The sequence below is a fragment of the Cannabis sativa genome, chromosome 3, assembly GCF_029168945.1.
Source record: "Cannabis sativa cultivar Pink pepper isolate KNU-18-1 chromosome 3, ASM2916894v1, whole genome shotgun sequence".
Lineage (NCBI taxonomy): Eukaryota > Viridiplantae > Streptophyta > Magnoliopsida > Rosales > Cannabaceae > Cannabis > Cannabis sativa.
Window position 1 is genome coordinate 69,041,145 of NC_083603.1, and position 72,089 is coordinate 69,113,233.

General features: G+C 34.8%; 3 protein-coding genes, 1 non-coding gene and 1 pseudogene across 11 annotated transcripts; 3 read left to right on the plus strand and 2 right to left on the minus strand.

The window, feature by feature from the left end:
- Positions 1-10,828: 10,828 nt before the first annotated feature.
- Positions 10,829-11,593, minus strand: LOC133036258 (uncharacterized). The gene has a single exon (XM_061112787.1). It carries the CDS (start codon positions 11,591-11,593, stop codon positions 10,829-10,831), a length of 765 nt encoding a protein of 254 aa, XP_060968770.1.
- A 3,141-nt stretch (positions 11,594-14,734) lies between these two features.
- On the minus strand, positions 14,735-18,749 carry LOC115711493 (squamosa promoter-binding-like protein 6). Of its 8 annotated transcripts, none has more exons than XM_030639836.2 (5): positions 17,919-18,749; positions 17,462-17,529; positions 16,598-17,096; positions 16,256-16,392; positions 14,735-15,826 (listed from the first exon to the last, which is right to left on the minus strand). In XM_030639836.2, the coding sequence occupies exons 2-5, from the start codon at positions 17,502-17,504 to the stop codon at positions 14,988-14,990; spliced, it is 1,518 nt and encodes a 505-aa protein (XP_030495696.2). In that variant the 5' UTR covers positions 17,505-17,529; positions 17,919-18,749; the 3' UTR covers positions 14,735-14,987. The 8 variants fall into 8 exon arrangements, with proteins under 8 accessions (XP_030495696.2, XP_060968227.1, XP_030495695.2 ...); XM_061112244.1 differs by having other exon boundaries at positions 14,735-15,814; positions 17,919-18,744; XM_030639835.2 differs by lacking the exon at positions 17,919-18,749 and adding an exon at positions 17,716-17,898.
- Positions 18,750-25,978: 7,229 nt separating this feature from the next.
- LOC133036259 (uncharacterized) lies at positions 25,979-26,962 on the plus strand. The gene is made up of 2 exons (XM_061112788.1): positions 25,979-26,536; positions 26,693-26,962. Exons 1-2 carry the CDS (start codon positions 25,979-25,981, stop codon positions 26,960-26,962), a joined length of 828 nt encoding a protein of 275 aa, XP_060968771.1.
- A 26,428-nt stretch (positions 26,963-53,390) lies between these two features.
- LOC133036400 (small nucleolar RNA R71) lies at positions 53,391-53,485 on the plus strand (annotated as a pseudogene).
- Positions 53,486-57,410: 3,925 nt separating this feature from the next.
- Positions 57,411-57,517, plus strand: LOC115711887 (small nucleolar RNA R71). Its single transcript, XR_004010754.2, has one exon. It is a non-coding gene; the product is annotated as a small nucleolar RNA R71 (small nucleolar RNA).
- The last annotated feature ends 14,572 nt before the right edge of the window (positions 57,518-72,089 follow it).

The window sequence follows — 72,089 nt, forward strand, 5'->3', positions numbered from 1 at the left end:
TGGCGTCCACTTAGTTTGTTCAGGCTCCTCCGAGGGTAAGTTCGAGGGTGTAGCTAATGCCTCGGTAGGATAAGGTTCATACCAGGTATGTGCCTTTCTTTTCCTAGTGTTTCCCAAAAGGAACAAAATCATTTCAGATAAGTTTGGAGGGTTGGAAATCAAAGATTGTTGGGCCTTGTAAAGGTTTATAACATCATCTCCATACAACTTAAGAAACATTTCTTGGGCCTCTTTATCCAAATTGGGCCATCCCAAAGGAGTAGAGTCAGGGAATTTATGGGGCTTTTGGGATAGACAAATCCACTCGTGTGGAATCTCCAATGATTGGGCAATTGTAGGCCCAATGTTAGGAATAATATCCCTATTTTCAGTGTGAGCAAAGTCAGGATTTGGTAGTTGCAAGAAGCTTGGCCTTTAACCCTCATCTTCCACGTGATTAATATGGATAAGCTCAACCGCCACATCACCAGTACGATCAACATTGATTCTTGCCGCGCCTCCACTACTCGTACTACCAAGGTACGACATGTCCTTTGTCCCTGAGGTATTCTCTCCCTGACGAAAATGCCCTGCCAGAGCAGAGGCCTTCTTTTGCATCACCCCATCCTCCACGCCGTTGATCACCACCGTGTTCTCCACCCTCGACGGTTAACGTCTTTTCCAAGTTCCCCTTCGATGCTTCCTAGGGACATCTCCAATGTCAACTATCAACTTGGATACTGTTGGAATTTATTTTACCAGGATCTTAGATCTACTCACAAGTATGTTGTTTAAACACCCTAAATATGAACTTTCTAAAATGATAAATAAACACATATAAAGTTAAGAAAACCTTACATTGATGCAGCGGAATTAATGTCTCCTTCCACTCAGATCTCTAACCCTTGTATCCTTTCTGTAGCAGAGTATAATCAAGATCTGAGCCCGAATGTCCTTCTTCTTCAAGTTTGATCCTTCACAGTCTTCCAATCTATGATTGAGTTACTGCTTGCTGTGTGTGGGCACTTACTCTTTCACTAGGGTCGAAAAAGATGAAGGAGAAAAGAGGAGAGAGGGTTTCGGCCAGGTATAGAAAGTGGGGAAGGCTCAGTTTTTTTGAAGAGAGAAATTTCTATCAGAAAAGGTTATTGAAAAACTTGTGATTTGACTGAGCCATCACTTTCTATTTATAGGCAACTACTAGGTTTAGGTTAGGATTTATTTGGCATTAAAATAATGAAAATATTAATTTGAAAAAGCACATTAAGTGGCCGGCCATGGTGTAGTAATGGGCCTCACTTAATTTTGCAATTTTATCAAATTTTATCTCTATTTTCTCAAAAACGCCAATTTTCCAATTCTAACCTTTTAAATGCCAAAACTAATTATTTAATAACTAAAATAGATTATTAAATAATATTGTCATTTAATTTAATTATTAATTAGACATATAAAGTCCATTAATAAATAAATAAACCTAGAAAGTCTTTTCTTTACAATTTCACCCCTGCTTAGTGAAAATTCACAAAATTAGACATAGTCTAACTTTAGAATTATAATTGATCAATCACGAATCAATTAATGAGTCTTACAAGCAGAATGTTCTCAACTAGAATGGGGACCATGGATCTATATGCTGAGCTTCCAATAAGTGAACCAAATTTACCAAGTAAATTCCTACTTATTAATTCTTCGTTGAATCCACTCTTAGAACTTAGAATTGCACTCTCAGACTTATATAGAGCATATTGTATGTTCCACGATATCAATATACTATCTCATTTAACCATTGTTATAATCTTATTGTGATTTAAAGATCCTCTATATAGATGATCTACATCGAGATGGGATTTCTTTACCGTTCTCACCCCTCAATGTATTTTGCCCCTTAAAACACTTAGCTACCTGGAAATGGTGTTTAGTGATCTAATAATTAGTCAGTTAAACAAGAGCTCATCCATTTACTTCTATTTGCTAAGCTCGAAGGGAATCATCACTTGACTTCTATACACCAGTAGAAGCTATAGATTCCATATTTATGTTCAGCACTCCCACTCAATCATACTATCATGTTCCCAAAATATACGTATCACCCTAACCCAAAAGTAGGCTTAACTAATAAATCTAAGAACATGAATAGCACTCCTGAGTTGAGCCTAAGCATATGAAGATTTAGATTATTTTAATCTTAAGATCAACTACTGATATTGACTTGGAAAGATATGTATAACGGTAAGTTTGTAATATCTTAACTTAGTTGCAATATCGGTCCAGTCCAATGTATACTCCATACATTCCAAACTAGTATACTTTACTAATGTCCTGGAAAGAACATAACACTTACTCCAAGTGTAAGTACACATCATCGCTGATTATCACATTAGTGTAAATCCAATAATACTGATGAAACAGGGACCAAAACTTTTGATACATATGATCACAATCACATTCCACTATGTTGACGATACTGTAATTGTGAATAAACATATGATCTGGATTTAACTGATTCTGTGTGTATGAATGTAATAAATATATTAAACCATTAGCATGTAAAATTCATGCAAACATCAATCACTTCAAATTTCTTATATTGATAACTAATCAGATTGTAAAGAGTTTTATTTAGGGCATAAAACCCAACAAACTCCCACTTGCACTAATATAAAACAAACTGTGCAAATAGGTCAATCTGATGTCTTGATCTTCAGATCAAGTGTAGTATATTTGAATCCACCCAAACTTCTGGAAACTAGTTCATAAATACTCTTATGAAACATCCTTTACTATATGCTTTACTCATTAAGGGATACTGAAATCTTTACTGTTTTAAAAGTACATCTGAATTAACAGAAGACATATCTCTCATATTTTAAAATATGTAATTGAGATAATACAGTGTAGACTTTTCTTCAGTGATATAACTTTCTGGTATTTTCGAATAGACCATGTTACAGTTCTTCTCTGGTAGAGCTTGAATTATTATACAATAATTCCTCCACTCCCAAAGTAAGCACCATCTCAAGAATTTCGAAATTAGATGGTGAGATACAAGGATAACTGATACACAGTTCCTTAATATCTGACATATAGATCACTTTCATAAATCTTTCTTGAATATCTTCTAATGTTCCCTATTTGATTACATCTCAGATAGCTCCCACTCAATAGCAGATGTTTGGTTAAATAATACTTTTAACCTCTGATTGTTTAGAGAGTTACCTAGTTGTGACTTTTGTATTAGTCTGAAACTTTAAGTTAAGACTAAGTCATCAACATAGCAGACTAGTATTTTGAAGTGAAAAATACATGCCACAGATAAAGTAATCAAAATTAAGATACCATCAAATTTTATGAGGATTAAGAATTCTTGGTTCAAGTCATTCGAATGGACTGAACTAGAGTTCTTTATCTTATTCTCATAATTCTGATAAGCTATACCTATCCATGTGAATGGTTAGATTTGCTTTTCAGTAGTGTTCTTAAGTACCTATCACAATTATCAACCTAATGAAGATGGGTATAGAACTTTAAAATTCTCCCACTCAATTAAGGTAGTGTGAAACTTTAACAAAGAACTTTCAAAGGTATCAAACTTTTACTTACAACAGTAAAAACGAAATGGAACATACAATCAAGATCAAGAATTTATATTGACAATAGCTGACTCATTATATTACTTCCATGTTTAAACAAGATATGTGTTTCATAGGGAATTGTGGAATGGACTCCTCCACCCCTAAGAATATACATATAGGGTACTACGGATAACCTCCACCCCTAAGTATATAGAGATTATGATCCACCCCTAAAGGTTGTAAAGATCATGATTCTCTTAGTGTGATAGAGTTTATGTGGAGTTGAATACTATCCAGAGTTCATTAGATATAAAAGATCGTTGAACTGCATAGTTTTCTTAACTTTTCTCCACCCCTATCAGATCAAAAGATCCTTTTATTAAACAAATTCTTAATAATTGTATTAGAATGAACAATTATTAATAAACATAGAAATAATTTCTAGTGTTTATTTAATATAACTCTATGAAGAGTTGTAAATATTGTAGAATTTGCATCAATAATAAAAACACTTTCACATACAAACATATAAATATAATGTGGTAATAGTTGATGAAGATAAATTAAATGAAGCTCTATCTCATAATTTGCAATAGTAAATTTCGAAAATTATAAACTTTATTAATAAAAATAAAAAATATTGCAATAATATGAGAAAAACAGGGATAAATATCCCTAACTAAAATTTGAAATCCAAATTGTCTTTAAACTAAAACAATTAATTCAAAAATAAATTGAAGAGCTTCATCTTCATCTGGACGATTTCACCCTTTGGTCCAGCTTTCTGATCCAACTTAATTGAGTTCAAGTAGCTTGGCCTATAAGGAGAAGAAAACAAATAAACAAAGTTTAGTCCAGAATCATAAATCCAATTGGATAATAATTCACTAAAACTCTTAAAGTTTATAAATGGAAATACCTTGTTTCTTTGCAAGAAGTTTAGGACACTGGGGTTTCCAATGACCTTTCTCATTGCAGTAGAAACACTTTCCTTTAAGTGTAGCATCACCGGAAGGAGCAACCTTTTATTGGCTTTTGTTCGCTTCTTGGTGTTGTGCCACTTCCTCTTCGATTTGGGCTTTGAAGCAGAGGCAACATTTGCTTCAGGTTTTATCGTTTCATTACCATTCCCAGGATTGTGAGGTTTACTCCCTTTCTTCTTGGGTCCTCCAATCAAATTTTCATAAGTTTGAAGGTCATTGACTAATTCATGAAAGTCAATTTCCTTCTTATTCATGACATAATTTGATGTATATGGTAGAAATGCTGGAGTCAGGCTATTCAAGATAAGACTAACTTGAGTAGCACTGTCCATTTCAGCACCATGATCCTGGGCTTCTTGGAAATAACTAGACATGAGGAGAACATGGTCACGCACGTTTTGATGAGGTTCCATCCGTGCATTAATGTACTTCTTAGTCGCGTCAAAGCGTGACTGAAGTGATGCCTTACCGAATAGCTCATTTAACTTCGTCATTACTTCAAGAAATTTCTCGGTTTTAGAAAACCGAGTTTTGAGGGTGTCAACCATGCTAGAAAGCATAAAGTATAAAGCTTTGTCATTTGCTTTACGCAACGCTCATACTTTTCTTTCACAGCTTTGGAAGCATTGTCCCCAGGCACTTCAGGTGACGGCTCAGTTAAAACAAACAAGGCACTTTCTCCTATGAGAGCAATATTAATGTTCTCATTCCATTTATTGAAGTTAGATCCATTCAGCTTATTTTCAGTCAACAGTGATAACATGGGATTCATTTTGACAAAACAGGATACTACAAAATAATAGAAATCAACAAATAGAAATTAATAATGGTTTAACACACAAAATCAATTCAGAAATTATAAGCACATAGCAAGTAGGAATGATATGAGAAAATACTTAAAAATTCAATCCTAAATAATTTCCAAGGTTTTTCAATAAATTGATATCAGTGTCCCGTTTAGGCGAGAGTCAAAGTTACCATTCATTGAATAGAGTTGTCAGCTCATCTAAAATGTTAAACATTCTAGCAACCTTTTATTCGATCAAGATTGGAATCCAGCGTTGTCCCGTTTAGGTGAAAGTCAAGGCTATTCTATCTCATGAGCTTCTACCATTGTTTCGCAATTTGCAAGTCAAATATGGTCGCCACCATTAGGGTGATCCATACCATATAAAACACTTACAAACTACTTATCTTTCGAGATTAAACGGTGTGAAATTGCTAATGAACGTTCCTCCATTAGGGAGGATTACTCACTAAAACAAACGGGATGTAAAACCAACAATGGAGATCGAATATCTTAATAATAATAAAGCTCATTCTTTAAAATGTATTTTCTTTATTATTCTAATAAATAAATTCTCATTTAATTCAAAATTAAGAATTGAAATTCAAAAATAAGAATTTAATATAATATTTATAAAATTATACTTAGATGGTGATTGAAATAAAATTAATTATTTCCATCTTAGTAGTAATCTTAAATATAAATATTAAGGAAATTAATTTAAGTTGAATTAAATTAAATAATTAGCAACTTAAAAATTTCCTTTGAGAATATATTTATTGGGTTCGAAAATTTAAAGTATATAAAAATACAATTTTCGAAAATAATAAAAAATAGAAAAGAAATACTTCAAGCAAAAAATATCACCTATCTAGATTTTCTTTTGACTAGTTAATTCAATTTCTAATAATATATATATATATTTTAAATTAATTTATTTTATATTAATCAATTAAATGAAAAAATCATTGATTGTAGTTCGTCCAAGAATTAATTAAAATAAATAATTAATTTACAACTCAATCTATTTTTCAAAATAAAAAATTCGAAAATATTGCATAAATAAAATGCAAATTTCGAAATGGATTAATAAAATAAAGAAAAATATATATATTGAAAATTATTTAAATTTAAGTTGAAAAATTAAATTTCAACATAAAAATAATTTTCTATTTAATTAAGTGTCATGAAAAATCAATAAATATTTAAGTATCATGATGAAAATTAACTTAGATATTTAGATTCTTCAAGTTAATTAAATGTATTAAATTCAAGAAATAATAATTAAGTGTAGAGAAGGCTTAATTATTTATTTCTAGTTTAATACTAGGAAAAATATACTTAATAAAATTGTACCAAAATTAATTATTTAAATAATTAATTTCACAAAGTATAATTTTCCTATTTAAATATTAGAAATAATAAGTAGTCTAGAAATTACTATCTAGAAAATATCTTATTTGACTAAGTATCTTTTCAAAAATTTGAAAAATATCTAATTTAAGTTATATAGAAAAAATCTAAAACTTAAATAATTTCAAATTTAGATTTAATTAAATATCAAAATTAAGTTGTAACCACTTAATTTGAAGATATCTTTTTAAAGTTAATATTTGAAAAGATATTAACCAAAAAATATCTAAAATATTCCATTTTAAGTTAATATTTGAAAAGATATTAACTTAAAAAAATATCTTAAGAATCTTTAATAACTAATGCCTAAGATTCCTCAACTTGATTTAAAATTTAAATCAAATATTCAAATTTAAGTTAGATAAGAAAAATCAGTTGTTACAACTAATTTATAACTTAAATAGGAATATTTAATTAAATAAGCTCCAGAAAGAATCTTAGTTAGTTAAAATTCTATATTTAATTAAATACAAGAAAAATACAAATAGTTTGTCTAGAAATAATATCTAAACTAAAAGTGTTTTTCTTAAAATTAACTTTAAAATATTAAAATGAAAATAAATTTCATACATTTTAAAAGTTAATTATGTTGCTAATTCAATTTTATTAGGTCAAACTAATATAATTAACCTAGTACAGTTATTCAAATCAGGCAAATGGGCCTTCACAATTGGGGTAGTTCATGTGAGGGGGTGCTGGGTTCAGTATGTCGTACCCACTTCTATGGCTCCCAACTCTCACACAAGGCCCAAAAGAGAGGAATTTAACCTTAAAATAAATATCTGTTATTAATTGAATAGGTCCAATAACTAAATGGACCTAAATAAAATCTATCATGGTGTGACATTTTATTTAGCAACAACCTATATGCATCTATATTAAAACAAAATAAACATATAGGCTCACACAGGCACACTTTGGATGGATCCTATCATGTTGCTAGGTCATACACAGATGAAAGAAGATTGTAAAATTTACCTGTTACAAATTATTAACTTGACCAAGGGAGCCATCAGATCATTAGATCTGGCAAAAGGTAACCATGGCTATTTGCAATCAAGTAATAATAGGTTTTGAAAACTTACACACAAGTTAAAACCACATACTCCTGCAACAAGGTTAGCTGGATAGTTGGAAGTAGGATTTATATAATTTTAAATAAATATTTCGAAAAATAAATAATTAAATAAAAATATTTTAATTTCGGAAATAAAAAAAAAATTAAATTTCGAAATTTTAAAAAAATAAATATTTAAAATTAAACCTACTATTTTTGAAAAATTAGGTTTCAACCAACCTAAATATCATTTCAAAAAATTTGCTAACTACTTTTTAAAAAATTAATTGTTATTTTAAAAATAAAAATTAGAAAAGATAAATGAAATATCTTATCAGATTTTAAATTTAATTTAAATAAATAAAATAACAAAATTTAAAAGTTAGCCAAATATCTTACATCTATTTAAAATTACATGATTATAAATATCTTATTTTAAATTTAAATAAGGTCAAAATATCTAAAAAGAGATTTAAAAATAAAAAAAAATATATAAAATCTAACCTTAAATTTAAAAATAAGATAAGATATAATAAAATTTAAAGATAAGATAGATTTTTAAGCAAGAAGATAGATACTAATTTTATTCAAATTCAAATTACACTAATATCTTGAATTAATTTTAAAAAATATTAAATTAATTCAAAATGATAATTAGAATTGAATTAGGAATAGTATTAGTATATATACAAAACTATACAAAAAATCGGAAGTTAATTCCATGAAAAAACATGAAAAATCGAAGAAAAACGAAAAAATTGTGAACTGTACGGACAGTTTCGCGATCGCAGGAAAATTTCAGCACAACTCCGATTTTTCCAAATCTTCAAAATTTCATAACTAATTCAAATAAAATCGAAATTGAGTTCTGTAAAAGGCTAACTTGCTTAATTTTTTCCATACTATCCAATAAAAATAATTCCAGAAACAAAATCGCAATTATTTTTCACGAAAATTTACAAACATCAATCAATCATCAAATAACACTCAATACAACATGATACCATCCAAAAACAAACAAACAATCGTTTTAAAGTCCAAATTTCATGTAAGTAAATCAATTACCATGGCTCTGAGGCCAATTATTGGAATTTATTTTACCAGGATCTTAGATCTACTCACAAGTATATTGTTTAAACACCCTAAATATGAACTTTCTAAAACGATAAATAAACACATATAAAGTTAAGAAAACCTTACATTGATGCAGCGGAATTAATGTCTCCTTCCACTCTTAACCCTTGTATCCTTTCTGTAGCAGAGTATAATCAAGATCTGAGCCCGAATGTCCTTCTTCTTCAAGTTTGATCCTTCACAGTCTTCCAATCTATGATTGAGTTACTGCTTGCTGTGTGTGGGCACTTACTCTTTCACCAGGGTCGAAAAAGATGAAGGAGAAAAGAGGAGAGAGGGTTTCGGCCAGGTATAGAAAGTGGGGAAGGCTCAGTTTTTCTGAAGAGAGAAATTTCTGTCAGAAAAGGTTATTGAAAAACTTATGATTTGACTGAGCCATCACTTTCTATTTATAGGCAACTACTAGGTTTAGGTTAGAATTTATTTGGCATTAAAATAATGAAAATATTAATTTGAAAAAGCACATTAAGTGGCCGGCCATGGTGTAGTAATGGGCCTCACTTAATTTTGCAATTTTATCAAATTTTATCTCTATTTTCTCAAAAACGCCAATTTTCCAATTCTAACCTTTTAAATGCCAAAACTAATTATTTAATAACTAAAATAGATTATTAAATAATATTGTCATTTAATTTAATTATTAATTAGACATATAAAGTCCATTAATAAATAAATAAACCTAGAAAGTCTTTTCTTTACAATTTCACCCCTGCTTAGTGAAAATTCACAAAATTAGACATAGTCTAACTTTAGAATTATAATTGATCAATCACGAATCAATTAATGAGTCTTACAAGCAGAATGTTCTCAACTAGAATGGGGACCATGGATCTATATGCTGAGCTTCCAATAAGTGAACCAAATTTACCAAGTAAATTCCTACTTATTAATTCTTCGTTGAATCCACTCTTAGAACTTAGAATTGCACTCTCAGACTTATATAGAGCATATTGTATGTTCCACGATATCAATATACTATCTCATTTAACCATTGTTATAATCTTATTGTGATTTAAAGATCCTCTATATAGATGATCTACATCGAGATGGGATTTCTTTACCGTTCTCACCCCTCAATGTATTTTGCCCCTTAAAACACTTAGCTACCTGTAAATGGTGTTTAGTGATCTAATAATTAGTCAGTTAAACAAGAGCTCATCCATTTACTTCTATTTGCTAAGCTCGAAGGGAATCATCACTTGACTTCTATACACCAGTAGAAGCTATAGATTCCATATTTATGTTCAGCACTCCCACTCAATCATACTATCATGTTCCCAAAATATACGTATCACCCTGACCCAAAAGTAGGCTTAACTAATAAATCTAAGAACATGAATAACACTCCAAAGTTGAGCCTAAGCATATCAGGATTTAGATTCTTTTAATCTTAAGATCAACTACTGATATTGACTTGGAAAGATATGTATAACGGTAAGTTTGTAATATCTTAACTTAGTTGCAATATCGGTCCAGTCCAATGTATACTCCATACATTCCAAACTAGTATACTTTACTAATGTCCTGGAAAGAACATAACACTTACTCCAAGTGTAAGTACACATCATCGCTGATTATCACATTAGTGTAAATCCAATAACACTGATGAAACAGGGACCAAAACTTTTGATACATATGATCACAATCACATTCCACTGTGTTGGCGATACTGTAATTGTGAATAAACATATGATCTGGATTTAACTGATTCTGTGTGTATGAATGTAATAAACATATTAAACCATTAGCATGTAAAGTTCATGCAAACATCAATTACTTCAAATTTCTTATATTGATAACTAATCAGATTGTAAAGAGTTTTATTTAGGGCATAAAACCCAACAGATACACCCTTACCCTTCATAGTAAAACACTTTGGTCGCCCAATCTCAGATTTAATCTAAGTACCATACATTTGGACAGCCTCTCCAACCTTAGGAATCACCATAGCCAACAGAGCAAAACATTCCTTGTTCCAGTGTGCAAGCTTCCCACAGTTGAAGCACAAATGGGGAAGTTTCTCATATTTAAATTGAATCCAAGACTTCGGTTTTCCATCAGCAGTGAGGAAGAAACCCGCAAGTATAGGGTGCTTGAGCCATACATCAACATAAGCACGAAGATACCCTCTATGCACCAGCTCCTCCTTAGGTTTCCCATCCGTTTTCACAAACGATCCCACCTTCTTCTCCATAATGGCAGCGTTCTCATCCTTCAGAAATCTCGTAGGGAGTCCATGGAACTGGACCCAAAAGCTTGCCACTTCGAATTCTGCCACTCGGACCTCTCCGTCCACCGGCCATGGTTTAAGATTCAGCAGCACTCCATTCACAATCCATGGTCTCTTCTCAAGCACAAAAGCATAGTCATCTTCTTCATCAAAAAAGAACTCCATGACTCCATCTTCACATTTTTTCATTCTCCATGGACCTAACCTACGCCAAACACCAAGAAGAATCTTCTTGACAACTGAAGCAGTCATGTCCTTGCACCCAACAACTTTCCCAACACAGGCTTTGTTAACAACTACATCTTTGAGAGTTATATCTTCAAATAGCTCTAACATTTCTATTTCAAGAGCACTATCCCTCTGCAGAACTTGATTCATGCCTTCATCTATCACCTCTACTTCAATATCCTTGCTTTCCCCACTAGCCTTAGCCATGCCCCCGACAACTCAGAGTACACTTAGCACAGCAGAGAACACTAAGCACAGAGCCGAAGAAAATAGAGAAAAAAAACTCACAGTCACTAGAATAGACTAGACTCTACACGGGGAGCCATTTCTAGATAGCCATTTAATCTTTTTAATAATATGTTTTGATGTACTAGCAGAGAACACTAAGCACAGAGCCGAAGAAAATAGAGAAAAAAACTCACAGTCACTAGAATTTGCAGGGGTAGTTTTGTTTGGTCTATGGATTTTAGGCATGCAAAGTTCATAATTGTTAAATTTGCAGGGGTAGTTTTTTTCCATTGTATTTGGTTCCTTTTTATAGTGCAAATTTGCTCTTCCAATATAGTATTTTTGTGTACCATTTAGTGGGATAAATGGTAGAAAAAGCTGAGAAAAATGGGGGACAAAATGTCTCGTCCTGGAGTGGCTACTGGCTGCGCGAATTAGGGGGCACATCGTGGGTCTCTTTTGTTTTGGTGGTCTCCACGCATAAAATGAAAAGCTGGAGAGATATTGTTTAAGTAAATTGGATTTGACTTGGGCTTGGTCTTCATTTGGCCCACTTCACTTCAAATACAATGTTATAAAAATAACTTCATATTAAATTCAATTGAAACATACCTGCTTTTAAGTGTAATGTGCCTAACATACCCTCAAGATTTAATCTCTTATTAAATCCTCAATTTCTCACCCACCGAGAGAGTTCAACATCTCTATCATTTCCCTGACTCCTCTGCCATTCTAGCATTCGTCCGCATCTACCTCCGTCTCCGCCACCTCCACCACTGTCAGAGTCCGTCTGCCTCCACCTCCTCCATCACTACCATCTAGACCTCACAATTGCAATCTCAACAGTGAGAACTTTCAATATTTCTTATTTTTTTATTAGTTCCATTTTTTGGTCTGGTTTCTCCCTTTAATTTTATTTTCTTATTCTTTGTACTGATTACGTCCATATATATAACTTTGTATGTGTTTGTGGACATTTTTTTTTGTATTTTGTAAGAGTTTTTTTTGAATCAATCATTACTTTTTCATGTAATTGGGGTCTCTTTTATATCACTGTTTGAATTTTATATATAAAAGTATATCTAAAATGAAGGAAGAGGTTTCAATGGTTACATTTTTATTGTAACCATCATGGTTACATTTTTTTAAGCCATTTGATTACTATTAAATGGTTGTGATTAATTTGGAAATTAAATAAAAATAAATAATAAATAACTTGTAACCTGAAAGTGACGTAATCATTTATTTCCTTATAAAACTTTAATTAAGATTAATTATATTTTAAAATTAAATTAATTATAATTATTAATTAATTTTTTGCAATTTATTACTATATAAGGATCTTTTAGCAATTTATTTTTTTATACTTAAATTATTTAAAATTTTATAGCAAAACTTTTTATAATTTAAAATTATATACATATAATTTCATAATTTAAATTTTATTATACTTGTAATCTTAATTTTAAATTATTACACTTAATTATTTACTTTTTTATTTAAATATTTAAAAAGTAAAAAATGAAATAAGTTGAAGGATTTTTTAGAAAAAAAATGGTTGCGCTTGTTATCGATTGATTAGATTGAGGCCTCATACTTAGTTCATATAATTGTTACAAAATAATTAAATATCATTTAAAAATAATTAATCATTTGAAAATTTATTATAAGAAGAGAATTTTAATTTGTGTCAAAATAAGTTTAATCTTTGTAAAAAAATAAATTTTATTGTAAATATTATAATTAAATGACTTAATTATTAAAATAATTCAAGTAAGGATTTAAATATAAATATTAATTGCTAAAAGAGGTCTTGTTAAATATTTAATTCATTATTTTAAGAAAATAGTTAATTATAATTAAATAATTCTAAAAAATGAAATGTCTACTATTTAATTAATTATTTTAAGAAAATAGTTAATTATAATTAATTAAATCTAAAAAAAGGAAAGTCTACTTATTAGTAACCTGCTATTACAGGTTAAAAAAAAATGTAACCATATGGTTACAATAGAAATGTAACCATTGAATAGTCACCCCTAAAATGAAATACCTTCTAAGTATTTGTTCAAATGCATTCTATCTCTCTTAATATATCTAAATCAAATAAACAGCTAAGGGTAAAATTTGGGTTTTACTTATAATAGTGGGTATAAATTAAATAATATATAAGGAAAGGTAAAAATAAAAGGAGGTAATGAAAAGTGGGTATGGGGTGCAATTTGGAGGGGTATAAATGCATGGGGTAAGTTGAAAAATACCCCTTTTATTAATCAATTAATCAAATTTACCTCTAATTTTATATTTATTTGAAACATACCTCTTTTTATATGTATTGTACCCAAAATACCCTGACATAAGAGAGTTACATGGAGAGTATCTTGAAGTGACAGGGGCAAAATTGGTACAATATTTAAAAAAAGAGGTAAAAATGATAGACTTTAAAAAAGAGGGTAAAAATAAAAGAGGACAGTATAAAAAAGGTATAGAGTGTAATTTCCTCTAAAGGCATTCTATCCCCAATGTTATCTCATGCTTGGAAAATAGTTGGGGACTTAGACAAAAGTTGGAGTGGAATTGATAACATGAAGTGATCATGTTAGGATTTTGGGCATTGCATCTTTTTACAAAAATACCAACTATTGAGTTAGGTTTCTAAGCCCCAAACATACTAATATTTTACCAACTTAAATCTGAAAAATAACACAAAATTAAAATAAATTAAATATTTCCAACTAAACTAAATTTTATGTAATATTTAATTTATAATAATTTAATATACATAAATAAAGATAAATAAAGATTTAAAATGTACAAATTTGAGCCTTAATCATACATCTTTGATAATTTGATAAGTATTGAGTTCATAACTCTAGTTGTAGTGTGTGAAGGAGGATTGTAAAAGAATTCCTGGTGTATATGATCCAGACTCCCCAGTGTGAGGAGTGTGAGGAATTATTATAACTGGTGTTGTACGTCATTGATGAGCGTAATTGAGTTTAAAACTCCTTGTAATGTGCTGAAAGTCAATAAAGATTCAATCATTTTGCTGCCATTGATTTCGAGCTAAGCTTCTCTGTTCTTGTTTTATTTTCTTGTCTGAGTATAATTCTTTTTGAATGTTCGAAATCGTGAATCTTATGAGTTGTATTAATTATAACAGCAAGTTCAAGGTGAATCTAATTCACATCAATGCTTCTTTTTACTAATAAGATGACTGGAATTAATTATTACAGCTACGGAATTCCATCTTCTTGCAGATGATTCGCATTGAAGAACCCAAGTTAAAGTGTTTAAAGTAGCAAAATTAAGAGCCATTTGATTGGGAAGATGAATATCCTTGTATAAGAGCACATCATGTAATTTCAAAGCCCTAAAATGCATCATCTTTCCGCTTCACCTGCATGGATTGCCTTTGATCTTCTACTCGCTGAAGCTGTGACGATAACTGAAGCAAGTTGATTGTGAGGCTGTGTGCACAGGAAATACGATACTTGGAGTTCGGAAAATCAGATCCTTGGAACATCCCATTTTCAAAGTTAACATTGTCCCCACCATCAGATATCATAATGGAAGTCATGTGGCTCCTACTCATAGAATTTGTTCCCGGAGATAGGAGCCTATTTGAGACACAACTTGATGATTCTCCCACAAGTTTTTCTGAGACTTGATCCATGTTATAGCATGCATGGCTCTCAGGCTTCACTAGAGGACGAACCACGGAACTTCCAGAGAAGTGGTTTGAAGAGCTCTGAAATTGAGATGACAGAAGAGAGAGAGCACAACCAGAGTCTGAAGTCCCTGAGAACCCCTGAATGGTTGTACCTGTATTAAAAGTATTGAAGTCTCCACATCCTAAGATATTCTTGTGGAAGAAAGGACGAGAACCGGAGTTTGGACCTCCCAGGTCATGTGGATATTGAATGTTGTTCTTGCTGAAAACATTTGTTGTTACAACATTGGCTCCGCTTGCATGAAAAGAAGGGAATTGCTTTCCAGAATCTTGAGGAAAGAGCGATTTTGAGCTGAGATGGACATTTGTACCTGGTACCGGAGTAGTTGAAAGAAGCCTTAAATCAGACCCATCTTCAGCTTTTATACGCCGAGTCCAGTCGATTGTTCCATATTTCTGAGGACTGTAAAAACCACTTGGTAGTATGTCCTGGCATATGAAAGAAGCAGTCCCCTGAAGACTGCTATCTGCAAAGAATGCTGATTATTAACATATTTAGTAGTAGAGATTGCAGTATTTACAATATCTTCAATGCAGATAATACAGCATTTGTTATTAAGAAAAAGAGACATTGACATATTATGGTATAAGAAAGATCAAACAAGATCACAAGGCTTCTTATAAGAAAGACCAAACAAGAAGTCAAGGCTTCTAAGTTCTAAGTTATACAATAAATTTAAGCATTCTCCAACAGAACTATAAGCGAAAATAATTGAATTTGAGCGAACAATAGCAAAACAGAAGATTAAACCTTTAACCAGCTTTAAGAAAATGTGCACTGCACAAACTTTTACATTTGTAGTTATTTGACAGGAAGCTATGAACTACAAATCAAGCCACGTGACCATTCCCAAAAGAAGCAAAAAAGGGAGAGGTTAGAAAGAGTAGAAAATGAAAATAAATAATACCATTGTATGACTGAAGCATTCTCCCAGCTCTACTAGAGTGAATACCCACTTGAGGCTTCCTCCGACGTTCATTATGTCCTGCAAGACGTTTACGACAGCTGCGCTTGCCATCATCAAATTCAGCCAGCAAATGGAATCTGGATTGTCAATAAGTGAGCACATCTTAAAACTGTGTCCTAGCTCAAACTTTACATGACTGAAATGAATTTATAAATGTCCATTCTTTAAATCATTGGCTTATCGCTTCAAGAAATATAGTTGACCACCTTTACAGAACATATTAGTAGTGGCCAATTATAAGCAAAATAATCAAACACTTTTAGGCTAGAGCAAAGAATATACCTGCTACATTGCTGACAAAACCTCTGTTCTATACCATTCACAATTACTTTAGCAGTTTTGGAATGAAGCTCACAAACTTTATGCCTCTTATGGTAGTCTTTGGAAGAGCTAAGGTTTTTGTTGCAGCCATAAACTTGGCAGAGGCCATTCTGGGGGTTCGCTGCTGAGAGCCGTAATCGTTTCGGAGGTGTAGATGACTCTGATGAAGACAATCCGGCCACTACTCCCATAGAAAGTTTTGATTTACTGGTGTCTCTGGGATCGCCAACATGTCCCAGTTTCAAATCAATGAGTGAAGGGTCCCAACTACCAGAATCCAAAATAGAGCTTGAAATCCTTGAGCTGGACTCATCTTCTCCAGAAAATGCAACTGCCATCGCTGGATCATTAAGCTTTCCACCACAAACCTTAGGATCACTTAAAACATCACCAATAGAATTATTGGATACCTGTTTCCCCATCATTTGTATGTATTCTCCGAAACCTTGATTCTCAATTCCTTGTTGACATGACAATAACAAATTATTACCATAAGTGCATGGGGTCTTAAACTCCCAACCCATAAGTACATTTTTACTTCTAGCAAAGGAATTAAAAGGCGAAATGGTTTCCTCAGATGCCAACCCCTTCTCAGTTGACACAAAGTTCCAAGGCTCCATTACAAGCAACAGAACAACAAACTTCCAACAAATTTTAGAAACACCAAATTCAAACTATAAACCAAATTAGCTTCAGTTCTTGTAATCTATTTGAAAGATTTATACCTCTTAGAAACTTCAGCATAAAATAAAAGCTAAATATTAGGCCTATTAAAGAATAATCACTAGTTCTAGACACAACCTACAGCCCATTACACAAACCCACCTCCATTAAAGTCAATCCCAAAACTTGTAGTTCTCCATCCCATCCCATCCCATGGGGGAATACCGTTTCTGACAAAAAAAAAAAAAAAAAAAGAAAAATACACGAAAAATCAGGAAAAAGAAAAAAATGGTAAAAGAAACTACAAAAATATATTTGTTTGACCGCCATGCTAATTTAGTAAAAATTTATGAAGGAACAAGTACAAAAATGATCAATGTATATGAGTGAGCAGAAGGTCATAAGAAGCAAATTACAGAGTTCATAGATACAGGAATTCCAAGCTACTCTTTAGTATGTTGCTTAATGGGGAAAACCAAAGTTCCCTATTTAATGGAGTGTATCATAGATACCATATTCATCTACATGCGAGTCTACCACATTCATCTACATGGAGAGAGAGAGAGAGAGAGAGAGAGAGAGAGAGAGAGAGAGAGAGAGAGAGAGAGAGAGGTTTTACTTGGGCAAGGTATATAGTAGAAGTAGAACAGTGGTATTCCGGTAATGATGTTGAGATGGGACCAATAATAGAGGAGAGCGTTAAACAGAGTAGCAGTAGCAGTGTGCCCCAAACTCCATGGAAGAGCTTTTGTAAGGATGTGTGTGTGTGAGAGGGAGAGAGAGAGAGAGAGAGAAAGGATGAAACTTTTGCAGTTTAGAGCATTTATTTAATTGTAGCAGAGAAAAAGAAAAGCTAAAAAGTTACTGATTGTACAGAAACCTCTTCACCATTATTTAATTCTTCAAAATGATTAGGCTTACACAAATTGTTGCTGTTTCACCTTCATCGTGTGTACAAAGAAAATAATAATAATAATGAAAAAAAAAAGTCTGAAAATAGGGTAAAGATTCTTCCTTTTCCCATAGCAAATGAGGGTAGAAGACTGTACCTACCTTATATAAGTCAGAAGCCCAACTTCTAATTTATGTATACCCCATAAACTGATTTTAATTATGAAATATAAATATACATGTATTAATTATATATTCACCGTTTATAATTGTACCACGAGGTTTTCAAGAAAACTTACTAAAGTCCAATAATTAGGTATGTGCATTCAATTCTTTATACTAAATCATAGGTTAGAGGGGTTGTGCTGTGTCTCCACCAAAATTTCGATAATTCATTTCCCTTACCTCCCTTACCTATATTTTGTGAATAGTCATATTTTGTATTTACAATTTCTTGTAATACTGGAAAATATTACAACTCATCTACCAAGGTACGTTCTCCAGAAACAATGGATAATCATCCTAACAATGTAACACATACATAAGATACATACAAATTTAATATCTTAATGTGGATCTGATTCATCTGAACCAAGAAAAAAGTAGTTAGGAAAGAATTTCATTTTGAAATACTCATAAGATAATACATTTCTTATGTTATTATTTATAGTAAGAGAGAGATGATTATGAAAGTTTTTTTTTTTTTTTTTTTTTTGCTACGAAGAGATGATTATGAAAGTTGAAATCACTTTCTGAATTAGAGGAAAAAACATACTGGCATTGGTCATAGCTATTACATTATTACATGATTGTTTCATTTTTGTAATTTTATAAAATAAGCTCATATGCAAAATCGTCTTAAATTTGAAACTAAGTTAATCAATGTTGATGAGGTGTTTACTTCTGCACAAGTAGCTCTTGATTACTGGAATAAAACTCAAGATAAAATTTCAAAATTGTCATCAATCTGTCTAGAAAGCATCGGTGATAGTGCTGAGTCATAGACTAGACCTGCAGAAAACACAATCAAGATTAATGTAGATACAACACTCTTTGATAGCAACGATAAGTATGGTTTCGGAATTGTTGCCCAAAACCATCTTGGTCACCTTATTGCAGCACGGGCCGGTTGCCATGGCAGAAGATATGCAGCTGAAGTCATTGAAGCCATGGGGATTAAAAAAGCTCTCAGTTAAGTAAAGACCAATAATTGGCAACATGTTCAAATTGAGACGGACAGTCTTGTTTCAGTACAAGCTATTCAAAACAACTAAGCAATGAGGTCCACTTTCGGCCTTATTATCAAAGACTGCCAACTTTTGTTATCTACCCCTCAAATGTTAATTTATTTTTCATTAGACGATCAGCAAACTGAGTAGCACATTATGTTGCTAGACAGTCTCGGTATCAATCTGATCGTAGCATTTCTGATATTTCTATTTCTCGTGAACTCTTACATCTTTTGTATTCAGAATGCTAAATTATTCAATAAAGTTGATATTGCATCTCAAAAAAAAAAGTTAATCAATTTTTATTTTTTTTAAAAAAAAAATTAAAAAATAATTAAATATGATAAATTAACTAGTTAAAATTATAAAAATACATTTATTATATATTATTTTTTAAAAAAATATATATAATAATTAAATTAAGTTATATAAGTTTTTTAGTAAAACATATTATTACATTGTAACAAAAATGAATAAATATATTAAATTATTAAATGTAATAACAGTATTTAATATATTGTATCACTAAAAATTAATATACTGTCGTAATAAAATTATATCCTACAAAAAAGTTTTAACAATACTATATAAATTAATACTCAAAAAATAAATATATCATACAAATAAAATTATATATACCACTATTAAATTATGTATACATACCAAAATATTTATATATAATAAAATAAAAACTAAATATTATCTTAAATAAATGATATACTATAGACAACAAAAATCATATACCATAGAACGAAACATATATACCTACAATCAAAATAAAATAATAATATATTATTAAAAACAATTGTATATACCATATTAACAAAATTATATACAATTATAAAATAAGTATATTATACTTACAAAATTATATGTCACATTTATATATAATAAAATAAAAATTAAACTTGCATGATCTAAAATAAAATGATATATTATACAATAAAACTTATATACCATATAACAAAAAAACATATATCTTACAATCGAAATATATATATATATATGTAATAACAACAAATAAAAATAAAAATATATAGAATGCTAATAAAATTATATATCATGTCAACAAAAGTAAAATAGAAAATAGAACTTAAATACTATTTAAAAAAATAATATGCCGTATAACAAAAAATACATATACCATTTACCAAAATATATATAATAATAATAAGGGGAATTACCCCATATACTATTTTTTTTTAACTTATTTTTTTTCAAATTTACGGTTTGGGTTTCTAAAGTGGTTGCAGCGCTAGTTGCAATAGGGATTTATGTACGATATTCTATTACAATTTAGGTTACAGCGCTAGTTGCAATAGGGGTTTCTATATAGAATTTCGTAAAAATACAAAAAAAAAACTAGTTTAAAGTGTAAAAATGAAAAGGCCCCTAATAATAATAATAATAATAAAAGTATATATATTACTAATATATATATATACTGACCAAATTATATACCACAATTAAAATACACCATAAAAATAAAATTATATACCACTATTATATAATATTTTAGAAACTAACTAAAAATTATTTAAAATAAATAGATATCATAAAATATATAGAAATAATAATTAAATATATGTAACATGCCAATAAAATTATATACATACATTAAAATAATTGTATTATGCTAAAAAAATTATGTACCACTTATATACATAGAAAAATAAAAAATAAATATCAAATAAAAATTTTAATATACTATACAATAAAATAGAATTATACTGTCAACAAAATCTATATACCAACAACCCACAACTCATAAGAAATTAAAAATATCGACATAACTTTTAAATAAAAAAGATTTTAACAAAAATAATATAGATGTACCATAATCTTTAAGTATTTACTTCTAATACTAAAAATAAATATGAAAAAAAAAATATTAATTTTATTATGGGGCAAAAAATAATATAAATTATAATAAATAATCTAAAAAGAACATTTTACTACAAATTTTTAATGAAAAAATTTACTACCTGTTGCCTCAGATTTTTCCTAAAATACGTCGCAGCGGCTGCGTACGACACGTGGATCCCAAAGAATATCCACTCGCAAAAAATTGGTTATGTCATAAGCAGAGAAGTGCATCTCATGGAGTGAGCCTCCCGAAGGAGAGCATAAGACACGCCTTTACTCTCCGGGAGGCTAGAATTGTAACAAGGCATCTCTGGGAGGGAAAGAGATTGTTCGAACAGTCACTTCGTATTTAATGCTGCATGGGGAGAAACGTATCAGAACCTCCATAAGAGGATTTGACAGATGGCATAAGTCCTTTTTACGGCGATTACACGACAATTAACGAGTCTAGTGACGGCTACATTATGAAGACTCACATCAATCAAAGGAGGATAAAAGATAATATTCACCTAATCTCCAGGAGACCTACGACATAGGTCATGTATTTCCTATTTTGTATCTGCTAGGAAATTGTGCCCTTAAGGGACAAACATAGAAAGAAAAGTGATCCCTTTTTAGGGATTCTCCCGAAAAACACTATAAATACCCCATAGATAGAATGAAAAAGGGGTCGATCGATTAATTAAGGAATCGAAGGGAGTAAAGAAGAGAGAGAGAGAGATTCACCAAGAGCATTATCATAAAAATACTCTCATAAATAACAAAGACTTGTGGAATAAGGCTCATTAATGGGCGAACCATGTAAAAATCACTTTCATTAAAGCTTCTACAACTCTTCTCCTTCTATTATTTAATTGGTTGCTAAAAATCTCGTCCAACAATTTTTGTGCTTTCATTGAGAGCTGAGGGAAGCGTCATCAAAAAGACGACAGTCAAAGGAAAAGTCAGATTAACAATGGTAGAAACTCGTAACAATACACGTCAGCCCTGTCCTCCTCAGGATGCTCAAAACCCATAAGGCGAAGAAGTGGCCTCAAGAGTAAATGTGGGATCTGAGGAGCGAGATGAGGCAAACGATGAGGAATACAAGGAAAACTTCGAATGGTACGACACCTATGACGAAGGCAGCTATACAGAACTACTGGTCTTGAGACAAAAGGTGGCTGATCATGAAGCCGAAATTACAGCTCAAAAGGAACAGAATAAAAGAATGCACGAGGTGGTGGTTTCCATGCAAAAAGCCAAGGAAGCTGCAGAAATACACATACATCCCAAGGCCATCCCAGCAGGACCCGAGGAAATACCGAAGGAATCCTCTGTTGGGTTTTATGCCCTAAATAAAACTCATTTCAATATAATCAGATTTACTTATTAATATAGATCAGAAATAACATTTAATGTTGCATGGCTCACATGATTTATTTCATGATTATATGTACATAATGTATGAATTCATTTGAAACTCTTTTCACATACTTGATCCTGTTTATTGTGTTGTCAACACTTTGGAAAGTAAACATGACTATGTGAATAAAGTTTCCTAGATTTATCAGACACAGGGTTTTACTGATATGATAATCTACAACAGAGTTTACTTGCATTTGGAGAAATGCTATGTTCTTTCCAAAACATTGGTTAAAGTAAAGCTCAGGTTGGATGCATGGAGTATGCATCGGAAGGGACCGATATTGAACTTTGACTTAGATTTATTAAACTTACCGTAATATCTATTCAAGTCAATATTGCCTAGTTGATCCTAGATCAAATGATCTTAATCCTGTTATGATTAGGCTCAATCTCGAGAGGCTATTCGTGTTCTTTGATTTGTTAGTTAAGCCTACTTTTGGGTCAGGGTGATACGTACATTTTGGGAACACGGTATTGCAATTGAGTGGGAGCGCTAACATAAACATGGAATCTATAGCTTCTATTTGGCGAATAGTAAGTAAAGGATGATCTCCTTCGAGCTTGACCAAACGAAAATAAATGGTGGAGTACTCATTTCACATAAGCTGAAATATCATTTATACGGGGTTAAGTGTTTTAAGGATTAAATACATTGTAGGGTTTTACTTATGATATTTTCATTATTTTAATGCCAAATAATTCAAACCTAACCCTAGTGGAATGCTATAAATAGAGAGTGAAGGCTTCAGGAAATTTACAATTAACTTTCACACTTTTCATTCAGAAAAACCTGAGCCTCTCTCTCTCTACCTTGGCCGACCACTCCTTCTCTCCCTTCTTCCTTAAGATTTCGAAACACGTAGTGATTAGAGTAGTGCCCACACACAGAAAGTGATACCTCAATCATAGTGAGGAAGATCGTGAAGAAAGACTTTCAGCAAGAAGGAGTTTCAGCACTAAAGAATCAGAGAAAGAGATCCAGGTTCAGATCTTGGTAATACTCTGCGACAGAAAGGATACAAGGGTTAGAGATCTGAACGGAAGGAGTCATATTATTCTGCTGCACCCAATGTAAGGTTTACTAAACTTTATATGTGTTTATTTCATCGTTTTAGAAAGTTCATATTTAGGGTGTTAATCAACATACTTGTGAGTAGATCTAAGATCCTGGTAAAATAATATCCAACATCCTGACCAAGTACTTTGAAACCCGAGGCCAGGAAAACAAGCCCTATACGGTACCCTTCCGAAGAAAACCCTAGAAAAAATCCAACTTCAATCCCTGGGAAAAAGAAAAAGGTGTAAGATCCGTGAAAAGTTTGCTTAGATTTCCCGAAAGGGAAAGGTCCGTAGAGGGGAAAGCTCCCACGAGCGAGTCTTGGCCCTCAGGACCAGGAGGACCGAAAGAGCGTATCCGTGCACCAAGAACCCAGGGAGAGAGGAGGGAAAAACTGAAGGTACCCTTCAGCTAACCTGAGACAAAAAATCAACGAAAAGCATGGTGACTTACGAGACCATATAGACAAAAAGAAACACGCGCTGCCGGCTTCCATAGGCACGCTAATTGAAGGATTCCTGGCTGAGTTAGCAATACTGCGGAAAGACATTGCTAGGGTCGCTCGGAGACAAAAAAAAGGGACGACTCGGATTCTAATTGCAAGGATCGGGAACCATGCGCCCGACACATACTGGATGCAAAGCTCCCCAAGAACTTTAAGATGCCCGAGATGGCAGCATACACCAGAGATTCGGACCCCAGTGACCATTTGTCCCATTTCAATCGAGTGATGACTGTCATGAGGGTCAGCAATGATGCAAAGTGTTTATGCTTTCTACTAACGCTAAGCAGTTCCGCTGAATAATGGTTCAAGAAGTTGGAACCCGGATCAGTAGACTGCTGGAACAAACTACAAGTCAGCTTACAGAGACAGTTTGTTGCAACGAGAAAGATTAACCTTGAAGTCAGCGCCCTGAATAATATAAAGCAATTACCTGCGGAAACTTTAAAACTTTATAAAAAAGATTCAAAGAAGAGGCTTCAAAGATCAAGAAGGTTGACGACAGACAACAACTTGCCCTCCTCTAAGCTGGGATCCGTACGAGGACTCCTTTCTAGAATGAATTACAATAGGAGGGAGCATCCAATGTCCAATATTTCCAAAAAAGGGTCCAAAAGTACATCAACTTGGAAGAAGCCCATATAGTGGCCTACGGAGGATATTACCCGATCGGAGTGTCAAGATATGCACCCGCAGCTCAACTCCCAGGAGCCATGCCTCCGACCACTCCTCAAATAATCGGCATACAATTCTCTGCTACCCCAGGATATAATCAGAGCCTTGCCTTGGCTCATGCATCATCACACTTTGGGACTCCCAATGGGCAACCCCTCGGGGGTGAATGTTCAAGCTCTGTCTCAATCCGTGCCTGCCACCAGCCTGACGGGACCTCCTCAGAGCTCTCAGACCAAGAGGTCCTCAAAGGGCTGCAACCAGACTGAGGATAAACGATAACGGAGGGAATACAACCCTCAGTATACTCAATACACGGAGCTTACAAATATGCAGGAGCAAGTATACTTTTCCACTAGGCAAAATACACATTATCGGAAACCTCCTCCCCTGTATAAGGATAGTTCTCGGAGGGATCCCAGCAAAAGGTGTGAGTATCAGAACGACATTGGCATAGCACCAATGAATGCAAGAATCTGAAAGAGGAAATTGAGAACCTAATTCGACTAGGTCATTTGTATGAATGGATCAAGAACTGATTACCCCATCTTAACCCGGCTCCAGTAGGAGGCCTTTTGACATAAGGAGCACCAGGGGGTATACCCAGGGAACCAGCGCTCGGTGTACCCCCTAGAGGAGCACTCCCTCAGCAAATCCCTAGATTGCCAACAAGACCGAATGGGAGAGTGGCCATGATCTCCGGTGGGCCCCATATCAGGGGAACCACCAGAAATGAGCTAAAGCGTTATGCTGGGGCCATAAAACACGATGAAGTACGGGAACTCACTCAACTCCCAGCACAAAGGCCCCGGCTCATGGACCAGCCCATTACCTTCACAGAAGACGACGCAAAACTGGTGCGTTTCCCTCACCATGATCCTCTGGTCATCGAAACTCCCATCGCCAATAAAATCGTGGCAAGAATATTAGTAGATAATGGGAGTTCTGTGAAGTTATTGTTCAAAGAAGCCTTCACGGCCATAGGCCTCACAAACAAGGATCTATCACCCATCGGCCCCTAACTTACAAGATTTAATGGGACAACACTTATCCCAATGGGGAAAGTGAGATTCCCTGTCACCCTGTGCCTGGATACCCCACAGAGCACTTTCAAATACTGCATCTTCGTTGTAGTGGATTGTCCAACAGCGTACAACGACATCCTTGGCCGGCCTGGCTTGGTCGATTTCGGAGCAATCTCCTCCATTCGGCACTTATGCCTCAAATTCCCTACTCAGGAAGCCGGAGTGGGGACAGTGAGGGGAAACCAGGGAGAGACAAGGCAATGCTACAACATCGCAACACACTTGTCAGTACTAGTAGTGCGTGGGGACAATGAACCAAGATTGATGGAAGAAGATGAGTTGGATCCCCGCGTGGGGACAGAAACAACTGTGGAACCTATGGAGGACAATGAGGAAGTAAAAGTGTGCGACCTCGACTTCAGCAAGGTCCTCCGTTTAGGAAAAAACCTAGAGCCGGAGGAAAGAAGCAAAATTATCAAAGCACTAAAGGAAGCCATATATGTTTCCGCGTGGTGCCAAGGGGATATGACTAGCATAAGCCCCCACGTGATTACCCATGTCTTAAATGTTAACCCAAACATGACGCCGGTACAGCAAAAGTGACGTCCTCTTGATCCGGTAAAAGCGAATGCCTTAGAGAAAGAGGTAGATAAGCTGCTAACCAACGGCCTGATCCGGGATGTGTACTACCCGGAATGGCTGGCTAATCCGGTACTAGTACCCAAGCTGAATGTGACATGGCAGGTTTGTATAGACTTCATCGATCTCAACAAGGCTTGCCCAAAAGAATTCTTCCCTTTACCTCGAATTGACCAAATGGTGGACGCCACCTCAAGATTTAAGCTGATGTCCTTCATGGACGCCTACTCTAGATACAACAAGATCAAGATGCATGTCGCAGATCAAGAATGTACTAGCTTCAGGACCGACAAAGGGGTATACTCTTACTTGGTTATGCTTCGGATTAAAAAGCACTTGTGCAACTTATCAAAGAATGGTGAGCTGGATGTTTAAAGGCCTCCTAGGAAGAAATATGGAGGTGCACGTGGACAACATGCTAGGCAAATCCAAGACATGCATGGACCACGCAGACGACCTCACAGAATGCTTCGAAGTGGTTTGGAGGTATAGGATGAAGCTTAATCCGAAGAAGTGTACTTTTGGCATTAAATCGAGAAAATTTCTCGGATTTATTGTCAATCAACGGGGAATAGAGGCAAACCCCAAAAAAATTCAAGCTTTACTAAACATTCCTTCCCCCAAGAAACACAAGGATATGCAAAGCTTGACTGGAAAGGTTGTTGCCTTGAGTCGATTCATTTTCCGGTCAACTGACAAGTGCATCTCGTTCTTCAATATTTTGAAGAAACGCCAAAAATTTGAATGGACTGAAGAATGGGAGGAGGCATTCAAAAAACTAAAAAAGTACATGGTGAAACCACCAGTACTATCAAAACCAGTTCACGGAGAGGACTTGTTACTATACTTAGCCGTTTCCGAGAAAGCTGTCAGTGCGGCCCTAGTCTGGGAAGAGGACAAGGTCCAGCACCCGGTGTACTATGTTATCAAGCGTATGATAGGAGCCGAGACACGGTATCCCTTAATCGAGAAACTAGTTTTTTGACTCCTTATGGCTTCGAGGAAATTAAGACCCTACTTCCAGGCCCATCCCATTAAGGTACTTACAAACCATCCGCTTCAGCAAGTCTTGCAGAAGCCGGAAGCCTTAGGAAAACTCCTTAAATGGGCCATGGAATTGAGCCAGTTTGACATACACTATGTTCCACATATTTCCATAAAGGGGCAAGCCCTGGCAGACTTCATAACGGAATGCAATGAGGTAGAGGCCAGTTCAAATATACCAGCCCCGCAGACACTGGCATGGAAGGTGTTCGTTGATGGAGCATCAAATGAAAGTGGATCCGGTGTTGGGATAGCGATGATATCGCCAGATGGACTTCAGCTCCAGGCCGTCCTGCACTTTGCATTCCTAGCTTCTAACAACAAAGCCAAGTACGAAGCCCTAATTGCAGGACTAAGGTTGGTAAAGGTTGTAGGGGCTACAAGGGTAGAAGTCTTCAGTATTTCGCAATTAGTGGTCAATCAAGTGTCAAGAGAATACCAGACGAGTGGAGAAAAAATGGCCGCTTACGTAGCAATTGTCAGAGAACTGCTCCAAGAGTTCAAAAAATACAAAGTGGAAAGAATCCCACGGGAAAAGAACGCTCACGCAGATTGTTTAGCCAAATTAGCCTCGGATAGCGAAATAGAGAAACTCAATGTGGTACCCGTTGAAGGTAGCTACAAATGAGCCAAGACCGGGCTGGATGGATTCCATCATCAAATACATAATGAAAGGAGAGTTGCCTCAAGAAAGGGCTGTATCCAGGAGGTTACAGTAACAGGCGCATCGATATGTAATGATGGATAATATCCTTTACAGGAGAGGACTCAACATGCCGTACTTAAGGTGTGTGTCGGATCTTGAAGCTAGGCAAATCATGTAGGAGGTCCAAGAGGGGTTCTGTGGAGATCATATCGAAGGTCCAAGTCTCTCAAAGAAAATCCTGAGACAAGGATATTTGTGGCCAACAATGAAGAAAGATTATGTAGACTATGTCCTATAATGTGATTCGTGCCAAAGATTTGCGAACATACCAAGAGCCCCACCCAAAGAAGTTACTCTAGAATCAGGGGCATACAAATCGGGTAAGTATGACAAAAAGATGCAACTCGTTCTAGTACCAAGGTATTGGAACAGGGAACACTTAAGAAAATACTACCACTAAAAGTCCCAGGTCAGATGACCATATAAAGTACGAAATAAAAGAACATTTACTCTTAAGTGAATGGCCTTTTGGGCGAATCACGCCCAAAGGTTTTGATAAAATTATCAATTACTCAGGTCGGATGACCACCTTTGAAAGTACGATTTTTATTTTCAGCAATTTTTTTTATGCTAAGCTAAAGATCAGATCAGATCAACATAATATCTTTGATGTAAGTTACTACAATAACAGACATATTGCTGACCAATAAATGATTAAAGATGTTTATTTAAATTCAAACTGAGTTGAGTTCATTAGCATGTTACATATTTATCATCTAGTGCGTACAAAAGGTCTAGTCGTACCCAAAACCCTGAACAAAACAAAATACTTGTGAAAAACAAGTGACTAAGAGTCATAAGTCTGCTCGGTCACTTGGGGGGCACCTATACCTATATAAAGCATTTGGCAAAAAAAAAAAAAAAAAAAACACACACACAATTGCGCAATGATTATAAATAAGGGATGAAATTCATTATGAATAACAAAAGCATTCAAACCTTGGATTATAGGCTTCCCGGTCAGCCAGTTGTTAAAAAAAATGAAAAATAAATTCCAAGTTTAAAGACCGCTTGGCCGGTCATCTTGTCTTAAAAGAAGGACTTTTGCCCGAACAGACATAAAAAAAAGGATAGTAAAAGGAAAGAAATTAAATAGCAAGAGTCCCAGTCTCTTTGTACGGGTCAACTGGATTTGAAGGGGCCGGAGGATCATCATTCTGGGCGAAACACTCTGATCGGTAGGAGAGGTGGAAGTGGTCGCCTTGGGATTCCCGTAGGCTGCCTGAGCAGCGCAGTAGTCGAGAAACATGTCTTCGGAAGCACCCAGATAATTAAAGTTTCCCTTAAGATTGGCCTTCCAAAAGTCATAAAAAATCTCGAGACCAGTTGTCTCTAAGGCATTCACCTTTTCCCCGAGCCTCACCACCTTGAATTTCTGGTTCTTAACCTCAGCCTCAAGTTCCTCCTCCCTAGCTTTCTTCTCATCCTCCAACCTACAAAGAAGTGTCCGGAGACCCTCTCTTTTGTCTTGAAGACTGGTAACGTCCCGAGACAAAGAAGCAATATCAGCCTCAAGCTGTTCGGTTGACCACATCTCTTGTAGTTCCCTGGTCAGCTCGACAAATTTGGTCTCAACATCTAGAAGTTTCTTATTGACTTCTCCAATTTCCGTCCGCACAGTCTCAAGTTGAGTCCGCGCATCTGCAACTTCCTTTCTGGCCAAGTCCACATCCCTTTGTAGTGTGTTGGAAGTGGCGAGATTCTTGATAACAGCCGACTTAGCTCAGGAATAGGCATATCCCATCTTCGAACCAGTCTGTGCGGAAAAAAGGCATTAAAAATCTGAACTAGTCAAAGAGGAATAAAAGAAAAACATTATACAGGACTTACCCGCGAAAGCTCTTTCAAGACTCCTCCCGTGACCAACTCCAGAGACAAGTCATTATCTGCCCCAACCAACTGTTCATTCACCTCTGTGACCGACCGGCTCACATAATGGTTGAGCATGTCTCTGCATCTTTTGGTCTTTGTGTGTAATATTAAACGTGGGGCAGGAGCCTTAACTTGTTCAGGTCCGCTTCTAACCAGCTCAGATCCACCTTTCGCCTGCTCAAGTCCATCCAAACTCCCTCCTCGGGAACCCTTGGACTTAGTAACTTTCTAGGCAGGAGGGTCCACGGTAGGTTTTTCCTTAGAGAGATTAATGACCACTTCAACCGGTGCCTTCTCTTTGGATGGAGTCTCATCGCCCTTAGACTTCTTGGCCGGAGGGGATACGCCCGAGCTTCCCCCAACTCTCTTCTTCAAAGCCTCGATCATCTTCTGAGACATTTCTGCATGAAATAAAAATAATACAGTCAGAAGAAGGTATAAAATATGTTAAGGCATAAAAATCAAGAAAAATAAATGCAAGAAGAAGTACTCTGCACGCTGGCGGGATCATCCGAACAAGCACCGACGGGGTATCATCATCCGAAGAGTCTTCCTTCTCCTCCAAGACAGCTTTCCCTTTTCCCTCTACAGGGGTTGATGGGCGAGCAGGTACATCATGTTCCCTAATTCGGATAGTATGTTTTATGGGCCTCTGCTCAGTCGGTAGGGTTTTCTTTTTCATAAGCGGCCTCTCCTGCTCTGAATATTCATGAGCCTCCTTCTCTTGCTCAGAATATTCCTAAGCATATTGCTTGGCTCCTGCATAACCCTTCAACTTAGCCTCACGCTTAAGTTGAATGAGCTCCTTCTCTTGCTCAGCTCCCTCAGCCCAGCCAGTACTGGACTTCTTCTTCCTCCCCATCACAGGCTGGGTTACAAAGTCTGCCGGATAAAGCTTGTACTTAATAAAGTTGTCCTCCGAGGTCAACAGAGTGATATTTCGAGCAGCATCCAGCAGTTGGAGAATCTTCTAAGCTCTGTCCTTAAGTGCCAATGTAAGGGGTGGACAACAGTATATTGGGATCTGTTGAAACCGAGTATAGGTGGTATCCATGCCTTCCACGAAGGAGTACTCGTCAACAAAACCCCTGATCTTGCTAACATCCTTGTCCACAGTGCCCGTCAGCCACTTGAAGGCTTGCTGAGAGAAGTAGAAGTACCCTGACCTACTCTGATTAGGGGTAGACTTCAAGTCAAAAAACCAGTGGACCTCGTGTGGGGACGACACACACCATCCTCGAATGGCGTAGAGGACGAACAAGGAAGACAAGTACTAAATGCCCTTGGGAGTGAACTAGGTCGGACAAAGGCAAAAATAACCGCAACCCTCTTGAAGTACGAGTGCAAAGGAATTATCGCCCCTTACTTAGTGTGAGCACTGTTACGAAATTTATAGACAATACGCAAGTGCACGTAATCAAGTAGTAAACTCACGCAAGTGAGGTCGAACCACAGTGAATTGGATTAATTACCCCTAAATTATACTTATGATTCTATTCGGCAAATCAATAATTTTCAAGATTTAAATAGAAGAAAAGTTATTCAAGATACTTAAAGAAACAAGTGAATATTAATCAAGATGAGAAGATAGGGAGGAGAATACTTTTGTTTATTTAACCAATTGTTAATGCCTAATTGCTATCCTTTTCTTGATGTGAATGATAGATTATAAATTAACCTAACTCTTTTCAGATCCTTTAGGTTCTAAACCACATGTTCTCTAATTAATCTCTTAATTAAACTAACACGTAATCAGCATTAAGTAATAATCTAAGTGTCACATAGGTCATGCAAATACTGTCGTTTCACATAGAACCTCGATTATCTAATTTTAGCATTCTCAATTCTCACTTTTCAGATTTTGAATTGAGATCATAGAACATGTTGAAGGGGATGAAGCTTACACATGGAATTAAACACAAATATAGATAATCTCACAAATCAAGATTGAGGAATGGAAATTATTCATTAACTAGGCAAAACTTTAAACAACATTCATCATCCTCCCTAAATGGGAAATTTAGCTCATAATAATAATATAAACATCCATGATTAATTCTGAAACAAAACAAGACATAAAAGATAAATAAGGGTAAAAAAGAAAGAAACTAGATGGTGATATCGCTCCGGGTCTTCAAGATTGCTTCCCCCCTCTTTCATTCACTTTTCAGGCCTATTTCTGCTTCTCTCTTCCTAAAACACGAGCCCCTTAAATAGAAATTAGGGTTGATATCTTTGAAAAAGTCGAAAACTGGCCAAAAATCTCGTATTTCGCCTAGTCGTGACCATAGGCAAAATACGAAGTCACGACCATGGTCGCGACCATGAAAAAGGGTTGCGACCATGGAAAGTGGTGGTCGCGATTACTGAAGCAAATTTGACAGCTTTAACATCTTTCAGTAAAATGTGCATTACTTTCACTTACAAACTCTAAATGAGTTGATTCAAGGTGCGTTGAAAAGAAGAAAAAGAAATCTAAAACTTCTATGTTTTGACTTTTTTCGAAATTTGATCAGAACATAGTCAAATATAAGCTTTAAGTTTCAGCTTTATTTTTTTGCAGAATTTTCTCTATTCTATAGATTGTTGTTTTCCGAAATTTGATCAATTTATACATTCCAAGTGTGAAACCTGAAACCAAAGAAAATAAACACAATTCTATTCCAAAAAGAATAACTAAAAAGGAAAACAACTATATAAAGGGACCCAAAACGTAGGCTAAAAATAGCCTAACAAATTCCCCCAAACTAGATTCTTACTCGCCCTCGAGTAAGACTAAGACTAACAATAAAAACTCGATTAACTAAGCTATCTGATAATTATATTACTGCTAGCTCATGTGAAATTTCCTTCAATTAACTAAACTAAATTTTCAATTCCAAAAACTCTAACAATTAATTAGGATGCTCATCTTATCACACAATGCAGAGATACAAACTAACTTCAGTATCGAAATAATGTCATAATGGTTTCACTCCATCAAACTAGTCCACAAACAAATAGCCAATATGCTTGCGTGCTTACCTCTCTCCACTAATGTTGACAACATTCTTTTCGGAATCAAAAAGACTTTTTAATGTTAGAATTTATGGCTTAGATATTTGGAAAATGAAAGACAATTTTGACTAAAGATATCATAAGAACAAAAGAACCCACAAGCTTCTCATAATTTTAAAATTTCCCGAAGTATTCCCACAACTAACAATGATTGAGATTTTTCTGTTTTTTTTTTCAATCACCGGATATCACTGAAATTTTTCTTTATTTCTGATTTTTTTTTCATTCTTTTTTTTTTCAAGTGATGCCGAGTTACAATTCTTTCTTTTTTTCACATGTTTCTCAATCACGCAAGATTTTTTTTTTTCTTTTCTTCAATACTTCCACACACTATATATTTCACTCCCCCAAACTTATTGTAAGGCTTATGATACCATTCAAAATGTAATGAGGACAAAAATGACAATGTGGAGACATCTTTTAGTTCAATGGGTGAAGAAACGAAACAAGTTTAGGCTCAAAAGGGTTCACAAAGGATATTCATTTGATGGTAGGCTTGAAAGGCTCAAACTATCCAAACAAACTGCCTAAATCATGGTCCTAGGAAATGTTGTGAAGGATTTCGCCTAAAAAGAATAAGACATGGAAGTTCTAAGCTATTGCTACGAAAATTATTAAATATTACGCAAGTGCACGCAATCAAGTAGTAAACTCACGCAAGTGAGCTCGAACCACAGGGAATTGGATAAATTACTACTAAATTATACTTATGATTTTATTTGGCAAATCAATACTTTTTATGATTGAAAAAGAATGAAGGTAATTCAGAAAACTTAAATAACACAAGTAAAAAATTGATAAAGATGAGATAATAGGGAGGAGAATCCTGTTGTATGTTTACCTAATTGTTAATGTCTAATTGCTATCATTTTCTTGAAGTGAATGGCAGATTATAAATTAACCTAACTATTTTCAGATCTTTTAGGTTCTAAATCACATGTTCTCTAATTAATCTCTTAATTAAACTAACATGAAATCAACATTAAGCAATAATCTACTTGTCACAGAAGTCATCTGAGTACTCTCGTTTCACATAGAACATCGATTATCCAATTTTAGCATTCTCAATTTTCACTTTTCAGATTTTGAATTGAGATCATAGAACATGCAGAAGGTGATCAAGCTTACACATGGAATTAAACACAAATATAGATAATTTCACAGTCAAGAATGGAGGAATGGGAATTATTCATTAACTAGGCAAAATCTTTAAACAACAATCATCATCCTCCCTAAATGGGAAATTTATTTCATAATTAAATCCATAACAAATAAAAATATTCAGCATAAAGAAATTAAAAAGGAATAGAGAAAGAAACTGTTGGTGGAATGACTCTGGATCTTCACTTTGATTTCCTCTGCTCTTCTTGCCGTAATCTGTTGTGTTTTAGGTCTCAAAATCGCTTCCACTGATTTCCAATCGCAGTTTTCTATTTATATCTGATTTTTAGGGTTCGTTGGACAAAAATACCCTCAGTCGTACAGACTCTCGCTGCGGCCACAAGATGTCTCGCCGCGGCTAGATTAGCTTTTGACAACCACGGTTCTGCCTTGACTTTATGGCCACGGTGCAAGGGTATCTAGCCGCGGCGACTGGGACAGCCAAAATCATCGGTTCTGTCTTCGAGTTATGGCCACGACGACAATGATCTAGCCGCAGCCAGAAGTGCGTCAAGCTGAAAAATGGCATTTTTCTTGGCTCCGCTCGTCTTTTACTGCACTTTTACATCTCGAGGCCTCCATTGCTCCGAAGAACATGAAAACATAGAAAACACGCATAATTCTATCCTAAAACAACGAAAAGCAAACGTAAAGTTGATCCAAAATATAGGCTAAAAATAGCCTAAGAAATTCCCCCAAAATGAATCTTTACTCTCCCCCGAGTAAAGCTAAGACTCAAACTAAAAATAAACAATGGAATAGATAACTAAACCTTCAAATGATTGAACTGCTACTACCAACTGCACAACTTCAAGCAATCAATAACCAGAATTTTAACTCGATAACTCTAAGAACTAACTTGGATGCACAATTCAGAAGTAAGCAATTCATACAGACACAAAACATCGCCTTTGACATTCATATCGCAAAGGTCAGGGATGCTTTCACTGTGGCATGCCCGGACACTTCAAGAGGGATTGTCCCCAGCTCCGATCAGAGGCCCCGAGGGCTCCGGCGATACCCACTCCAGCTAGGGTGTTCGCCATCACTCAGGCTGATGTAGATGCCAGCCCCTCAGTTGTAACATGTCAGCTTTCGGTTAATAACTCACTTTACTCAGTGCTGTTTGATTCTGGGGCTGCACATTCTTATGTGGCAGCCAGAGTCTTTAGTAAATTGGATAGACCGTATGATAGATATGAATCAGGGTTTGGAACCCTATTACCTGGCGGAGAGTTAGTTATCTCCAAAAGGTGGATTAGGTGTATGTCGATCAGGATAGATGGTAGAGAGTTAAGTGCTGACTTGATAGAGATGAGCTTAGTAGAGTTCGATATTATTTTAGGAATGGATTTCCTATCTAAATATTCGGCAAGTATTGATTGCAAAAGGAAGATGGTGATCTTCCAACCGAAAAGTGAAGAACCTTTTGTGTTTGTAGGTTCAGTTCGGGGATCTCGAATCCCGGTGATTTCGGCCATGTCAGCTAGAGAATTATTGCATGGTGGATGCTTAGGGTTTCTGGCCGTGGTGGTGGACACCACTCGGCCAGATACCATTCGGCCAGAGGACATCAAGGTGGTTCGGGAATTTTTAGATGTTTTTCCTGAAAAACTTCCAAGGTTACTGTTGGAAATTATTTTACCAGGATCTTAGATCTACTCACAAGTATGTTTATTAACATCCTAAATATGAACTTTCTAAAACGATAAATTAAACACATATAAAGTTTAAGAAACCTTACATTGGGTGCAGCGGAATTATAATGACTCCTTCCGTTCAGATCTCTAACCCTTGATTCCTTTACGTAGCGAGTATTATCAAGATCCGAACCCGGATCTTCTTCTCGAATCCTTGATCTTTGAATCTCCTTTGCTGTTGATCTTTCTTCACAATCTTCCTCACTATGATTGAGGTATTGCTTGATGTGTGTGGGCACTACTCTAATCACTAAGAGAGGTTCGAAATATTGAGGAAGAAAAGAGAGAGAGAGTGGCGGCTAGAGAAGAGAGTGGAGGCTCAGGTTTTTCTGATTCAGAAAGTGTAATTTTCCTGAAGCCTTCACTATCTATTTATAGCATTCCTCTAGGGTTTGATTTGAATTATATGGCATTAAAATAATGAAAAAATCATTTAAAAAAGATAACATAAGTGGCCGGCCCTAGGCTAGGTGGACTGGGCCTTGATTTTTGCAATTTTGCAATTTTACCACTTTTGTATCTGATTTTCTCAAAAATGCCAATTTCCTAATTCAATCATTTAAATGCCAATTCTAACTATTTAATAACTATAAATAATTATTAAATAATATTGTCATTTATCATATTTATTAATTGAACCATACAAAGTATCATAATTAACAAATATGCCCCTGTTAACTCTTTCTTTACAATTTCGCCCTTACTTAGTGAAAATTTCACAAATAGACATAGTCTAATTCGTGAATATAATTGATTAATCAAAACCAATTACATGAGTCTTACAAGCAATATTATCTCAACTAGTGGGGGGACCATGGGTCTATATAACTAAGCTTCCAATAAGTAGATCAAGAATTTAGCACTAAAATTCACTAACTTATTAATTCTTCGTTGAATCCACGCATAGAACTTAGAATTGCACTCTCAGTATATAGAATGCTCTATATGTTCCACCATATAGACACATCATTAGTTATCCATTGTTATAATCCTAATTTGATCAATGATCCTCTATATGAATGATCTACACAGTAAAGGGATTAAATTACCGTAACACCCTACTATGTATTTTATCCTTAAAACACTTGACCCCGTATAAATGATATTTCAGCTTATGTGAAATGAGATCTCCGCCATTTATTTTCGTTTGGTCAAGCACGAAGGAAATCATCCTTTGCTTACTATTTGCCAGATAGAAGCTATAGATTCCATGTTTATGCTAGCGCTCCCACTCAATTGCACTACCGTGTTCCCAAAATGTACGTATCACCCTGACCTAAAAGTAGGCTTAACTAACAAATCAAAGAACACGAATAGCCTTTCAAGATTGAGCCTAATCATAACAGGATTAAGATCATTTGATCTAGGATCAACTTGGCGATATTGACTTGAATAGATTTTACGGTAAGTTTAATTAAATCTAAATCAAAGTTCAATATCGGTCCCTTCCGATGCATACTCTATGCATCCAACCTGAGCTTTACTTTAATCAATGTTCTGGAAAGAACATAGTATTTCTCCAAACACAAGTAAACTCTTGTTGTAGATTATCATATCAGTAAAACCCTGTGTCTGATAAATCTAGGAAACTTTATTCACATAGTCATGTTTACTTTCCAATGTGATGACAGCACAATAAACATGATCAAGTATGTGAAAAGGGTTTAAGATGAATTTATCAATCAAATAGACAAGCTATTGATAAAGTGAACCAAAACATACACAAATGAATGAAAAATACTTCTGTTTCTTTATTGATGTTGAATAAAATAGATTACATTGAAATGGAGCTTTATTTAGGGCATAAAACCTAACAAACTCCCACTTGCACTAATATAAAACTAATTAGTACATATCAATTAATCCTATATTCTGACGGTGCTTTTCAAATGCTGTCATGGCCAAGACTTTGGTAAATGGATCAGCTAGGTTGTACTATGTGTCAACTTTCTCAACTAGTACATCCCCTCTTGCCACGTATTCTCTGATAATGTGATACTTCCTTTCAATGTGTTTGCTTCTCTTGTGGCTTCGAGGTTCTTTGCTGTTTGCTATTGCTCCATTGTTATCACAGAGTAGTACCAGAGGCTTTTCCATTCCAGGAACAACTCCTATGCTGGTGAAGAACTTTCTTAGCCAGACAAGTTCTTTTGCAGCTTCGGCTGCTGCTATGTATTCAGCTTCCATAGTTGAGTCCGATATTGCGGTTTGTTTAGCACTTCTCCAAACCACTGCTCCACCCCCAAGAATAAACACCATCCCAGATGTAGATTTCCTGTCTTCAAGACTTGCCTGGAAATCTGAATCAGTGTAGCCTATGGGATTTAAAGCACCACCCTTGTAGACTAACACAAGATTCCTTGTACTCTTTAAGTATTTCAAAATATACTTAACTGCATTCCAATGTTCTTGTCCTGGATTAGACTGATACCTGCTCACGATTCCAATAGCATAACAGATGTCAGGTCTAGTGCATAACATTGCATACATTAGACTTCCAACTGCAGAGGCATAGGGAATTCTCGCCATGTCCTCTATCTCTTGAGGATCAGTCGGTGACTGTGCCTTAGATAGACGAATACCATATCTAGAAGGCATGTTTGCCCCATTGGTGTTGTTCATGGAGAATCTCTCTAAGACTTTGTCTATGTAGGTTGTTTGAGAAAGAGCAAGAGATCTGTTCTTCCGGTTTCTGATAATCTGAATACCAAGAACATAGGCTGCTTCACCCAAATCTTTCATATCGAATTGAGTGTTGAGCCATTCCTTAATGTGAGTCATTTTCTTGACATTGTTTCCAATGATCAAAATGTCATCAACATAAAGGACCAGGAATACTACTATTTGGTCTTCCTTGAGTTGGTAAACACAAGTTTCATCTTCATTCTGAAGAAAGCCGTAGGTCTTGATGATTTCATCAAACCTCTTGTTCCATGAGCGAGAAGCTTGCTTAAGTCCATAGATAGACCTGTTTAACTTGCAAACTTTCTTTTCCTGCCCAGGAAGAACATAACCTTCTGGTTGCTCCATATAGATGGTTTCTTCAAGTACCCCATTAAGGAAGGCAGTCTTGACATCCATTTGCCAGATTTCATAATCGAAAGCAGCAGCTATGGAGAGAAGAATTCGGATGGATTTGAGCATGGCAACAGGACTAAAAGTTTCCTCATAGTCCACGCCTTCTCTTTGGGTATAACCCTTGGCTACAAGTCTAGCTTTAAAAGTTTCGACTTCGCCTGCAGCTCCTCTTTTCTTCTTGTAAACCTACTTGCATCCTATCGGATGATAGTCGTCAGGTGCGTCTATATATTCCCAGACTTTGTTCTTTTTCATGGAATCCATTTCTGAATCCATTCCGGCTGACCATCGTTTCCGTTGCGGACTAGCCATTGCCTGTTTATAGGTTAATGGATCGTCATCAATACCGTCACCTACGACCATATTGATTTCACCATCCAAGCCATAACGAGCAGGTTTTGTTGAAACCCTCCCACTACGACGAGGTACGGTTGTCTTCTGAACAGAAACTTTAGTAGTAGATTTCTCAGTTTGTTCAACTGAGGGAGTGGGATCGTCTTCTTCACGTGTGGAAGAGAACGGAACATTGGAAGGACTTATATCTGAAAGCATTTCCTCCAACACTACTTTACTTTGTGATTTGAAATTCTTAATATAGTCATCTTCAAGGAAAGTGGCATTTGTAGAAACAAACACTTTATCATCCTTGCGACTATAAAATAGTCCACCCCTAGTCTCTTTAGAATTACCGACAAACATGCAAACTTTAGTACGTGACTCAAGTTTGTCGTCTTTCTTTCTTAAGACATGAGCAGGGCACCCCCAGATTCTGTAATGGCGTAAACTAGGTGTACGACCATTCCAAAGTTCTAAAGGTGTCTTAGGGATTGATTTAGATGGAACAACATTTAAAATGTCAGTTGCCATCTGAATTGCATATCCCCAGAAGGACGTAGGTAGAGTTGAAAAACTAAGCATAGACCTAACCATTTCCAAAAGCGTGCGATTCCGTCTTTCTGCAACTCCATTTTGCTGTGGAGTGCTAGGGGCGGTTAATTGGGATTCAATTCCAAGTTCAATTAAATGATCTTTGAACTTCATATCCATATATTCTCCACCCCTATCAGTTCGCAAGATCTTTAATGATTTACCTAATTGGTTTTGGGCCAAAGCATGAAATTCTTGAAACTTTGCAAATGTTTCAGATTTCTTATGCATAAGGTAAATATGTCCATATCTAGAGTAATCGTCAATGAAAGTGACAAAGTACTCATAACCACCTCGGGCTTTGACATTCAAAGGTCCGCAGACATCGGAATGCACTAACCCTAGCGGGATTTTGGCACGCTCTCCCTTTGCAGAGAAAGAACGTTTAGTCATTTTTCCTTCCAGGCAGGACTCGCAAACTGGCAATTCACCTAAGACGACATTTTTCAATGGACCGTCTTTGGTTAGCCTATTGAGTCTATCAAAGCCTATATGACCTAAACGTAAATGCCATAGATATGTTTCATTATCATTATCTATCTTTTGCTTTTTGTGGTTTCTAGGTTTAGCTACTTTAAAAAGTTCGTTATGTAGGGCAAATGGTGTTTCTGGTCTAAGAACATAAAGCCCCTATTCCATGGATGCAACACAAATCTGAATGTCATTTCGAGAAATGGTAGAACCAGAATCCGAAAAATCTAATTTGTATTGTTGCAATTGTAAGCATGAAACAGAAACCAAGTTTCTACTGAAATTTGGAATGTATAAGACATTGTCTAATTCCAAAATTCTGTTTTGAAACTTGAGTTTGGCTTTTCCTCTAGCTCTAACCGAAACCATTTCGCCATTACCAACTTTAAGTTTCAACTCTCCGGATTTCAAATAATTCCAATTCTCAAGCAATTGCAATGAACAACTTACATGGTTTGTAGACCCAGAATCAAGAATCCAAATGGATTTATCATTCTCTAACACACATGATTCGAAGACTAAAGCATTACTGCTTATTCGTTTGTTAATTGTTGTTCTTGCTAGTTCATTTTGTTGTGAAGTATAACTTGAGGAAGTGGAATCACTTTCTCTTATCTTCTCAACTAAGCTTGAAGTAGTAGGATTTATGGAGTTATGAACTATTTCCTCTTCAGAGTGAACAATTCCCAGCTTACCTGCTTTCTGGAATTTAAAGTCCATCATGAGCATATGTGAAGTATTACTCTGACTAGGAGTTTATAACTTCAAGTTCAATTGCTAAGATATTAACTAGGAGTGGAATGAGAAGGGGATTATAGACACTACAACACATCAATAAAACAGAAGTAAGGTTTTGGTTCAAAATTCATACACAAGTTTAGAAAATAACAGTCATGACATATGTTATAGAAATACTAAATCTAACATAGTTTATTTTCCAAGGTTTCCAACATAATGAAATACAGTGTCCCGGTAGGCGATAGTCAAAGATAACATTAGTTGAATAGAGTTGTCAGCTCATCTAAAATTAAACATTTTAGCAACCTTTTATTCGATCAAAATGAGAATCCAACGTTGTCCCGGTAGGCGAGAGTCAAGGTTATTCTCATTTTATGAGCTTCCACCATTGTTTCATGTTCTATGAGTTTATCTCTAAGTAGTCACCGTAGGGGAGAGTCTAAATAGAGACGAAAACTCACAAAACACTTATCAAATGAAATCTTACGATGTTAAAAGTGTTCAACGAATAACCATCCATAGGGGGACGAAGTCTAGCGTCTCGAGGTTATATTGAATAAGTTTAACTATTGTAAGACCAACAATGGAGATCGAATATCTTTTGATTAAAAGCTCATTATTTAAAAAAAATATATATATGTATTTTGTATAATCATAATATTCGATATTATAATAATGAAAAATTACAAATTAAAGTTGGTTTAATAATAAAATCAACTTTAATTAATTTTCAATTATTATTTAATTTGAAAAATAAATTCAAATAAATATCGAACAAGTTCCATAATATAATAATGAAAAATTAAAAATTAAAATTGATTTAAATAAAAAATCAACTTTAATTAATTTTCAATTATTAATTAAATTCAAAAAATAAATTTGAATATTTAAATGGAACGAATTTGAAAATATCTTGTTTAAGTTGTTTTAGAAAAAATCTAAAAAAAATCAACTTAAATATCTTTCAAATCAGATTTAATTAAATTCAAAATTAAGTTGTAACCACTTAATTTTGTAGATATTTTAAGTTAATATTCAAAAAGATATTAACCTAAAAATATCTAAGATATTCCATTTCAAGTTAATATTTGAAAAATATCAACTTAAAAAATATCTAAAGAATCTTAATAACCAATTCCTAAAATTCCTCAACTTAATTTTAAAATTTTGAATTCAAAAGATATTCAGATTTAAGTTGGTTAGTTATGGATAACTGAATATCAACTTAAATAGGAATATTTAATGAAAAATTTAAAATAAGTTCCAGAAAGAATCTAGATGGTTATAATTCTATATTTAATTAAATACAAGAAAATACATATAGTTTAGCTTAGAATATAAAATTCTTTAAACTATGATTTTCTAAATTAATTTCAAAATAAATGAAATTAATTATGTTGCTAATTCAATTTTAATTAGGTTAAACTAGTGTAATTAACCTAGTACAGTCATTCAAATCAGGCAAATGGGCCTTCACAATTGGGGTAGTTTGTGTGAGGGGGTGCTGGGTTCAGTATGTCGTACCCACTTCTATGGCTCCCAACTCTCACACAAGGCCCAAAAGAGAGGAATTTAACCTTAATAAGAACAACCGTTATTAATTGAATAGGCCCAAAAACTAAATGGGCCTAAATAAATCCTATCAAGAACTATGATAATTTATTTTAGCAACATTAACCTATATGTATCTATAAAAAATTAAACACATAGGCTCACACAGGCACACTTTGGATGGGTCCTATCATGTTGCTAGGTCATACACAGATGAAAGAAGATTGTAAATTATACCTGTTACAAATTATTATCTTGACCAAGGGAGCCATCAGATCATTAGATCTGGCAAAAGGTAACCATGGCTATTTGCAATCAAGTAATAATAGGTTTTGAAAACTTACACATAAGTTAAAACACATACTCCTGCAACAGGGTTAGCTGGATAGTTGGAAGTAGGATTTATTTAATTTTTTTTTTTTAAATAAATTTCGAATAAATAAATTAAATAATTAAATTAAAAAAATTAATATTTAAAAAAAAAAATCGGAATTAAAAAAAATAAATTTCAAAAATTTAAAAAAAATTTAAAAATTAAACCTACTTTTTATCTTATATCTATTTAAAATTACATGATTATAAATATCTTATTTTAAATAAGGTCAAAATATCTAAAAAGATTTAAAAAAAAAATCTTAAAAGATAAGATATTTTTATTTTTTAAAATATCTTAAAAGATTTTATAAATATCTTAAAAGATATTTTTTAAAAATATCTTAAAAGATATTATAAGTATCTCAAAAGATATTATAAATATCTAAAAAATCTGACCTTAAACTTAAAAAAAATATAATCAAATTTAAAAATAAGATAGGTTTTTAAGCAAAAAGATAATTACTAATTCTATTCGAATTCAAATTACACTAATATCTTGAATTAATTTAAAAAAAATTAAATTGATTCAAAATGATAATTAGAATTGAATTAGGAATAGTATTAGTATATATACAAAACCATACAAAAATTTGGAAGTTAAATCCATGAAAAGGTATGAAAAATTGAAGAAAAGGGAAAAAAACCGAAATTGTACGGACAGTTCTGCGATCGCAGAAAATATCAGCACAGCCCCGATTTTGTCAAATCTTCAAAAAATCATAACTAATTCAAATAAAATCCAAATTGAGTTCTGTAAAAGGCTAACTTGCTTAATTTTTTCCATACTATCCAATAAAAATAATTACAGAATCGAAATCACAATTATTTATCACGAAAATTTCACAAACATCAATCATTCATCAAATAACACTCAATACAACATGATACCATCCAAAGAACATACAAACAATCGTTTTAAAGTCCAAATTTCATGTAAGTAAATCAATTACCATGGCTCTGAGGCCAGTAGTTGGAAATTATTTTACCAGGATCTTAGATCTACTCACAAGTATGTTTATTAACATCCTAAATATGAACTTTCTAAAACGATAAATTAAACACATATAAAGTTTAAGAAACCTTACATTGGGTGCAGCGGAATTATAATGACTCCTTCCGTTCAGATCTCTAACCCTTGATTCCTTTCTGTAGCAGAGTATTATCAAGATCTGAACCTGGATCTTCTTCTCTAAATCCTTGATGCTGAATCTCCTTTGCTGTTGATCTTTCTTCACAATCTTCCTCACTATGATTGAGGTATTGCTTGATGTGTGTGGGCACTACTCTAATCACTAAGAGAGGTTCGAAATATTGAGGAAGAAAAGAGAGAGAGAGTGGCGGCTAGAGAAGAGAGTGGAGGCTCAGGTTTTTCTGATTCAGAAAGTGTAATTTTCCTGAAGCCTTCACTATCTATTTATAGCATTCCTCTAGGGTTTGATTTGAATTATATGGCATTAAAATAATGAAAAAATCATTTAAAAAAGATAACATAAGTGGCCGGCCCTAGGCTAGGTGGACTGGGCCTTGATTTTTGCAATTTTGCAATTTTACCACTTTTGTATCTGATTTTCTCAAAAATGCCAATTTCCTAATTCAATCATTTAAATGCCAATTCTAACTATTTAATAACTATAAATAATTATTAAATAATATTGTCATTTATCATATTTATTAATTGAACCATACAAAGTATCATAATTAACAAATATGCCCCTGTTAACTCTTTCTTTACAATTTCGCCCTTACTTATTGAAAATTTCACAAATAGACATAGTCTAATTCGTGAATATAATTGATTAATCAAAACCAATTACATGAGTCTTACAAGCAATATTATCTCAACTAGTGGGGGGACCATGGGTCTATATAACTGAGCTTCCAATAAGTAGATCAAGAATTTAGCACTAAAATTCACTAACTTATAAATTCTTCGTTGAATCCACGCATAGAACTTAGAATTGCACTCTCAGTATATAGAATGCTCTATATGTTCCACCATATAGACACATCATTAGTTATCCATTGTTATAATCCTAATTTGATCAATGATCCTCTATATGAATGATCTACACAGTAAAGGGATTAAATTACCGTAACACCCTACTATGTATTTTATCCTTAAAACACTTGACCCCGTATAAATGATATTTCAGCTTATGTGAAATGAGATCTCCACCATTTATTTTCGTTTGGTCAAGCTCGAAGGAAATCATCCTTTGCTTACTATTTGCCAGATAGAAGCTATAGATTCCATGTTTATGCTAGCGCTCCCACTCAATTGCACTACCGTGTTCCCAAAATGTACGTATCACCCTGACCTAAAAGTAGGCTTAACTAACAAATCAAAGAACACGAATAGCCTTTCAAGATTGAGCCTAATCATAACAGGATTAAGATCATTTGATCTAGGATCAACTTGGCGATATTGACTTGAATAGATTTTACGGTAAGTTTAATTAAATCTAAATCAAAGTTCAATATCGGTCCCTTCCGATGCATACTCTATGCATCCAACCTGAGCTTTACTTTAATCAATGTTCTGGAAAGAACATAGTATTTCTCCAAACACAAGTAAACTCTCGTTGTAGATTATCATATCAGTAAAACCCTGTGTCTGATAAATCTAGGAAACTTTATTCACATAGTCATGTTTACTTTCCAATGTGATGACAGCACAATAAACATGATCAAGTATGTGAAAAGGGTTTAAGATGAATTTATAAATCAAATAGACAAGCTATTGATAAAGTGAACCAAAACATACACAAATGAATGAAAAATACTTCTGTTTCTTTATTGATGTTGAATAAAATAGATTACATTGAAATGGAGCTTTATTTAGGGCATAAAACCTAACAGTTACCACCTCAACGGGAGATTGACTTCGTGATAGATTTGGCACCAGGGGTGGAACCGGTTTCCAAGGCTCCATATAGGATGGCTCCAGCTGAACTTAAGGAATTAAAGATTCAGCTCCAAGAATTGCTTGACATAGGGTTTATTAGGCCTAGTGTGTCACCCTGGGGAGCCCCGGTTTTATTTGTCAAGAAGAAAGATGGAACTATGAGGATGTGCATCGATTACAGAGAGTTGAACAAGCTGACAGTGAAGATTAAATATCCATTACCTAGGATCGATGATTTGTTCGATCAGCTTCAGGGGAAGACGGTCTTTTCTAAGATGGATCTCTGTTCGGGTTATCATCATTTGAGAATCCGAGAGGAGGACATTCCGAAGACGGCTTTCTGCACTAGGTATGGACATTATGAATTCCTGGTTATGTCGTTCGGACTAACCAATGCTCCTGCAGCATTTATGGATTTGATGAATAGAGTATTCAAGGATTTCCTCGATATCTGTGTGATTGTGTTTATCGACGACATCCTCGTATGCTCTCAATCAGAAGAGGAGCATGAGTTACATCTTCAGATGGTACTGCAACGGCTTCGGGAACACAAGCTTTATGCCAAGTTCAAGAAATGTGAATTATGGCTATCTCAGGTGTCCTTCTTAGGGCACATCGTCAGCAAAGATGGGATCAAGGTGGATCCCGGGAAGATAGAGTCCGTCAGGGATTGGCCGAGACCGAAGACAGTGACAGAGATCAGAAGCTTCTTGGGTTTAGCTGGGTATTACCGTAGGTTCGTGGAAGGGTTCTCAAAAATTTCAATGCCCTTAACCGAACTTACAAAGAAGAATCAGCGGTTTGTCTGGTCGGACAAGTGCGAAGCTAGTTTTCAGGAGTTGAAACAGAGGTTTATTACCGCTCCAGTGCTAGCTTTGCCTTTAGAAAATGAGAAGTTTGTAGTTTATTGTGATGCATCCAGACAGGGTCTGGGGTGTGTGTTGATGCAAGCCGATCGGGTCATCGCTTATGCCTCCCGTCAGTTAAAGGATTACGAACAGCGATACCCGAATCATGATCTAGAATTGGCCGCGGTGGTTTTTGCATTGAAGATTTGGCGGCATTACCTTTACGGAGAAAGGTGTGAAATCTATACCGACCATAAAAGTCTCAAGTATTTCTTTACTCAGAAAGATTTGAACATGAGACAAAGACGTTGGTTGGAATTAGTGAAAGATTATGACTGTGAGATTCTCTATCATCCTGGGAAAGCCAATGTAGTGACCGATGCCCTGAGTAGGAAGGGTCCCGGGCAAGTAGCTAGTATGGTTCAGATCTCGCCTCAGCTAGCAGAGGATATGGTTAGATCCGACTTTGAGTTTGTGGTAGGTCAGCTTCACAACTTAACGCTGCAATCTGATCTGTTGGAAAGAATTAAAGCCGCTCAGATGACCGACCCAGAGTTAATGAAGATCAGAGATGAGGTTTTGGCTGGTCAAGCCAGGGATTTCTCAGTGTCAGACAACGGGATGCTTTTGTATAAAGCTAGGGTTTGTGTTCCGAATAGTGTGGAACTCAGGAGTGAGATCTTTGAGGAGGCTCATTCTACCCCTTATTCTCTGCATCCCGACACCACTAAGATGTACCAAGATCTTAAACCGTACTTCTGGTGGAGCGGTATGAAGAAGAATTTGGTAGAATTCGTATCGAGGTGCCTCACTTGTCAGCAGATTAAGGTTGAACATCAGAGACCAGTAGGGTTGTTGCAGCCTCTAACCCTACCGGAATGGAAGTGGGAAGATATCACGATGGATTTTGTGGTCGGGTTACCTAGGACCACGATTTTGTTTGATTCCATCTGGGTATTGGTGGATCGATTCACGAAATCTGCTCATTTTCTGCCTGTTAAAACAACGTTTTCAGTGGATCAGTTGGCAGAATTGTATGTCAGAGAGATTGTAAGACTTCATGGGGTACAGAAGTCTATAGTTTCGGATAGGGATCCGAAGTTCACCTCCAAATTTTGGCAGAGTTTGCAACGAGCAATGGGTACAAAGCTGAAATTCAGTACAGCATTCCATCCTCAGACAGATGGTCAGTCCGAAAGGACCATTCAGACATTGGAGGACATGTTACGAGCCTGTGTTATGGATTTTGAAGGCTCATGGAATAAATACCTACCGTTGATAGAATTTTCTTACAACAACAGTTATCAGAGTACGATAGGGATGGCTCCCTATGAACTGTTATACGGTAGGAAGTGTAGATCTCCCATCCACTGGGATGAGACAGGGGAGAGAAAATACTTAGGTCCAGAGTCAGTGCAGCGAACCAATGAGGCAATAGAAAAGATAAAAGCTAGAATGCTTGCCTCACAGAGTAGGCAGAAGAGTTACGCAGATCCGAAACGCAGAGATGTTGAGTTCCAAGTAGGGGACCATGTGTTTTTACGGGTATCTCCAATGAAGGGGATCAAACGTTTCGGGAAAAGAGGCAAGTTATGCCCTAGATTTACAGGACCTTTTGAGATTCTCGGGAAAATAGGTCAAGTGGCATACCAGTTAGCATTGCCTCCAGCTTTATCAGCAGTTCACAACGTATTCCATGTCTCGATGTTGAGAAAATACGTTTCAGATCCCTCTCATATACTCAGTTATAAGAGCCTTGAACTGCAGCAAGATATGACTTACGAAGAACAGCCAGTGCAAATCCTGGATAGAAAGGATAAAGTCCTTCGGAATAAGACCATAGCATTGGTCAAAGTTCTCTGGAGAAACAGCAAGGTGGAGGAAGCCACCTGGGAACTAGAGTCAGATATGAGAGCTCAATATCCAGAGTTATTCAGGTTAGATTTCGGGGACGAAATCCTTTTAAGGGTGGAATAGTTGTAAAGACCGCTTAGTTTAATTTGGAAATTAGCAGTTAATCACGTTTAATTATGAAATTATTTATAGCTATTTAAATAATTATTTATACGGTTATTGTTCAATTCTGAGATGCATTTCATGCCAGTTAGTAGTTTTCATAATTTTGCATTTTCGGTGCCCGGTAACATGGAACTCGGTGTTTGGCTCAGTAAAATCACAACTTAGTATGTTAGTTAGTAGTTTGGGGCGGTTTTTTAGACATTGGGAATGTCGGGAATGGCCGGAAATTTAGAATTTCCCAAAAATACCCCTTTAGTGTTATTTAGGTGATTTTAGTGTGGAGGGGCAAATTGGTCATTTTTGCCCCATTATTATTTTGTCTTCTAGTGATTTTAATAGTTGAATTATATGTTTATTTTATTATGTTTGGGCTGAAGTAAAAAGGAGTAAGTGACATTTAATTTCATTTTCATTTCAAAAATCAAAGTTAGAAAAGAAAAATAGAAAATTTCAAAACTCTCTCTCTTTTCCTCTCTCTTTTCGGCCTCTTGGTGCAGCAAGGGACTTGGGATTTTTCCTTGTGATTTCATCCCTCGTTGGTGTTCAATTCAAGCTAGGTTAGCTTCTAAGCATTTCCTCTTTAAGTTTGTTGAATTTTTGATGAAAATGGTGTATTGCATGCATGATAAATGGATGTTGTTGCTGCTGTATTTTGTTGTTATTTTCAGAGATTTAAGCATGTTAAATTGAGGAGATTTGAGCTGTTAGTAATGCATGATAGTTAGGTTGATTGAGTTATGGTTTTTCTATGCAAAAGCTTGAGTTTTCAAAGTAAAATTGTGAGTTTTGTTGCTGTGTTTGTTGAGGTCGAATTCTTGTGCTTTCAGAGGTTGTTATATGCATGTTTTAGTAGGTTTGAACTGTTTTGGATGCATGTTAGTTGATTTTAACCAAGTTTGAGTTTTGGAACTCAAAGCTTGGGCTTTAATGGCACTTTTTGTTTCTGTGCAATCTGGGTCAGTTTGTTGCTTTAGAATGGTTATTTGGGTCATATAGAACAGGTCTGGAAGATCTTGTGTGATTTGGGTTGGATTTGAATGAGTTATGAAATTTTGAAATCTGCCTGCGAGGAACCGGAATTCCGGATGGGTTTCGAAAATTCCCAGAACCGGAATTCCGGTTGGGCAACCGGTCTACCGGTTGGGGAAATTTCAGAAACCCTAGTTTTCCTCGATTTGATGTTATTTAGGGTATTGCCATGCTTTTTATCGATAGGGAAACTTTTAGTTCCTAGTTTAAGTCCCCGAGAAGTGATTTAGCGTATCACTTATAGTGTTGTGATTTTTATGGTTTAGGAGCCTGTAATCCGCCGCGCAGATAGTTCCAGTCAGGTTCACCGGCACACCTGAATTCAGAATCCACGTAAGATTAGTATAACAGTATGCATATGTAGATTACATGTTTAGCATGCATGTAGGAAGCCTGTTAGATTACATTAGATATGTATGTTGGCTTCGAACCATCCAACTGTGTCACGTCGGTACAGGCTGGAGTATGACCAGCAGCCGGAGTATGACCGATTCGACCGATTAGGCTGACACTGTATCACGTCGGTACAGGCTGGAGTATGACTAGCAGCCGGAGTATGACCAGTTCGACCGATTAGGCTGATACTTAGGTTGGTGGTTCCGTACTATTTGACGTATCACGTCGGTACAGGCTGGAGTATGACCAGCAGCCGGAGTATGACCAGTTCGACCGATTAGGTTGATACTTAGGTTGGTGGTTCCGTACTATTTGACGTATCACGTCGGTACAGGCTGGAGTATGACCAGCAGCCAGAGTATGACCGGTTCGACCGATTAGGCTTATACTATAACACGTCGGTACAGGCTGGAGTATGACCAGCAGCCGGAGTATGACCGGTTCGACCGATCAGGCTGTTACTTGTCAATAGTATCGTCCCTATGAACGTTCAGAACTCAGTACCGTGTTGGACACGGCAGTTAGGGGGACTCAGTATCGTGTTGGACACGGCAGTTAGGGTTATGGTCCGGGGTATGGGCGTCTGATCATGACCGGGATTTATGTATGAGTATTATTATGCTTTTCTTACTGAGTCTGTCGACTCACAGTGCTATGTTTATGTGTAGGTAAAGGCAAGGCTAGAGCTGATGGACCGTGAGCGAGCAGGTGAAGATTGTACATGTCGGGGCGGTTAGGCCTGGAGCGTACGATCATCGGTACAGCAAGGCTATTTTTGTAATTAGTCGCTAGGCGACATATATTTTGTATAAACAGTTAACTTTCGTAAATGGTTTTGTAATCGTGATCCCGAGTCTTTTGTATAAATATTTTACAAGTTTAATTAAAAAGCAAAAATTTTAATTAATCACGTTTTCCATAAACCTCGTTGATTAGCACCGAGCTGCACAACATGTTTAAAAATCACGTAACACGCCTATGCTAGTTAGGGTGTTACACCCACACTTATCCATTTTTCATCCCAAAGAAGATAGTAAGAGATTGCATATTTTTTCTATGTGCCTACCTCATTGTTCACATTTGATTCTCAAGAAGAAATCATAACATTTACTTTTTTTTCTTTTGTTTGTTTTTTTTCTCTTTTTTTTTTCTTTTACAATAGAGGCACATTAAATAACAACTATTATTTTCCGATCTCTTACATTCAAAATTATTCCCCCACTTACAACCTTTCTTTCCCCCCCCCCCCCCCCAAACTTGATTAAAAGCTTATGGCATAATAAGGTATGTTGAGAATGAAAATAGTTAAAGATAACAAATTCAGCTTAGTTAAGTGGTGAAATTTTTTTGAAATAGGCTAAGGCTCAACTTAGGGTATACTAAGGATAAAACTTTTCTAGGTCGGCTTGAAAGGCTCAATCGATCTAAAGAAAATTTGCCTAAATCATTTTCCAAACAAAAATCATCAAGGATTTCGCTTCAAGAGAGTATGTCAAACAAATTCTATTCCATGTCAAGCCAACATTCCACAATCAAAATAGAACAAAAGTGATACGCGTCAAAAATAAATGTTTTACATCTAAATGAACAACCTTATCATACTCATCCAATTTAATTCAAGGAGTTATGACTCAAGCACACGGTACATCAGCAGGGAAGATAAACTTACCAACCTCCACCAGTACATCTTCAATTGTCCCACGAGGATGAGTCAAAGAACGATCCGTTAGTTGTAGAGTCACTGTTGTGGGCTTTGCTTTTCCCAATCCTAGCATTTTGAACACAGACAAAGGCATTAGATTAATGCTTGCTCCCAGATCACAAAGAGCTTTAGTTTCCACCGAACCCCCTATAGAGCATGGAATATTGAAACTACCAGTATCTTTAAGCTTGGGCGGTAGTTTCTTTTGCAAAATTGCACTGCACTCCTCTGTGAGTGCCACTATCTCGAATTCTTCCAACTTCCTTTTCTTAGCCAAAATTTCTTTCATGAACTTCAGGTAAGTTGGCATTTGCTCCAAGGCCTCCGCAAAAGGAATGTTAATGTGCAGCTTCCTGAATATTTTAAGATATTTTGAAAACTGCTTGTTGAGATTGTTCTTGCGGAGTCTTTGAGGGTAAGGAATTTTAATATGGTGATCTATGTTGATCGGAGGTGAAGCTTCTTTCGGTGCAAGACCCTCAGTAGTGTTCTTTACCTTTGGTGCCTGTGTCTGTGCCTGTTGATCCTGATTCCCATCTTCAACTGGTTGCTTGCCACTAGGTCCTTCATAACTCTTTCCACTCCTCAAGGAAATTGCTTTACATTGCTCTTTTCCTTTTGCCTCACTAGTGCTAGGTGAATTTCCTTGAGCTTGGTTTGCCACTTTAGTAGCTAATTGTTTCATCTGAGTTTCTAGAGTTTTAATAGAGGCTCTAGTCTCCATCATGAATTGGAGCAATAAATCAGCTTGGATATTGGAGCCTCCAGTAGGACTTTGTTGTTGCGGCTGTTGTTGGTTTTGTTAGGGATGATTTCTCTGCTGGTAGAACCCCTATTGGTTGTGCCCATAATTATTGTTTTGAGAGTAGTTGATCCATTGGCAAATTATTCACATCTTCCCGGCACTCAGAAAAGTGATGAGGACCTCCACATAGCTCACAAACCACTTGAGCTTGTTTTGCTTGTACAACCATCAGTTTTATTAGGGCCTCTACCTGGGCTGTCAACTTGGTAATGGCATCCACCTCTAGCATACCAACTACCTTCTTTGTTTGGTTTCTTTCAGTTGGCCATTGCTGATTATTCAGGGCCATCTCCTCCAACAAATCATAAGCCTCATTCGCACTCTTCCTCATAAATGCTCCACCAGCTGCAACATCTATAAGAGTTCTAGTGTTACCCCCCAGCCCGTTATAAACATTGTGAACCAGCATCCACTTCTCAATACCATGATGAGGGCACTTTCTGATTAGATCCTTGAACCACTCTCAAGACTCATTCTCTTGCTGACAAAAATTTTTGATTTCTCCTCGTAGCTTAGCAAACTTTGCTGGAGGAAAGAACTTAGACAGAAATTTAGTAGCCAAGTCATTCCATGTAGCTATAGAATTTGGTGGCAAGGAGATTAACTAGATCTTGGCTCTTTCTCTAAGTGATAATAGAAACAGTCTCAAACAGATGGCGTCATCACTAACCCCATTGACATTGAAAGTCTGACATAACTCCATGAAGTTTGATAGATGCAGATTGGTGTCTTCAGAAGGGAGTCCACCAAACTGGACTGAAGACTGCACCATTTGAAGTATGGCAGACTTAATTTCAAAGTTGTTAGCATCCACTGCTGGTGGTTTGATGCATGACTGAACCCCCGTAAGGGTTGGGAGAATATAATCTCTGAAGCTGCGGCCATTACCTTGATCTTCAATGACACCTCCATTATTCGCAGCATTAGCATTAGCATTTGCAGCCATGATTTCTGGTGTTTCAGCAATTGCTGAAACTATTTCTTGCCTCTTGTTCCTTCTGTTTCTTCTACAAGTCTTCTCGATTTCAGGAACAACGGGTAATATGACTCCTTATCCTTAACGGCGCATACACTTAAAATTCCTGAAATAGATAGAGACAATATTGCAAGAAACAAATTAGCAAATAGCAAGAAAAATAAACCAAAGTAGAAGTTAGTATAATTTTATGTAATATTAATCTTTATACAATTCCCCGGCAACGGCGCTAAAAACTTGTTACGAAAATTATTAAATACTACGCAAGTGCACACAATCATGTAGTAAACTCACGCAAGTGAGGTCGAACCACAGGGAATTGGATTAATTACTACTAAATTATACTTATGATTCTATCTGGCAAATCAATACTTTTTATGATTGAAAAAGAATGAAAGTAATTCAGAAAACTTAAATAACACAAGTGAAAAATTAATCAAGATTATAAATTAACCTAACTCTTTTAAGATCTTTTAGGTTCTAAATCACATGTTCTTTAATTACTCTCTTAATTAAACTAACATGAAATCAACATTAAGTAATAATCTACTTGTCACATAAGTCATGTGAATACTCTCGTTTCACATAGAACATCGATTATCCAATTTTAGCATTCTCAATTCTCACTTTTCAGATTTTGAATTGGGATCATAGAACATGCAGAAGGTGATCAAGCTTACACATGGAATTAAACACAAATATAGATAATTTCACAGTCAAGAATTGAGGAATGGAAATTATTCATTAACTAGGCAAAAACTTTAAACAACAATCATCATCCTCCCTAAATGGGAAATTTAGTTCATAATTAAATCCATAACCATTCCTATAACAATATTCAGCATAAAGAAATTAAAAAAAGGAATAGAGAAAGAAACTGTTGGTGGAATGACTCTGGATCTGCACTTTGATTTCCTCTACTCTTCTTGCCGCTTTCTGCTGTGTTTTAGGTATCAAAATTGCTTCCCCTGATTTCCAATCGCAGTTTTCTATTTATAATTTGATTTTTATGGTTCGTTGGACAAAAATACCCTCACTCGTACGGACTCTCGCCGCAGCCACAAGATGTCTCGCCGCGGCTAGGTTAGCTTCTGACAACCACGGTTCTGCCTTGACTTTATGGCCGCGGCGCAGGGGTATCTGGCCGCGGCGACTGGGACAGCCAAAATCATCGGTTTTGTCTTCCAGTTATGGCCGCAGCGACAATGATCTAGCCGCGGCCAGAAGTGCGTCAAGATGAAAAATGGTGTTTTTCTTGGCTCCGCTCATCTTTTACTGCACTTTTACATCCCGAGGCCACCATTGCTCCGAAGAACTTGAAAACATATAAAACACGCATAATTTCATCCTAAAACAACGAAAAGCGAACGTAAAGTTGATACAAAATATAGGCTAAAAATAACCTAACAGCTATTCAATCAATCTTACTACAAACCATAGTAAAACTATTATAACATATTTCACAGATCGTCAAATTGTATTCATACACAGGTTTTACAAGCATCCAAACTAATCCAAAGAGTTAACAGAATTAAGCACACAGTTTCAAAATTTCAGGACATATCACAGTTAACAGCAGCACACAACTATCTTCAGTTTATTTAATCGACTAACAACCAAATGAAAAGACTAAACTAAAGCAAAATAACTAAAAAGAACAGAATGACTAAAACAATTAATTTTTTTTATAAGTCCCCTCCCCCAATCTTAGAATACACATTGTCCCCAATGTGTCATGCAAAACAAGGAAAGGGAGACTTACCTGCACCCCCATCAGAAGGGGTTGAACCTTAATACTGCTTCAAATTGGATCAAGTCCACCCCTTTCATCCAAAAGAGCCCTCGTACCGAATGAAGAAAATTGACCACCAGTATTATTAATTTAAGAGGTTTGCACAAGAGTAAGTTCACCTTCAGAACTACCACACATCAATCTTTTCCAACGACGCCTAATCGTTTGAAGTCGCTCTTTATGCTTTACTCTCTTCTTATTAGCTTTTACAAAAGAACCCCTCACCATTTCAATCTTGCAACAGGTAGGAATGTCGGTCGGAGCAAAAACATTAAAATTGACCTCTTCATCTTGCACTCGCAACTTTAACTCCCCCTTTTGAACATCTACTAATGCTCGCCCCGTGGCTAAGAATGGTCTTCCCAAAATAATAGGAATAGTTGAATCTTCCTCCATATCAAGAATTAGGAAATCAGCAGGGATGATAAACTTACCAAACTTCACCAGTACATCTTCAATTATCCCACGAGGATGAGTTAAAGAACGATCCGCCAGTTGTAAACTCACTTTTGTGGGCTTTGCTTTTCCCAATCCTAGCCTTTTGAAGACAGATAAGGGCATTAGATTAATGCTTGCTCCCAAATCACATAGAACTTTAGTTTCCACCGATCCCCCCAAATCACATAGAACTTTAGTTTTTTCTGCAAAATTGCACTGCACTCCTCAGTGAGTGCCACTATCTCGAATTCTTCCAATTTCCTTTTCTTAGCTAAAATTTCTTTCATGAACTTCAGGTAAGTTGGCATTTGCTCCAAGGCCTCCGTAAATGGAATATTAATGTGCAGTTTCCTGAATATTTCAAGAAATTTTGAAAACTTCTTGTCGAGGTTGTTCTTGTGGAGTCTTTGAGGGTAAGGAATTTTAATATGATGACCTATGCTGATCGGAGGTGAAGCTTCTTTCTGTGCAAGACCCTCAGTAGTGTTCTTTTCCTTTGGTGCCTGTGTCTATGCCTGTTGATCCTGAACCACATCTTCAACTTGTTGCTTGGCACTAGGTCCCTCATAACTCTTTCCACTCAAGGAAATTGCTTGGCATTGCTCTTTTCCCCTTGCATCACTAGTGCTACGTGAGTTTCCTTGAGCTTGTTTTGCCACTTGAGTAGCCAATTGTTCCATCTGAGTTTCTAGAGTTTTAATAGAGGCTTTAGTCTCCATCATGAATTGGAGCAATAAGTGAGCTTGGATATTTAAGCCTCCACTAGGACTTTGTTGTTGCAGTTGTTGGTTTTGTTGGGGCTGATGTCTCTGCTGGTAGAACCCCTGCTGGTTGTGCCCATAATTATTGTTTTGATAATAGTTCCCAATGGCTTTCGCTTGATCCATTGGTAAAGTGTTCACATCCACTGGGCATTCCTCATAGGGGTGAGGGCTCCCACAAAGCTCACAAGTAACTTGAGCCTGTTTCACCTAAGCAGTCATCAACTTCGTCAGGACCTCCACTTGGGTTGTCAACTTGGTGATGGCGTCCACCTCGTGCATACCAACAACTTTCTTTGTTTGGCTTCTTTCAGTTGGCCATTGTTGGTTATTCATGGCCATTTCTTCTAGCAGATCATAGGCCTCGTTTACACTTTTTCTCATAAATGTCCCACCAGCTGCGGCGTCTATAATTGTTCTGGTATTACCAATCAGCCCATTGTAGAAATTATGAACCAACATCCACTTTTCGATCCCATGATGTGGACATTTTCTGATGAGATCCTTGAACCTCTCCCAAGCCTCATAGAGAGATTCATTGTCCAGTTGACAAAAATTATTAATTTGACCTCACAGCTTGGTAGCTTTTGCTATAGGAATAAACTTGGATAAGAACTTTGTCGCCAAATCAGTCCATGTTGCAATAGAGTTTGGTGGCAAGGAGATCAGCCAACTCTTAGCTCGCTCTCTCAGTGAGAATGGGAAAAGTCTCAAGCGGACTGTGTTGGGTTTTATGCCCTAAATAAAACTCATTTCAATATAATCAGATTTACTTATTAATATAGATCAGAAATAACATTTAATGTTGCATGGTTCACATGATTTATTTCATGATTATATGTACATAATGTATAAATTCATCTGAAACCCTTTTCACATATTTGATCCTGTTTATTGTGCTTTCAACACATTGGAAAGTAAATATGACTATGTGAATAAAGTTTCCTAGATTTATCAGACATAGGGTTTTACTGATATGATAATCTACAACAGAGTTTACTTGCATTTGGAGAAGTGCTATGTTCTTTCCAGAGCATTGGTTAAAGTAAAGCTCAGGTTGGATGCATGGAGTATGCATCGGAAGGGACCGATATTGAACTTTGACTTAGATTTATTAAACTTACCGTAATATCTATTCAAGTCAATATCGCCTAGTTGATCCTAGATCAAATGATCTTAATCCTGATATGATTAGGCTCAATCTCGAGAGGCTATTCGTGTTCTTTGATTTGTTAGTTAAGCCTACTTTTAGGTCAGGGCGATACGTACATTTTGGGAACACGGTAGTGCAATTGAGTGGGAGCGCTATCATAAACATGGAATCTATAGCTTCTATCTGGCGAATAGTAAGCAAAGGATGATCTCCTTCGAGCTTGACCAAACGAACATAAATGGTGGAGTACTCAGTTCACATAAGTTGAAATATCATTTATACGAGGTCAAGTGTTTTAAGGATAAAATACATTGTAGGGTGTAACGGTAATCTAATCCCTTTACAGTGTAGATCATTCATATAGAGGATCATTGATCACATTAGGATTATAACAATAGATAACTGATGATGCGTCTATATGGTGGAACATATAGAGCATTCTATTATACTGAGAGTGCAATTCTAGGTTCTATGCGTGGATTCAACGAAGAATTAATAAGTTATTGAATTTTAGTGCTAAATTCTTGATCTACTTATTGGAAGCTCGGTTATATAGACCCATGGTCCTCGCACTAGTTGAGATAATATTGCTTGTAAGACTCATATAATTGGTTTTGATTAATCAATTATAATTCTCAAATTAGACTATGTCTATTTGTGAATTTTTCACTAAGTAAGGGCGAAATTGTAAAGAAAGAGTTTATAGGGGCATATTTGTTAATTATGATACTTTGTATGGTTCAATTAATAAATATGATAAATGACAATATTATTTAATAATTATTTATAGTTATTAAATAGTTAGAATTGGCATTTAAATGGTTGAATTTGAAAATTGGCGTTTTTGAGAAAATGAGATGCAGAAAAGATAAAACGGCAAAATTGTAAAAAGTGAGGCCCTGCATGGCCAGCCACTTTTGTAGGGTTTTCCCTCTGATATTTTCATTATTTTAATGCCAAATAATTCAAACCTAACCCTAGTGGAATGCTATAAATAGATAGTGAAGGCTTCAGGAAAATTACACTTTTCTTCTGACACTTCTGATTCAAAAAAAACTGAGCCTTCTCTCTCCCTATCTTTGGCCGAACCCACTCTCTCTTTCTTCTTCCTTAAATTTCGAAAATCCTTAGTGTATGAGTAGTGCCCACACATAGCAAGTGATACCTCAATCATAGTGAGGAAGCTTAAGATCGTGAAGAAAGACTTTCAGCAAGAAGGAGTTTCAGCATCAAAGATTCAGAGAAAGAGATCCAGGTTCAGATATTGATAATGCTCTGCTACAGAAAGGAATCAAGGGCTAGATATCTGAACGGAAGGAGACATTTAATTCCGCTGCAACCAATGTAAGGTTTCTTAAACTTTATATGTGTTTATTTCATCGTTTTAGAAAGTTCATATTTAGGGTGTTAATAAACATACTTGTGAGTAGATCTAAGATCCTGGTAAAATAATTTCTAACAACTGGCCTCAGAGCCATGGTAATTGATTTACTTGCAAGAAATTTGGACTTTAAAACGATTGTTTGTTTGTTTTTGGATGGTATCATGTTGTATTGAGTGTTATTTGATGATTGATTGGTGTTTGTGAATTTTCGTTAAAAATAATTGAATATCTGTTTCTGGAATTATTTTTATTGGATAGTATGGAAAAAATTAAGCAAGTTACTTTTTTACAGAATTCAATTTTGATTTAATTTGAATTAGTTATGATTTTTTGAAGATTCGAAAAAATCGGAGTTGTGTTGAAATTTTCCTGCGATCGCGAAAACTGTCCGTACAGCTCGCAATTTTTTCGTTTTTCTTCGATTTTTCATGCTTTTTCATGGAATTAACTTCTGATTTTTTGTGTAGTTCTATATTTACGCTATTACTATTCCTAATTCACTTCTAATTATCATTATGAATTAATTTAATATTTTTAAAATTTAATTCAAGATATTAGTGTAATTTGAATTAAAAAATAATTAGTATCTATCTTATTTGCTTAATAATCTATCTTATTTTTAAATTTGATTATATCTTATCTTATTTTTAAATTTAAGGTCAGATTTTAAGTATTTTAAATTTATTTTTTTTAAATAATTTGACCTTATTTAAATTTAAAATAAGAAAACTATAATCATGTAATTTTAAAAATATGTAAGATATTTTGCTAACTTTTAAATTTTGTTATTTTATTTATTTAAATTACATTTAAAATTTGAAAAAGATATTCATTTATTTTTTTTTAATTTTTTATTTAATTTTTATTTATAAAATAACATTTAAATTTTAAAAGTAGTTAGCAAATTTTGAAATGATATTTAGGTTGGTTGAAACCTAATTTTTCAAAATTGTAGGTTTAATTTTAAATTTAATTTCGAATTTTTCAATTTTTTTTTTAAATTTCGAAAAATATTTTATTAATTATTTCGAAATTAATTATTTAATTTAAAATTAAATAAATCCTACATCCAACTATCCAACTAACCTTGTTGCAGGAGTATGTGTTTTAGCTTGTATGTAAGTTTTCAAAACCTATTATTACTTGATTGCAAATAGCCATGGTTACTTTTTGCCAGATCTAATGATCTGATGACTCCCTTGGTCAAGTAAATAATTTGTAACAGGTATATTTACAATCTTCCTTCATCTGTGTATGACCTAGCAACATGATAGGACCCATCCAAAGTGTGCATGTGTGAGCCTATGTGTTTAATTTCATTATAGATGCATATAGGTTAATGTTGCTAAATAAAATGTCATAGTTCTTGATAGATTTTATTTAGGCCCATTTAGTTTTTGGGCCTATTCAATTAATAACAGTTATTCATTTTAAGGTTAAATTCCTCTCTTTTGGGCCTTGTGTGAGAGTTGGGAGCCATAGAAGTGGGTACGACATACTGAACCCAGCACCCCCTCATATGAACTACCCCAATTGTGAAGGCCCATTTGCCTGATTTGAATAACTGTACTAGGTTAATTAAACTAGTTTAACCTAATAAAATTGATTAGCAACATAATTAATTTCATTTATTTTGAAATTAATTTAAGAAAAATATAGTTTAAAGAATTTTTTATTCTAAGCTAAACTATATGTATTTTCTTGTATTTAATTAAATATAGAATTATAACCATCTAGATTCTTTCTGAAGCTTAATTTAAATTTTTCATTAAATATTCCTATTTAAGTTGATATTTAGTTATCTACAACTAACCAATTTAAATCTGAAATCTTTTGGGTTTAAAATTTAAAAATTAAGTTGAGGAATTTTAGGCATTGGTTATTAAGATTCTTTAGATATTTTTTAAGTTAATATCTTTTCGAATATTAACTTAAAATGAAATATTTTAGATATTTTTTTTTAGGTTAATATCTTTTCGAATATTAACTTAAAATGAAATATTTTTAAATTAAGTGGTTACAACTTAATTTTCGATATTTAATTAAATTTAAATTTGAAAATATTTAAGTTCTAGATTTTTTATAATACAACTTAAATTAGATATTTTTTCAAATTTTGTGGAAAAGATACTTAGTCAAATAAGATACTTTCTAGATAGTTATTTCTAGACTACTTATTATTTCTAATATTAAATAGGAAAATATTATACATTGTGAAATTAATTATTTATATAATTAATTTTGGTACAATTTATTTTAAGTATATTTTTCCTAGTATTAAACTAGAGATTAATAATTAAGCTTTCTCTACACTTAATTATTTATTTCTTGAATTTAATACATTTAATTAATTTGAAAATTAAATATCTAAGTTGATTTTCATCATCATACTTAAATATATCTTTTTCATGACACTTAATTAAATAGAAAATTATTTTTAGTTGAAATTTAATTTTTCAACTAAATTTAAATAATTTTCAAAATATATTTTTTCTTTATTTTATTAATCAAATTTCGAAATTACATTTCTTAAATGCTGGAATTTTGAATTTTATTTGAAAAATAGATTAAAGTTGTAAATTATTTATTTTAATTTTGGACCAACTTAAATCAATGATTTTTTCATATATTGATTAAATTAAAATAAATGAAGTAAAATATATTTTATTAGAAATTTAATTAATTAGTCAAAGGAAAATCTAGATAGGTGATATTTTTGCTTGAAGTATTTTTCTAGTGTATTTAATTAAATAGAAAATTAATATTTAAGTGGATTTTCATCATCATTCTTAAATATTTGAAATTTTTCTTATACATGTTTAATTAAATAGGAAAATTATATTTTTTGTTGTAAATTAATTTTATTAATTAATTTTGGGCCAACATTAAATTAGAATAATTTCCAGGATTAATTTTTTTTATTTTAACATGCATTTTCGAAAATTGTGTCCTAGAATACTTTAATTTTTCGAAATGGAATATATATTTATAGAAAATTAAATTTGAGTTGTAAATTAATTTAAATTAATTTTGTAACAACTTAAATTGAATATTTTTTTAAATATTTATTGGAAATTATTACTAAGATGGAAATAATTCATGTTATTTTCATATCCATCTAAGTAAAATTTATAAATATTAAATTAAAATTTATATTTAGAATTTTTCATTCTAAATTGGAAATTTTAAATAAATATATATTTAAAATAAATAGATTAAATAAAGAGAATCAAAGAAAATACAACTCACTTTAAATAATGAGCTTGATTATTATTAAGATATTTGATCTCCATTGTTGGTCTTACAAAAGTTAAATGTTTTCAATGTAACCTCGAGACGCTAGACTTCATCCGCCTATGGATGGTTATTCGTTGAACGCATTTAACACCGTAAAATCTCATTTGATAAGTGTTTTGTAAGTTTTCGTCTCTATTAGACTCTCCCCTACAATGACTACTTAGAGATAAACTTATGAAACATGAAACAATGGTGGAAGCTCATAAAATGAGAATAACCTTGACTCTCGCCTACCGGGACAACGTTAGATTCTTATTTTGATCGAAGAAAAGGTTGCTAGAATGGTTTCTATTTTAGATGAGCTGACAACTCTATTCAATGAATGATACTTTGACTCTCGCCTACTGGGACACTGTATCAGTTTGTTGAAAACCTTGGAAATTATTTAGGATTGTATGTTTTAGTATTTTCACGGGTCATTCCTACTTGTTATATGTTTAATAATTTCTGAATTGTGTATGAATTTATATTGAACCATGTTATTTTCTGTTATTAAATTGTAGTTTAATTTCGAATCTTCATTGTTGGTCTAACATGTTTGTTTTTCTAATGAGATAAATCCCTAATGGATTTTCACCATTAGACATACATAATAGTGTAAGATCTCGAAAGATAAATAATGTATATGCAACATCTACCTGTTCATCAATTGATGACACCTTAGACTAGTATTTTTACAATATGACACAAGAAGATTACATAAATAAGATTACTTTGTCTTTCGCTAATCGAAGCATCGTTGGATTCTTATTTATAAACGAAATTATCCTAATTCCTCTTAGCTTATTCATTTCGAATTAGCTCAATAACATATCATTGGATGAATGGTCTATATATCATATCATGTCATTCTATATTTTCTCTTAAGAAATTAAATGACGCATATGATTATAATCCCGTAATTCTATTCCCAATTGATATAAAACCTCAATCTTAGAAATCTCCTACTTTATGGGCAAATTTGACTTAGAGTTAAATTAGTAGTGGCGGTCCAAGAAAGAATTACTCATTATATTTGGTTGAATTTAAGTCTTTGACTTTAATTTTAGAATCCAAACAGAAATTTTCTTACATTTCTATTTCCAGGAAGCAATACAGTTACACTTTCCAAGTGTTTAATAACCATTTTCTATCAATGGATTCAAACTGTATTGAATAGGAGTTTGGTATTCTGTGACCAGGATCCACTTGCACTATTCTAAGAACTCTTTGATGTAACTATACCTAAATCATCAAAAGACTCAACCACATTTTTTTTAATCTATGGCATTTGTATCTTGTTCATAGTGGATTTGACAAGATCAATCTCTGTAAAGAGTTAATATGCCTATATCCACTGAAAGTATTTCATCTTATTCGCAGATGGATATACAATTAGGGGTGGATATGAGTTTTTCGTTGTATTCTTAAAACGATAACTCTAGATATACCTTTTAGCGAGAAATTTGAAATGTTTGAAAAAATTTATTAATTTCTAGCAATTGTTAAAACCATTAAGGTAAGTGGTTAAAGATCTTGCGAACTGATAGGGGTGGAGAAATACTTAGTAGATATGCCGTTCAAAGATCATTAATTTGATTTTTGAATTATATCCAAACTTACCTCCCCATAAATTTCGAGTTGCATGTTGATGATTAGTTACTAGTCGTTGCCTAATTCCTTCTATGGTAATACAATTTCAGAATGATGTAATGGTTGTATACTTAATGTAAATCATTACTAGATTCATGGATGACCTAATCAAAATCTTAAGAAAAGCTAGAACTGTTAACCATGGTTTGTTAGCTGTTCTAAGTGATTAGGGGTGGACCATCCTATTGTCAATAGATAAGAAAGTGTTTGTTCAAACAAATACTACTTTTCTAAGATAATGACTAAGTCTGAAAACAAGTAGCAAATAAAGGAGATATTTTTCTTGATTCTAAAAGTGTTCTATCATCTTATATAACATATGATGATCCCACTGCCTCTGTTGTCTTGTCACAACCGAAGAGATCAATACCATTTAGTTTTCGTAGACATAATTCACGGTACCTTGTCGTAGTGGGAGAGTTTCTAGGAACTCACCTTCTTATGACTTGAGAGACACTAGTGATTAAAATCCATTGTGAGTTTAAACAAGTAATGGATTGTCAAGATAAGAAACTAAGAAGAAAAGCCAATAGAACTATGGTTTAATCCATTCACATGGAATAACCTAAAGTTTTCTATTACAAGGACATAAAATGAAATTTTCGTTTATAAGTCTGTTCAATGGACTTAACAAAACTTCTTGTTCCTAGTATTATAGGTTTGAGTTTATCTAAACCTATGGCTTGTGGTATACCTGGTAATTACTTACTCTAATGCAAGCAACTTACTTTAGTAAGATGCTCAAGCATTTTCTTTCTAATGGCAATCTATAGAAGCTTCACAACTTCTTAGGCATAGATTTTATTTATCTAAGGAAAAGTCTCAACTATTCCAGAAAATATAAAGCCATGAAAGAATTTCTTATATCAACAGTGAGAGGTCTTAGATATGCTTTTGTATGCCTTAGACCAGACACCTACTGTTGAGTGGGAGTAATGAGTAGGTATCAGATTAATCCAGGAGAAGAACATTGGAAGATAATCAAGTAAATCTTAAGATAAAGAAGAGGAACTATATGTTTGTCTATAAGGCTGTGTTTAAAACTCTTAGACTACACCATATCATATTTCGAAATTTGCCTTTGTGCTAGAAAATCTTTCTGATAAGATGGTGGTTACTCTGGGGGTGGAATAGTGATTTTGGAGAAGTGTAAAAACCTATATGAAGTCTCTAGGTCTACCAGAAAGGGACTGAATGTTAAAGTAACAGGAAAGGTACTTATTCAGTCTAAGGAAAGTTCTATACATTTTTGGCACCATTCCAAATTGCCTAAACTACAAGTGTTATTTCCCTATTAACCAAAAGTAGTTGCCAAAGGTATCGAATCCAGTATCCCAAGAGAGTAGACATATAGAGAGGAATTTCACATTATCAATGAGTTTGTGATTAAGGAAGAGTAATAGTGGAGGAAAGGTTGTGTTTAATTCAACCTTTCAGATCCTATTACGAGGAATTTACTACTACTACACTTGATTTGTATATGAAGGTGTTGAGATTATTTGAAACGTACTTTTTGTTTTATATTAGTGCAAGTGGGAGTTTGTTGGGTTTTATGCCCTAAATAAAACTCATTTCAATATAATCAGATTTACTTATTAATATAGATCAGAAATAACATTTAATGTTGCATGGTTCACATGATTTATTTCATGATTATATGTACATAATGTATAAATTCATCTGAAACTCTTTTCACATATTTGATCCTGTTTATTGTGCCGTCAACACATTGGAAAGTAAACATGACTATGTGAATAAAGTTTCCTAGATTTATTAGACATAGGGTTTTACTGATATGATAATCTACAACAGAGTTTACTTGCATTTGGAGAAGTGCTATGTTCTTTCCAGAGCATTGGTGAAAGTAAAGCTCAGGTTGGATGCATGGAGTATGCATCGGAAGGGACCGATATTGAACTTTGACTTAGAGTTATTAAACTTACCGTAATATCTATTCAAGTCAATATCGCCTAGTTGATCCTAGATCAAATGATCTTAATCCTGATATAATTAGGCTCAATCTCGAGAGGCTATTCGTGTTCTTTGATTTGTTAATTAAGCCTACTTTTAGGTCAGGGTGATACGTACATTTTGGGAACACGGTAGTGCAATTGAGTGGGAGCGCTATCATAAACATGGAATCTATAGCTTCTATCTGGCGAATAGTAAGCAAAGGATGATCTCCTTCGAGCTTGACCAAACGAACATAAATGGTGGAGTACTCATTTCACATAAGTTGAAGTATCATTTATACGATGTCAAGTCTTTTAAGGATAAAATACATTGTAGGGTGTAACGGTAATCTAATCCCTTTATAGTGTAGATCATTCATATAGAGGATCATTGATCACATTAGGATTATAACAATAGATAACTGATGATGCGTCTATATGGTGGAACATATAGAGCATTCTATTATACTGAGAGTGCAATTCTAGGTTCTATGCGTGGATTCAACGAAGAATTAATAAGTTAGTGAATTTTAGTGCTAAATTCTTGATCTACTTATTGGAAGCTCGGTTATATAGACCCATGGTCCCCACACTAGTTGAGATAATAATGCTTGTAAGACTCATATAATTGGTTTTGATTAATCAATTATAATTCTCAAATTAGACTATGTCTATTTGTGAATTTTTCACTAAGTAAGGGCGAAATTGTAAAGAAAGAGTTTATAGGAGCATATTTGTAAATTATGATACTTTGTATGGTTCAATTAATAAATATGATAAATGACAATATTATTTAATAATTATTTATAGTTATGAAATAGTTAGAATTGGCATTTAAATGGTTGAATTTGAAAATTGGCGTTTTTGAGAAAATGAGATGGAGAAAAGATAAAACGGCAAAATTGCAAAAAGTGAGGCCCAAATCCACCTTGCATGGCCGGCCACTTTTGTAGGATTTTCCCTCTGATATTTTCATTATTTTAGTGCCAAATAATTCAAACCTAACCCTAGTGGAATGCTATAAATAGATAGTGAAGGCTTCAGGAAAATTACACTTTTCTTCTGACACTTCTGATTCAAAAAAAACTAAGCCTTCTCTCTCCCTATCTTTGGCCGAACCCACTCTCTCTTTCTTCTTCCTTAAACTTCGAAAATCCTTAGTGTATGAGTAGTGCCCACACATAGCAAGTGATACCTCAATCATAGTGAGGAAGATCGTGAAGATTGACTTTCAGCAAGAAGGAGTTTCAGCATCAAAGATTCAGAGAAAGAGATCCAGGTTCAGATATTGATAATGCTCTGCTACAGAAAGGAATCAAGGGCTAGATATCTGAACGGAAGGAGTCATTTAATTCCGCTGCAACCAATGTAAGGTTTCTTAAACTTTATATGTGTTTATTTCATCGTTTTAGAAAGTTCATATTTAGGGTGTTAATAAACATACTTGTGAGTAGATCTAAGATCCTGGTAAAATAATTTCCAACAGACTGCACCATCACTGACTCCATTTACTTTGAAGGTCTGACATAACTCCATGAAATTTGACAAGTACAAATTGGGATCTTCAGAGGGGAGTCCACCGAACTGAACTGAGGATCGCACCATTTGGAGTATAGCAGGCTTTATTTCAAAGTTGTTGGCATCTACGGCGGGTGGTCTTATACAAGACTGAACCCCCGTCAAAGTTGGAACAATGTAGTCCCTGAAACTACTACCATTTGCTTCATCTTCAATGGCACCACCGTTATTACCGTTGTTGCCTCCATTGTTACCGCCATTAGCATTATCAGCCATGATTTCTTGTGTTTCAGCAGTTGCTGAAACTCTTTCTTGCCTCTTGTTTCTTCTGTTTCTTCTGCAGGTCTTCTCAATTTCAAGATCAATCGGCAGTATTACACTTTTTCCTTGACGTCGCATGCACCCCCAATGCCTGAAATAAGACAATATAAGAGAAACAAATTAGCAATAAGCAAGAAAAATTAACCAAAGTAGAATTTAATCTAATTTTATGCAATATCAATCTTTAAACAATTCCCGGCAACGGCGCCAAAAACTTGTTACGAAATTTATAGACAATACGCAAGTGCACGTAGTCAAGTAGTAAACTCACGCAAGTGAGGTCGAACCACAGGGAATTGGATTAATTACCACTAAATTATACTTATGATTCTATTCGGCAAATCAATAATTTTCAAGATTTAAACAAAAGAGAAGTAATTCAGGAAACTTAAAGAAACAAGTGAATATTAATCAAGATGAGAAGATAGGGAGGAGAATCCTGTTGTTTATTTACCCAATTGTTAATGCCTAATTGCTATCATTTTCTTGATGTGAATGACAGATTATAAATTAACCTAACTCTTTTCAGATCTTTTAGGTTCTAAACCACATGTTCTCTAATTAATCTCTTAATTAAACTAACATGTAATCAACATTAACTAATAATCTAAGTGTCACATAGGTCATGCAAATACTCTCGTTTCACATAGAACCTCGATTATCCAATTTTAGCATTCTCAATTCTTACTTTTCAGATTTTGAATTGAGATCATAGAACATGTAGAAGGTGATCAATCTTACACATGGAATTAAACAAAAATATAGATAATTTCACACATCAAGATTGAGGAATGACAATTCTTCATTAACTAGGAAAAACTTTAAACAACATTCATCATCCTCCCTAAATGGGAAATTTAGCTCATAATAATAATATAAACATCCATGATTAATTCTAAAACAAAACTAGACATAAAAGATAAATAAGGGTAAAAGAAAGAAACTAGATTGTGATATCGCTCCAGGTCTTCAAGATTGCTTCCTCCCCTCTTTCATTCACTCTTTAGGCCTATTTCTGCTTCCCTCTTTCTAAAACACGAGCCCCTTAAATAGAAATTAGGGTTGATATCTTTATAAAAGTGAAAAACTGGCCAAAAATCACGTATTTCGCCCTTGGTCGCGACTTCATAAAGCCTAGTCGCGACCATAGGCAAAATACAAAAATAAACTTGTTGTTTGGCCTCCTAGTCGCGAGCGACCATGGAAAGTGGTGGTCGCGACTACTGAAGCAAATTTAACAGCTTCAGCATCTTTCAGTAAAATGTACATAACTTTCACCTTCAAACTCCAAATGAGTTGTTTCAAGATGCGTTGGAAAGAAGAAAAAGAAATCTAAAACTTCTATATTTTGATTTTTTCCAAAATCGGATCAAAACATAGTCAAATTTAAGCTTGAAGTTTCAGCTTTATTTTCTTGCAGAATTTTCTCTATTCTATAGATTGTTGTTTTCCGAAATTTGATCAATTTATACATTCCAAGTTTGAAACCTAAAACCAAAGAAAATAAGCATAATTATATTCCAAAAAGAATAACAAAGAAGGAAAACAACTATAAAAAGTGACCAAAAACGTAGGCTAAAAATATCCTAACAAGCACCCGACCAAGCATAAAACCCTTTCTGTGGGTTAGTTGCACGGTGATTCAAATAGGGGACGTAACCCTCATACGTGCCTCACTTATTTTGCACGGAGGGCACACCCATCTGGCCCCTAAGGCACTTTTGCCTCCTGTGGGGAACAGCTTCAGTAAGCTCCTCGCTGACATAGTCTTCCCCCTCAACCAAGTCGTCACCCTCCGCGGATACTGGTTCCCTAGTCTCATTATACCCTCCAAAATTTGGAGGTTCGACCACTCCCTCCTCATCAACTTCGGAAGGACTATCAAGATGGACATCATCCTGCCCTTTTATCTCTTGGACCTCAATGTGCCCCCCATGATCATCCTCCACGGCAGACAGATCCTGCTGGGTACTTGGCAACGTGGAAAGCTTGGCCACGTGAGGATCAGACGCATTGATTTTATGCATAGTCTGCTTTGTGCGGGCCATCATCCTTCTCTTGGACGGATACTGATGTTAGTGTGGTGCAACACTAACGATAGGGACAACTATTGGGATGCCGAAGTTACTAGAATTTGGACGGCCAACAGGAAGGGTATCAGCAACACCTGGTCGGACAATATACGTCAAGTTGGACGGAAGATAACGTCTCCAACCCTTCTTCAGCTCCCAAATGAAGTGGCTGTACCCTTCTCATGAGATCTGCTTGGAGTAAGAGTGGTGTTGCACTTCAGGTTTTGTAGTAGGAGAACGATCACTACTCACTTCCCAATCTTTAAAGCTCGAGTTAGAAAGTCGGTCACTTGAAAAGGACGAACTGGCACGAAGATGAGGTTGATCCTCATACAGAAGTTGAAGCAAATCCTTGTCAATTCGGTGTTCGCCTCCCCAAAACTCACTAGGGTTCATCTACAAAAGACAACACACGAGATGAGTGTTTGGCCGAGATATCAAAAAATAAACAGGGAAATATGCCAATGAGGACTACTCAATAGATTAAAAGGACAAAAAACGTACAAAAATTAAGTCATAACCCAGGAGTTTTAAATTTTTGGGTTAAGGGTTAAATTTCACGAGCTTCGAATGAGCAAGGTGAAAATAGAACAATGCAAGATTAAAGTCAAGATGACAAAGCCGTACGAACTATTGCAGAGAAAACTACAAAGTTTCGAGCTTAGATTTTTTATGTATCCTCTACAACAAGTCAAGAACCATTGCATTTTCTATAATGGAAACCCATAAATTAAAGATACAAAGTAAAAGAGGAAAAGATTAAAGACTTACTCACTATTCGAAGCCTAAACGTAGTCTAGACGAAGTTGCTCGGATGCCTCTGCTAGAAATCTCACGACAGACTTGAAGAAAGTTCCTTTTTTTTGCTCTGAGGTTATTTTGTGGAGAAAATGGTGAAAATAAAATTCTGAAGGAGTTCCAGCCTTATTTATAGGAAATTTGGTGAAAAAAAGTAATCATTTCAAAATCCCCAGACGTTTTGATTTCCCCCCAAAAGCAAATATTGGGAAATTAAAGAAATCAAGTGTAACCGTCAAAGCATGCAAAGGAAACCGTGTCTCGAGGCATTAATTAAGTCAGAACATTAATTAGCCAAAAACCAAAGAGACGCCTGGTCAGACTCACATTGATTCCCAAACAAACGCACCCAACACGTGTCACCCATTCAAGTATAAAAGGAGCTCGAATAAAGTCCACACGCAACTCCAGAAGTCCCGTACAGACTTGGAGGCAAATGTTATCCTAATTTTTGCACTCTGACATGGCATCAGATGTTGGTGACACGTGGAATTGATTTCCCATATTTTCCTGAAAGAGATGTTCTGACCAGAACACCACATATACCTACACGGACGAAGTCCTCCTAGCCGACCAGTAGATAATCCGAATAGCATACCAACACTTAGCAATTCTAGCATTTGCATCATAAAGCATAAGAGCGATCCCTATAAATCTGGGATCATATCACAGAGATATGGCAAGCTGTCCAAATCCCTCAATCAGTGTACTCTATATATGTAATGTGTAATCTTACCAATTATAGACATTGTAAACAAAAGGAAAACCTTCCCTCAAGCACATAGCCCTATAAATAGTGATCTATTCTCACTGGGCAAGAGGTTGAAAGAATTATCTAAGAGAGTATACTCCAAGATTTCATTGTAAGAGCTCTAAGAGAAGAATCATTGTATTCTTTGTTCTTAAGTCAATATAAATCAAGGGGAGTAGCCTATTACCAAACTGCTCGGGGCTGAATCTCTTTAAAAAACTCTATGTTCTTTACTTATCTTTCCATATTATATCTAAAATCAATTCTCAATTA

What these genes read in the sequence shown, in the direction of transcription:
- LOC133036258 (XM_061112787.1), bottom strand. Translation starts at nt 11,593, where the DNA reads ATGGCTAAGGCTAGTGGGGAAAGCAAGGATATTGAAGTAGAGGTGATA.
- LOC115711493 (XM_030639833.2), bottom strand. Translation starts at nt 17,256, where the DNA reads ATGGAGCCTTGGAACTTTGTGTCAACTGAGAAGGGGTTGGCATCTGAG. An exon ending in TTTTGTCAGCAATGTAGCAG is followed by an intron (nt 16,393 to 16,597) that starts GTATATTCTTTG and finishes TTGACAATCCAG; the next exon opens with ATTCCATTTGCTGGCTGAAT. An exon ending in AATGCTTCAGTCATACAATG is followed by an intron (nt 15,827 to 16,255) that starts GTATTATTTATT and finishes GTTAATAATCAG; the next exon opens with CATTCTTTGCAGATAGCAGT.
- LOC133036259 (XM_061112788.1), top strand. Translation starts at nt 25,979, where the DNA reads ATGGGGAAAGTGAGATTCCCTGTCACCCTGTGCCTGGATACCCCACAG. An exon ending in TTAACCCAAACATGACGCCG is followed by an intron (nt 26,537 to 26,692) that starts GTACAGCAAAAG and finishes GTGACATGGCAG; the next exon opens with GTTTGTATAGACTTCATCGA.